Raw genomic sequence first — 72,089 nt, 5'->3', positions numbered from 1 at the left:
GCAATCTGATTGTTAATCAATAGGGAAGCGGTTGAATTAATTTTGGTAAATTATACTAAAGAGCATTCTGCAGCTATTAAAAAGAATGAAGTTAGATGGATAGTTACTAAGCCAAAGGATGGCGATGCTGGATAATTAACTGAAAGCTGCACATTGCAGAGTAATATGTAAGGTATCGTTACATTTTTAAAAAACAAAACAAAAATTCGCATAATTTTCTTAAGGCCATGGGAAAAACACTAACCTGGATAAACACTAAACTGTTAGTATCAGTTATCTGTAGGGTCCGGGAATAGAGCAGGAAAATAATTGACTTTTTCTTGAAAGACTTTTGTATTGTTTCATTCACTAAAATGTGTACATAATGATCCAGTAATTACAATTATTTTTTAAGTTTAAACTACAAACGACTCAATAATAGCTTGCTTCCTACAACCTCACAGTCCATTTTCATTCACTTGAGCGTTGGCTGATGACCTGGTGTTTCAGGCACTGTGCTAGACGCAGAGCTATAGGGTGGGTAAAGCACAGTGATGGTGGTGGCAGTGGGGGGACAGGGAAGGTATGCTTGTTTTCTACCCAATATTTGCATCTTTTAGAAGTTAAATGTCTTGCCCCATTTAAAAATCAGAATATCTTATATTAAAATTTTAGGCTTCTCAATTTAGAATATCTGGCAAGAGTGGGCTTGCATTACCTCAGAGAATGCACTTAAGCCACATTCTTTGGTTCCCTTTTACATGAGGCCCATGGTCTCTAACTAGTCACAGTCCTCACTGTCCCCTGGTAATGGCATGTATCCCCTCTCGCTTGTTTACCTCCTGTATGCATGTGACTCTAACTCCTGCCCTCAACTAAGGAAGGGTTGTGTGAATGCAGAGGAAGCAATGAGCAAAGAGGTGTTAAGCGGACAGACTTGAGAGGGCTTGGTGACCAATTTGCATGTGGGCGGGGGGGTAAGGACAAGGAGGCTTGGATGGATAATGACGTCACTATCTAAGACGTGCAACCCAAGAAGAGAACCCAGTGTGTGGGAGGCTAATGGAAAAGATAAGGGCTCCATTTTGGACAGTTTGAGATGTCTGTGGAACATCCGGAAAAAGATATCTAGGTAACAGTTGAACATACGCATCCTAGGGAAATGGTCGGAACAAAAGAGAAAGATTTGGGCGTTGAAGAGGTAGTTTTTATAGTGCCTAAAACAATGATAGTTGATGAAACTGTGCAGGGGGTGGTGGGAGTGTGAACTCTAAAGAACATTCCTTTTAGACTAGAGGAAGGGACTAGCAAAGGAGGCGGAGGATGAACATCCAGGAGAGGGAGGAGACCGCCCAGGGTGAAAGTCATCATACAAGCCAAGGACCTAAGAAAGTTTTCCGGGAGAAAAAGAGTTAGTAGCTAGACATCACCAAGCATCATATCTAGTCCTTCACAACCTAATCTTAGACACAGATGGGAGTCTTGGGCTCATGTCCAAGCTTGGTGTTGGACCTTACACCAAGCTTTTAAAAAAAATCTGGGCCTCAGCTACCACATCTGTAAGTAAGAAAGTTGGGCCAGGTGATGGATCCCTAGCCTTTGAAGTACTAACATTCTAGAATTCTGAGAAGCTCCTCCTCCAGCCAGTTATCACTACTATCTGTTCATCCTGAAGCCATGCGTCTGTGTGTGTGTGTATTTCAGTTGCTTCTATATACAGAATGATGGGGGCGCCCAGGTGGCTCAGTCGTTAAGCGTCTGCCTTCGGCTCAGGTCATGATCCCTGGGTCCTGGGATGGAGCCCGGCATCAGGCTCCCTGCTCAGCAGGAAGCCTGCTTCTCCCTCTCCCACTCCCCCTGCTTGTGTTCCCTCTCTCACTGTCTCTCTCTCTGTCAAATAAATAAATAAAATCTTTAAAAAATAAAATTATAAGTACAGAATTATAACTGAGGCTAGATTTGGTCGGTTCTTCCTACATGAAAAGAGGAAACAAGCAACTGCTCCTTGAGAAGAATTTAAAGAAGACTGTACTGGGGCACCTGGGTGGCTCAGCCAGTTAAGCATCTGCCTTCAGCTCAGGTCATGATCTTGGGGTCCTGGGATCGAGTCCCTGCTTAGCGGGGGGTCTGCTTCTCCCACTCCCTCTGCCCCCTGCTCTTGTTTTCTCTCTGTCTCACTCTCTCTCTGAACAAATAAAAATCTTTAAAAAAAAAAAAAGAAGCCTCTACTGTTAACTTCCCTAATTCCATAGATCAATTATAACATACTCATGAATTTTCTTACTCTGAAGTTACTTCCAAAAGTAAATTCATAGGAATATGAGAACAGTGATTTATAAAGGAACCAGTCATTCTCTCCAACCTGGATCGATCACTTCTTACAGGGGAGATGGGTTCCTTTCTGGTTTCCAATGTTTTATTTACATCACAAGTTCCTTAAGGGTGAAGTCTTTCTCCTACGTAGTAGGCCCTCCATCAATGTGTATTGAACAAATGTGTCTCAGCGTATTCAATGTTTATGTTTATCAGTTGGATTAAGAATGGATGATTCTGCTTAATTAGAGAAAAGTACATTTAAGAAGCATAATTTCAGGAGGTCTCTAAAAAGTAAATGAACCTTGGGGAAAGGAAGCGTCATAAGAAAAATATGTGGAAAATGGCAGATCTGGAATAAGAAGCTTGGTTGTCATGCGAGTTGAAAGATGTTAAGATCAAGGAGGAGGGTGAATACAAGGTATAGCTGTCACTGTGTGGAGTTACACAGCGGTTGCTCAATCCGTGCCCACATACAGAGATGTCACCCGTCTTCTTTCAGCCTTACCATCTGTTGCATTGGTTGCACAGGCAATCATGTCTCCTGCAGGAAGGGAGAGAGGAGGGATCTGTCACCCTGGTCACTGCAGGTTCCCTGACAGTTTTCTCCTGCAGGGCAGACTCGAACATCGAGCATCGGCTAAGCCAACACGTTAGTTAATCCCCTGTGTGATGAGCGCCCACGGTTGTTTTCTGTAAGCTCACCATACACCTTCCCCATTAAATTCCTTCCAACAGGTTCCTGAGAAGGACCAAAGCCACTTCTTGAACGTGAGGTTCATGTGCAATGGCACTTGGTAGAGTTGCCAGGTAAAATACAGGACACCCAGATCATTCGACTTCCAGATAAGCAACAAAAATTTTCTAATATAAGTATTCCCAGAGTTTCCTATTTCTTGTTGTTGTTTTTTTTTGTTTGTTTGTTTGTTTTGTTTTGTTTTGTTTTTGCCTAACCCTGACAGCCCTGCACTTTGTATTCCGTGACGTTTCTGTTTTGGAGGTTTCTGAGGGACTTCCATCATCCCCCTCCGGGGTGCTTTTGTACCTCTGCTGCCCTCTAATGGTCACAGTTGGTCATTGGCACCAGAAAGGCAGGATAGCTGGGGTTTAAAGAATTCTGAGGGAATGGGGATGAAGCAAGTCCATTCAGCAAACATTCACGGAGCATGGTCGTACTTTGTTCCAGGCACTGTGCTGAACTAGTTAGCAATTCCACACCCTCAAGGAAGCCCCAGGCTAAAAGACAAGAGAGATTTGTACAGAAAGCATACTGGATTCAAGGTCAGATGTCTCAGAAAAAGATGTTCTGCTCTAAAATCTATTACTGACAAGCTATGTGCTTAGATTCGGTGGGCTTCTGTTTTCTCATTAAAATAAGAGTACAGACAGAAGGAAGGAAATAACTGCTATTTGAAAAGCATGGCAGAGTTCATCTAGAGATAACGGCTTTGGGGAAACCCTGGGCCATGCAAAGCCAGGACCCAGAGTCTAGCAAGGATGAGAAAAAGTAAACATAAGCAAATGAAACTGATAAGACAGCTATAGAAAGTGGAAAAGGGTGTTGTCCCTAGAGGACTTCTTTGGATGATCACTGATTTGGGAAAGGGGCTGGAGACAAGGATTGGGCTCCTAAAAGATAGGGAGGAGAGGGGCCAGGTGAAGACACCTATTGTAAATGAGAGCATGCCTACCAGTATGGCAGCTGGCCAGGCCAAGGAGGCTGGCCCATAGGACCAGCAGGAATAAGGGACAGTCTGACATCTGAGTCTAAAGTTCCTTAATTTGCTTAGTAATCCGACTTTTATAAAGCAAGTTACAGACAACAGTGCTGCGTTCGTAGGTCCTAGAAATAAGTGTCTGGGGCTTTATAGCCAAATTAGAGTGACAAGATTGAGAGAGAGCCGGAACATAGAGGGGAGCCAAGGAAGTGGCAGTCAGAGGAGATTAAGGAGAGGACGGAGCACTGGGGGCTCTAGATGGCAAGAGGCCATGTAAACATCCTCCTAGAAATACCTAGAAATAGTTGGGTGTTCACTATATTTCCTAGAGTTACACAGCATAGGTACCTGAGATGTTTTATATGTATAGGAGGACCACAGAAGGCTGAAGAATTTTGTGGCTCTTAAAGCTCGTATAAAATGAGGCTATTGCTGGGGCTTGTGGGTGGCACAGTTGGTTGAGTGTCCCACTCTTGGTGTCGGCTCAGGTCATGATCTCAGGGTTGTGGGATCGAGCCCTGCATTGGGCTCCATGCTCGGCATAGAGTCTGCTTGTCCCTCTCCCTCTGCTCCTCCCCACACACCCCTGCCTGCTCCTTCTCTCTCTCAAATAAGTAGATAAATAAAATATTTTTTTAAAAAATGACTTTGGGGCGCCTGGGTGGCTCAGTTGGTTAAGCGACTGCCTTCGGCTCAGGTCATGATCCTGGAGTCCCGGGATCGAGTCCCGCATCGGGCTCCCTGCTCGGCAGGGAGTCTGCTTCTCCCTCTGACCCTCCCCCCCAATGTGCTTTCTCTCTCTCTCATTCTCTCTCGCAAATAAATAAAATCTTAAAAAAAAAATGACTTTGTTGCTAATCTGTGAGATCCTGTACTGCTCCAACAGTCTATGGTTCTTACATGTATTCCAACTGACAGAGCAATGATACACTGAATGAGCAGAGAAATGGGTGAAAAGTATCAGCTGCCGGGATCATGGAGAGATGTCATGACAGGTGTATCACACCTGACCTTACTCTACTAGCCCCTTGAATATTACTCTCCTCTACCTGATCGGCCAGGCTAGAACCCTAGAGGCATCCTCAACTCCTGGGTTTCCCCGCCCTACCTACCCCTGCAATTTCTCATGAAGTTGTATAAATTTTACCTCCTAAAATTATGCTGCCTTTGTCCATTTCTCTGGACCACCCCAGTCCAGGCCACCATTATGTCTTCCTGAACAGCCTCCTAAAAGGTCTTGCTGACTCCCTTCTTACGCTTCTCTGATCCATTCTCCATAACGCAACCAGAGTCATCCTAGAATGAACCCCATCAATGGCTTCTCATTGCTTGTAGCATGAAACATGATTAAAAGGTTCTTTCTGAGCTGGCTTGTACCAGCTACCTACTGAGATCATTCAGGTAACCCCTGAGTTTATCTTCTCTCCCACCACTGCCCTCTTTCATCCTAAGCTTCAGCCACACTGAATTTCGTACAGTTCATCCATACGTTGGACTCTCTCTTGCTTCAGATGCTTGCACAAGTGCAACCTTCTCAGGGGAGCCTTCCCTGACCCTCCCTAGAAGGTAAGTTTTTCATTCTGTGTAGCCACTTCTCCTAGAGATAATAATGATAATGATAGAAATTATAGTGCCCACTGCAAGCCAGGCAGATCAAGATGATCGGTAGGAATACACCATTAATTTTGCAACTGAGATGAATAAAGAAATAAAGCTTTAGAAGATTAGGTCTTTGGGATAGACTGTAAACATATTTGAAATGAACTAATGAAATATTAATATCCCTATCTAAAGATATTAACCTAAAAATATGGAAGAAACTTTCATATAAATTCAATGATCTGAATTCTGAATATGCAAAATTAAATGCCACGTTCAATTTTGTTCTTTGCCCAGACATGAATTTTGACATTATCCATAAAACCAGATAGAGCTGCAGATTGTATAGTGCTCCGAGGCTTATACGACATGGCAGAATTTCAGTTTCTATTAAATAAAGAATGAATGACTTTAAAAATTAAGCACAAAGCTAAATTTTTCATAAAGAATTGATTACTAAGTGCCTGCACCGTTTCTTCCAAAAATGTAAAGAAAGTGACCCCTAGTGGAATTCTGATGAAGCGTTTCTCTAGTGCTTCGTGTTTATCTATTGGTCCACGGTAGAGGTGCTAAATAAAGGTCTATGTGCCAGGCCTTGTGCTATACTCTGGAGACAAACACATGACAAAAGTGAAGTTCAGTACGGTTGAGAGGCAACCCTTTGTAGGAAAAGCTGATCAGAGCTGCAGGAATTATGGAAGTAGCAAATTTGGCAAGGGGCTGGGGGAGAGATGGCTAGGGGTGGTTGCACAGAGGAGGGTAGCAACAGGGACAAGCTATTTGGAACAGAGAAGCTGGAGCAGCATGGTAGCTTCCGGAAATTGTCAGTGGTTTCATTTGGTGCATGCGCCCTTACGGGAGAGTGGAGAAGGTAGAAAAGTAGGCAAGGACTTGGTCTTTATCCTATTGCATAGTGTCCCTCACACTGTCTTTGCTGGATATTAACAGAGTTGCAACAAATCCTGCATGAAGACACATGGAGAACATTAGTATTAACTGGGCCTTACAAAGGCATGGGAGACTGTTTAAAAATGGGCTTCTTTAGGTTTGCAGACCTCGGGAAGACCAGGTTGGCTAGAATAGAAGATTATTCAAGTCAGGAAGTAAAGATAGACGTGGGAATAAATAAATATTATTTGAGAGGTGCAGAGACCACGCAACACAGAAATGCTATGAGTGTGGACGGAAGCTCAGTGGCCAAACACAGATTCTGCAGTTACTACCACTTGCAGATGGCAGGTAGCACGTGTGGGTGAGACCTTACAAAGACCCATCAGGGCTTGAGTCGCAGCCACCTTTAAATATCATTGCCATGAGCAACAGCAGGAGCACTAGGATATATTGAGTCATTTATATGTGCCAGGAGCTGTGCTTTATCTGCATTATTTCAATCCCCACAATAAGCCTATAAGCTATATATTATTAGTCTCACTGTACAATGGAGGGAGCTGAAACTTGCATAGGTCAACGATTTGCCCTGAGTCCGTTCAGCTGGTCAGTAGTGTGACTGATGGATGCTATGGCCACTGTGCCTCTCTGGTCCGGTGGGCCTGGCCCCCAGCACTGCGGGAGTCATCAGAAACGAGAGGGCGCACACAGCCATGAGAGCAAATGAATTCATCCAGGGAGGCTTGAGAGGGAAAAGAAGAGGGGAATGTGGAGGCAGTGTCTGAGGGAAAGGGAGAGAAGGCGCAAAAGGAGAAGGTAGAGAAAGCAAGAGAGAGCACCTAGCGGAATGAGAATTCCAGAAGGAAGTAGAATTCAACACTGTCAGACACTGCAGAGAAACCAAGTGTGCTCAAGCCTAAACGTTGATTACAGTTGGAGTTAGGAGCCCACTGATGGTCTCAGAGCGAGAAATGTTGGTGGAATGGAGGACAACCGTCTATTAGGGGAGCTGAGGAACATGCTAGATGTGGAGGAAGGAAGTGAGCCAGTGCGGTCAGCTTTATCAGAGGGCCTGGCTGAGGAGACTAGAAGTACTTCCCCCCTGAATATGGAAGAAGACAGAATTCCGTTTCTGTATGGAGGAGACCCAGACATAGAAGACAAGAGGTTGGAGGTAAAGTAGAAAGAGTGACTGGCCAAGTTTGGGAGAAAAAGGGGGATCCAGAGCATAGAGGAAAATGGGCAAGAAGACAGATGCAGGAAGAGAGGGATGGAGGGGGGACCCCACCCTATGTGGGTCTGTCCGCAAGCAGAAGACGGAAGGAAGAGTCAAGTCCAACGCCTGCTTCTTTTTTTCTCTGAAGTAGAAATCAGGGAGAGTGGCTCAGAGTCAGAGGATAGGAAAGGACAGGAGGCCTGAAGAGACCGGCCGGAGGGGGCTGGCTGGAGTGGCCGCTGTGGGGAGTAGACGGAGGCCAGCACAGGAGTGCTCGCAGCCCAGAGCACAGCAGACCGCAGGCAACTAGAGAGGAACTAGATAAATTTGTACAGGGCAGATATTTTGCAGATCAGACATGGCAGAAAATGAGAATACTACCAGTATTAGAAAAAAAGAATGGAGGTGGGGGGACCCTGGGTGGCTCAGTCGGTTAAGTGTCTGCCTTCGGCTCAGGTCCTGGGATCGAGCCCTGCATCAGTCTCCCTGCTCAGTGGAGAGCCTGCTTCTCCCTCTGCCCCTTACCCACTTGTGCTCTCTTTCTCTCGAATAAATAAATAAAATCTTAAAAGAAAGAAGAAGAAAAGAAAAAAATGAGGAGGGGTGTTGGGAGTGAAGCCTGGGGATGGAGAAGGGTGTCGTGATAGACTGACATGAAAGGGGAAAATTGAAAGTGGAGATCTTATTGTTGGAGGCCAGGTCGGTGGGAGGAAAAGAGTAGGAACAGAAGGATTGGAGGTCGGATCCAAAGGGGAAATGCGCTTAGCCTTCTAGTGAGAAGGCCTATGTGCCAGGCACCATGCTGGGCACATCCTATATATTATTTTATTGAGCCTTACAGCAAAACCTATCAAGTTAACATGAGTCTTCTCCTTTTACACGTTGATTCACCCCCACGGCGTGCGCACTGAATCGCAACCCCGAGGCTGAGAGGTGGCGCGGATGGGTAATGAAAGGCAAGGGTGGCCATCAGGGTGAGTTGTTCTCCTAGACTGGATTCGAAGGTCGGGGACACAGAGCTAGAAGTAGCTGGGTCTGACACACTAGCAAGGCATTACCACACCATGATCGCCAAGAGCAGGGATGAAGATAGGAATGAAGGGAGTAAATTGTAAGCACAGAAACAAGGGTTCTGAAAAGAGAGGGTGAAATAGCCAGGTTGTTTGAGCTCTAAAAGTGGTGACTGTTATCTATGGGGCTGGACAGGGCTGGCTCTATAATTTGTAGGGCTGAGTACAAAATGAAGATGTGGGGGCTTGGTTTCATCTGAGGCCTCTCTCCTCAGCTTGTAGACAGCCAGCTTATTTCTATGTCTTTACCAGATCTTTCCTCTGTGCTGTGTCCTAACCTCTTCTTTGTATAAGGACGCCAGTCGTATTGGATTAAGGCTCTCCCCAGGGACCTCATTAACCTTCATTACCTCTTTAAAGACCCTCGTTCAAACACAGTCACATTCTGAGGTACTAAGTGTGAGGTCTTCAACATGTGAATTTTGGGAGACACAATTCAGCCCCATAACAATTGTTCAGAGTTTCAAGATAGCAGCTACAGAGCACTGAGGCCCAGGCCAGGGTACTTCTGTGTGTGGGACTGGGTGACAGCACCAGACACATGCCCATGAAGCCAGCCCTGGGCTGGGAGGTGTGTGGCACAGGAACAGCACTGTGGAGTTGGAAGGTTCGGACCTCCCCCACCCGGCCCTAGAGGTATTGGGTTCATGGCAGAATGAGCACTCTTCCCTGGACAGAATTATAAAGGAAGCAAAGCAGGGCGCTTGATGAGAGCCAGGTTTTGTTAAGATAAGAGAGAGAGTGAAAATGCCTTTGAGCGGGTTGAGGATGAAGAAAAGTTTCTTTGCAAGCAAATGAACATCCCACTGAACGGAGGAGAAACGTCTGGGAGGGAGGTCAGGAGTGCGCAAATAAATTTCGGAGGGAAGAGAAGTGTACAAAGTTGGGAGTATGAAGAGAACACATACCAGAGGACTTTACACTTCATTACTTTTCATTATGCTGGTTTTAAATTCCCAGAATTTAGAAATTAAATTAAAATTGAATTGAATTATAATTAAATATTCTCATTCCTTCATCCAACCGCTTACTGCACTTTATATACAAATGGGTATTACTGACTGACCAGTGGAAAAACATTTCATGCGGATCTACCTTTGCTCTCTTGCGGTGTCCATTCCAATCAGTGCAATATTTGCAGAGGATGGATTGTGGGGAGGTACATGCTGTAGCTTTATTATAAGCCTACTCTCCCACACTGGAAACAAAATCATAATTGTTATCACATCACTGTAGTGCCCTAGCAAATTAAGCTTAGTCCCTTGTATATTCGCTTGAGTCATTACCCTCACTCTTATGTTAGTCTCTCCCAGACGACAACAACAAAAAAGCATTGTCTGCACGTATATGGATAGAAATACAAGCGATTAATAAATTTAAAGAGCTTCTGTAGTAAAATATCACTTCAGGAAGTTAATAACATGTGAAATAAATAAAAGCAGTTTCTTACACAGAAAGCTACATCATGAAAATACTGACGTATTGTTGCATATGATTTTTTATTTTTTATTTAAATCCCATCAAATAAGATTACAAAAATAATTTTAAAACTATTCAAATAATGACAATTATTTTAAAAGTTAAAGTAATACATGTTCATTGCAGAAAAAAATTAAATATAGATAAGCAGAAGAGAAAGGTGACATCATTATAATCCTAAGACACACTTATTTTTAGATATTTTTGTTTATTTTTTCTAGTCCTTTCTCTATAGCTATGTGTCCATACACTTCCTTTTTGCAAAAAGTAAGATCCTGTTTTACGTAATGTTTAGTAATCTGCCTTTTACTGCTAACAATGTAAGACAGACATTCTTGTATAACATTATGTCAATGACTACATTTAGCCAAAATTTATTTTTTAAATTTCTGATCGTTGAACGTTTAGATTGATTTCAGCTATTTACTATTGTAAACAATGTCAAAACATACATCCTTCTAGCAATAATTCTTTGCGCCTCTATGATTATTTCCATAGGATAGATTCATAGATGTTGATAACATCTCAAAGTGGGATGTGGAGAAAGGGGAACCCTGTTACACTGTTGGTAGGAATGCAAACTGGTGCAACCACTCGGGAAAACAGTATGGAGGTTCCTAAAACAGTGAAAAATAGAATCACCTTATGATCCAGCAATTGCACTACTAGGTTTTGTTTTTATGGGTTTTTTTTTTTTTAAGATTTTATTTTTAAGTAATCTCTACAGCCAACATGGAGCTTGAACTTAACAACCCCAAGATCAAGAGTCACATACTCCACCATCTGAGCCAGCCAGGCATCCCTACACTACTGGGTATTTACCCAAAGAATACAAAAATACTAATTCGAAGGGATACATGCACCCTGATGTTTATAGCAGCATTATCTACAATAGCCAAATTATGGAAAGAGCGTGAATGTCCATCGACTGATAAATGGATAAAGAAGATGTGGCATATGTATACAATGGAATATTACTCAGCCATCAAAAAGAATGAAATCTTGCCATTTGCAATGACATGGATGGAGCCAGAGGGCACAATGCTAAGTGAAATAAGTCAGAGAAAGACAAATACCACATGATTTCACTCATGTGTGGAATTTAAGAAACAAAACAAATGATCATAGGGGAAAAAAGAGAGAGACAAACCAAGAAACAGACCCTTCACTATAGAGAACAAACTGATGCTTCCCAGAAGGGAGGTGGATGGGGGGATGGGGAAAATAAGTGATGGGAATTGAAGAGTGCTCTTGTTGTGATGAGCGCCCGGTATTGTATGTAAGTGCTGAATCACTCTACTGTGCACCCGAAAGTAATATCACACTGCATGTTAACTGACTGGAATTTAAATAAAAAGTTAAAAAGAATAATGTCTCAGAGATTAATTTTAAGCCTTTGGGACGAAAAATACCTTTAATACCTTTAAGAACTAATCTGCTTGTACAATTATTAGGTATTTCCATATAGAAAAGTATAACAAAAAGCCCATCAGATTAGACCAAGAAGGGGCTGGTTCAAATAAGGTTGAATTTCTGCCTGTTCACTGACAAATTATAAGACCTTGATTAGTCACTCAACTCTTTTAGGTCTTGTTGACAATGAAGTGGAAATACATCATAGTTTCCTTGGAGAAACTATTTCTCTAATACATGAGATGGTCTCAAGCTTATTCATTGAGAAATACTTAAGATCAACTAATTCTCCTGTACCATATCATATGGCTTCATATATAACTTGCCTATTAGGAGACAATACACTAATAGGTTGACTTGAGAATTCAATTCTCTGGACCGTTATGCTTTTCATTATAAAGTAGAAAATTGGTGTGCTTATTTTTATCAAACTCCATGAACTTGATCATTGCAGATCTGCCACTGAGAGGTAAGTCCATTCCAAGGAGACTGAAGAATTCTAGTCCCTGAGATGGCAAGGCTAAGATGGATTCCCAAAAACTCACCAAGGTCAGTGCCGCCTTGGTGGAAGCCAGTCTGGGGTATCAGTCAGTCCTATTGGGTGTGACTTGCTTTCTTTAAACTCCAACAGGCAATGAACAAAATATTTTATTAAGTTTTTCATTTATTCAGTAGACATCAATGAGTATCTAATTTCATACCCTGAAGGAGATCACAGTCTTAACTCCAAAAAGAGACACAAATATTATGGTAATGATTACAAACAATAAGCAAAATGCAAAAGTGGATAAAGGTCTAAATTAGTGAGAGAGAACAGAGGAGAGGAAGTTTGGGAAGGATTCATGGAGGAAGTCATATCTATGCTAGATCATGAATGGTGTATAAGGATGTACCTAGCTGAAGGTAGGGTGGGGAAAGGATAGCGTTCCAGACAGTTGCACCAGCATGTGCTGAGGCACGGAAATGAGAAGGGACATGGTATGCTTTAGGAATCATGACAAATTTAGTGGGACTAGAACAAAAGATACAAAGTCAATGGAAAGGAGCAGGAAGGAGGTTGGAATTTATGATAGATACATAGTTTGGGATCAGTTTATGCAGTCATTTTACCCTATTTAAAGGAACTTGGATCGTATCTTGTATTCAAGATAGAGAAACATTATGTTTGAAAGTGAGATAAAATCAGTTGATTGGATTTACTCCTAAAGATTTTTTAATTACTGGAAAGACCTGAAAGAGGATACTTGGTGAAGTGCCTCATGGTTCTGAAGTTGACTTTATCCTGTAGAGCACGTTTTATCAACAATTTTGTGGATAAAGTAACTTCATCAAACTGGCCAATAACGCAAGCCTGATAAAAAAGGGGGGTGCTAAAAGTTTGGATGACTGAATTAAAAATTTGAAGGACTAGCTAATTCAACCATTCTAAAAATGTTTATTGAACACCTATTATGTTTCTGGAAACTTTCTAAGTGCTGGGGATCCAGTGAACACGTCAACGTCCTTGGCTTCATGGAGTTTATATCCTTAGGGAGGAAGATTGACGATAAACAAACAAGTAAGTATATAATATAGTGTCATGCACTGACAAATGAATTGAAGGAAACTGATACATTATCAAAGGGGAGAGGGAGTAATGGCAGAGAGAGAAATTCTGGGGGAAGAGCGGTCCAGGCAGAGGAACAGCAAGTGCGAGAGTCCTGAGGTGGGAACAAGGTTGGCACGCAGGGAGGCTAGCATGGCTGCGGCTGACGAACGACAGGGAGAGTGATAGGAACTGGAGTCAGACAGGGGCTACTCAAAATGCTGGATCAGTGATTCAGAACAAACAAGACGGCCCTGAACCACAGCGTATATGGAGTCACCTAAAAATAGTTGGACAGTGTTAGGACAATAAAAATATAATAAGCTCTGGGTTTTATTTTGTGAAAATCAATCACACAAGGAAACGATGAAGGAGATATATGCTATCAGCAGTTTACATGAAAAAGATCTCAAGGCCTTGGTAGATCCACAAGCTCTGTGAGAGCTCGTATGAAGTGATGGCTTTAACAGACACACGGACCCACACTTAGCACCAACTTAGACTAAAGTAACAGAAGTATACCCAAATTAAATAACAGAATAAACTAATATTCTTTTTACATACAATATTTAAAGTATCGCATTTGATTTGGTATGATAAATTTTGAGAGCTATTGATGATTTAAAATGTTTCCCATTATTCGATGACAAGGATGATGAGAAAAATAAAAATACCCACTCATATATCTTTTTTTGGCTTCTTGTCTTGTCAGTTCTGAGCTCTGCTTATTCATGTATTTATTTATTTATGTATGGATGCACTTACTCACTCTACACCCAACGTGGGACTTGAACTCACAACCCTGAGATCAAGAGTTGTATGCTCCACCAACTGATCCAGCCAGCTGCCCCATGAGCTCTGCTCATTTAAAACTCTTAGTTCTGAGGTGAGAAATGATCCCATGTGGACACAGTGGTTTTATCAACTGGGAGGTCGAGACTGCTATTTTGGGCTCTGCATGCCACTGAGTCAAGAAGAAAGACGTAGGTTATTATCCCGGTTCTGGGTATTGATTGTAGCTCTCAAGGGGGGAAATCAGACTGGTGAGCACAGGGAGGACAGAAAGGCTTATGATTGGAATCCAGGGAACTTGCCTACTAACAGTTCCACAGCCAGTGATGAAAGCTAGCGTGCAGTCATAGTGCTCATAAAGACCGCTGACGTCTCACACCCTTTAGGGATGAAGATTTGGTACACACCGTCAGGGAGGGGACCCTACACAACCAATGTTAGCTGGCCGAGGCCACGGGGAACGTGGAAGGAGAGGGCAGCCTGTGACAAATTACAGAAACAAAGACTAGAGCAGCCATACAGGTTTCCTTTGTTTTGTATGTATTTGTGTATATTCACCAATTACTGATTTTCCCTCTCTCTATTCCTATAGTATATAAGAAGTGTTGGTGATGGTTGCCTTTATTCTTAGAAATTTTAGGCAGAAGATAGATTAAAATCACCTGGAGACAGAGATCATGAGTGATGAGATCCTGTGCCTCCTCTTTTGAAAGAGTGACAGCATCTTCAATTAGTTAAGAAATATTTGTGCAATATCGTTATTGTTACTGGAAGTGTAAACGTAAGGTAGAAAGGTGAGAATAAATGTTGAATAGCCAAAGGGCAGGATTTGCCTGTTCTTGCCCTTCTGTGCTTTCCTTTGTAGTTTAGAGAAAACTGCATCTCCTGGATGCCCCGGCAGCTGGCTTCTCACTATGGAATGTAGAAGAACGGGAAAAGCCTTTTCTTTGCTTCTTGTTGGGCCCCTGGCAGTAACGTAGGAGCTGCACAGGTGGTGGTTCAGTCCACGGTCCTGCTTTCCTCCGTGGCAGCACCGTTTCCAGAAGCATCAGCAACAAGCTCTCTGCAGCCTCGGCAGAACAGTGGTCATGGGTTCTTAGTTACACCTTTTCTCTTTTTTCTCCTCCATCCAGAACTGTGAGAATGCCTTCCTGTAGTTATTAGTCTCTGGATAACTTCACATTTTCCTTTTTTTTTTTTTCTCTCTTCTAGCCTTTCCAACCTTTTGATAAGCAATTCCCAAAAAAATTCCATCTGTTTGAAATAACTAGTAAGGGTTCTATTTCTCCATAAGGACAGACACTGATACAGAGGAACCCATGGCTCAACCTATGCAAAGAGAAACATGGAATAGATGCGGAGGAGAAGGATGGTCCATTGACAGGCCAGGAAAAACTGGAGAGATCAGATAATAGGATGTCTTTATCAAGTGTAGGACAACATCCTACGATTTCTGATGTGTAGCAGCTGCAGGTAAGAATGGGGTCCAGAGTGTGCCTTGGAAATAGTGGCTGAAGAAGAGTGGAGGTGTCGTTTCACTGGGATTGATGAGATCGTTTAACTGTGATGCAGGGACGCTACTTGGTTCACTCAAATGGCCATTGACACAAGGACCAATGATGCTGGGATATGAGATAGGGAGAGAGATGGGGACCTGCCAGACCATGTCTTCTAAAATATGGTAATAATTTTTTATTAGAGAAATGCCTTTTATTTATTTGTTTATTTCAGAGAGAGAGAGTGTGAGTGGAGGGAGGGTCAGAGAGAGAGGGAGGGAAATCCTCAAGCAGGCTCCCTGCTGAGCATGGAGCCAGACACGGGGCCTGATCCCAGGACCCTGAGATCGTGACCTGATCAAGAGCTGGAGGCTTAACTGAATGAGCCCCCCAGGCACCCCTAGAGAAATACCTTTTCATAGCCAAGACAGGATACCAGTAATCACATGAATTATTTCCCCCTCTTCAAACCGCTGGACAGATGCACAATGAAAATGCCACAGATTGCTCTGCCTTCTGTCTCAAGCGATAGCCTTAGAGCTGTGGGCAGTGGCTTAATATGAACATGCACACTTGGCTTTGTAAGCATACTGGAATCTTACATTTTCCTCCAGGGTGCATAAAACAGAAATAATAAAGGTCACAGATTAATATTTGCCTTTGGCTGAAGTCACTGCTGCTGTTTAAAAAAAAAATCCTGAAAAAAAATCCCGTGCTACAAACATAAAATAAAAAGAAATATCACAAGATCCAATGTTTAATGGTCCAGCAAGTGCACTATAATTAGCCGATACACTTTCAGGATGACGTGAAATTATCATTAGTGAATAATGGGATTAAGAAGAAGAGTACCAGAAGTTATGCATGCTTCTCCCAAATGTGCTGTGGGAATGACTTCATTTTACACTATATTTATGTATTAGATTCCTTAACATCTCTCTCTCTTTTTTTTTAGAAAGAGAGAGAGAGTGCAGGTGCATGAGAAGGGGGAGGGGCAAAGAGAGAGGGAGAGAGAAAATCTCAAGCAGGCTCCATGCCCAGCACAGAGCCTGATGCACGGCTCCATCTCACCACCACCCTGACATCAAGACCTGAGCCAAAATCAAGAGTCAGACACTTAACTGACTGAACCACCCAGGCGCCCCTCCTTAACCTCTCTTTTGCTGACATCTTTGCAGTGATGGTACAGTGGTATTACCTGGAGTTTCTCTTCCGGGGAACACAAAAACAGCAGCAACACGTTCATTTGGTATCAAGAGAACAAAATTTGTGGCAGTGTTATGCTCTTAAGAAGCCAGCACTAATTTATCTTTTAGCTGGATTTGCCTGGGAAGTGTTTTTGTCATATTTACACCCTCTGTAACTTATGCCCACAAAGCCATCCCTCCAGATAGAACTCATTAGAATTGGTATTTTACCCTGGAGTCCACTTTGCTCTTTCCCTTTATAATTAATGTATTGGGGGCCCCATTAGCATTGTTACATAGGCTCCAACTCTACCTGCTGGAGAAAAACACTGTATTTAGTCACATGTTCTCTGCAATGTGCTAAGTTTTATTTTCAACTGGTACCTACAGCCCCGAGTCCACTAAATTCAGCAAGTTAAAAATTTTATGTGGGCTAAAAAGGGATAGTGGGACACAAGTCTGAGGAATGAATACTTGATGATTAAAAATCTACCTCTCCAGGGCGCCTGGGTGGCTCAGTCGTTAAGCGTCTGCCTTCGGCTCAGGTCATGGTCCCAGGGTCCTGGGATCGAGCCCCGCATCGGGCTCCCCGCTCGGCGGGAAGCCTGCTTCTCCCTCTCCCACTCCCCCTGCTTGTGTTCCCTCTCTCGCTGTGTCTCTCTCTGTCAAATAAACAAAATAAAATCTTAAAAAAAAAAATCTGTCTCTCCAAAGATCTTTTTTTTTTTTTAATTTAACTGTAGGCTACTCCTTGAGGTACTGATTTGTAAGTATAGAGCTGAAGGGTAATTTTTTAAGATTTTACCAAAATCAACTAATATTTAGTTATAAAGCATTCTCAGCTGTGCACTATGATCTGTTGTCTGCTATTCTGTATTTCAGCTTGTCTGGTTTTTACGTCTTGGATTGCTTTTCTGTAAGTCCTCTCAAAACTTGTTATTCAGGGGATACCAGACAGATCTATGTGGGAGCTCCAGCCGCTAAGGTTGGAAGACAGAAATAATAAAGGGCAATGGAATGGAAGATTATTGGTAGTTGCCGGTTATTACCGGGGGCGCAACGAAGCATAGAGCCAGGCAAATGTAGAAATGTATAGAATATATTTTTCCAACATAAAAATAACTTTATTATTTTCTGGTAACAAAAATGATACATGCTCATTATAAAAATTTCAAATACACAAAAATCACCCAAATATCATAGTCTGGAAAAAGATGTCATTTTTGGCAAAGATCTCTATATGAAACACATACTATTTTAAAATATACAGTATTATAAATGGGCCCATATTGAACATATTATTCTATAGCCTGCTTTTTGATTTGCTAATATTTCAGGTACAAATTTCCATAGCAATAAACAAGACCAAATAATTTTTAACGACAGTCATATATGACTCAATGGTATATATGTGCTAGAATTTATTTAACCCACTTTCTATTAAAGGATATTTAGGCTGTTTCTGAAATTTGTTGTTGTTGTTTCAACATTTATTTATTTGAGAGAGAGAGAAAAAAACGAGCAGGAGGGGCAGAGGGAGAGGGAGAGAGAATCTCAAGCAGATTCCACACTGAGCATGGAGCTCGACACAGGGCTTGATCTCACAGCCCTGAGATCATGACCTGAGCTGAAATCAAGAGTGAGATGCTTAACCAACTGTGCGACCCAGGTGTCTCTGCCAAAGTTTTTAAAATCATAAACATCATAAAGTACTTCTTTACCCTCATGTTTACATACTTGTGTAATTTTTATTCATTAGGATAAAATCTAAACAAATTGCTGGGTAAAAGTGTATCATTTAAATTTTTGATACATATTGCCAAATTTGATACATACTCTCTTCTAGAAAGTTGTACCAATTTTCACTCCTGTCAAGAATGAACAAGAATGCCCCTTTGCTCATATTCTTTTTTTTTTTAAAGATTTATTTATTTGAGAGAGTGAGAATGAGAGAGAGAGTACATGAGAGGGGGGAGGGTTAGAGGGAGAAGCAGGCTCCTCGCTGAGCAGGGAGCCCGATGCGGGACTCGATCCCAGGACTCCAGGATCATGACCTGAGCCGAAGGCAGTCGCTTAACCAACTGAGCCACCCAGGCGCCCCACTTTGCTCATATTCTTGTCAATTACTTTAATATTTGCCAACCTGGGAGGATACAATTAATGCAAATAAAATAATAAACACATATATTTATTACCATTTATAGTTTCAAATAGGGGATACCTTTAATTTTTTAAGTTACCCCTTTTCAGAGCACGTATTTTCCTGGATTTGAATAAAGAGTCTTCAGTTTGCATCCCCATTCCAATATTGGTGTGGCTCCAGATAAGAGTCAGTTTTTTTAATATCATTTTCGCTGATCTTATAGTAACAGAACCCAGCTCAGTAGGCATTCAAAGCATAAATGATGAATGCATCTACCACACTATTAGACACCTCAATGTTAACTGAATCTCAATCTCCCACAAGTAAGCTCTACCTGCTTACCCTCCATTGCAATCAATGTTGCTCTATAGGAAATATTAGAATTAAGGAGTCCATAAAAGACTTTGGAAATATTCCCTTGCTATTTATAGAGATAACCACAAAGTTTTCAGTGAGACAGATGACATCAAGAAGAAGGCTCTGAAGTGAAGATTTGGTAGGCAATGTAGATCTTTGGAGCAAAAATGTTTCCCAAGAAAATACTTGCATGTCAAGTTCAATAGACCATCAAATATATGTAAGTAATTTGACAGAAAGATGGAAACAAAATATCACAAATATCAGTTTATCCCCTATCAAAATGTTGGTTTACCATTGCTTAGAAATGGTTTGGGAATATTTTCCACCATGAAGCAAATTTATAAGCAGTGTACACAATGTCTAATTCCTCTTTCCAAAGATACCTCAGATATTAATATTTGACATTAATAACTTTTTATCCACAAATAGCAGATGGAACCATCTAAGCTAATGAGTGCTGGTAGTATGGATAATAGAAAGATTCACTTTGGGTGCAAGGTAGATGACAGTCTTGATACCTTGATATCAAAGATTTGAGGATGTTTTAAAGGACTATTTGGTTCACACATTTTACAAATACTTACTGGGCCGTATTATGTGCCAGGTACCCTGCTAGTTGTTAAAAGGAGCAGGATATAGCCCCTGCCTTCAAGGAAGTTTCAGTTTTGTGGAGAAGAGAGAAGTCAACAATTACATGATGGGGTGATAGGAAGGCGAGGTACGTGTAGGTGCTCAGAGTCCTTAAAAGAAGTCAGTTGAAGATGCCATCAGTAGCCAAATAAATGTCCTGAAGAAATCACAGGTCAGTGGAAGAATAAGGTCTGTTATGATTGCTACCAGGCACGCCATACTGCCTCGTGCGCACTAACAGAAAAGCAGCAAGCTACCGTGGAGACATCAGCTGTACAACAAGGTAAGGAGAAACCTCTGTGAATCCCTAGAGAGAGCTGGCAAAGAAGCCAGAGTCTAAGTCCAGATAACACCCTGAGAGAGCTCAGTGAGGCTGGTCTCTGAGTGCCACCAGTGAGCTTTAGAATCAAGATTAAAATTCTCCCACGGTAGTTTCCTTTCACCCATTCATTCATTTATTCACTCGAACATAAGCTCCATGAGGGCAGGGGATCTTTGTTGGGTGTGATCTTTACTGTGTCCCCAGCTCCCAGAACAGTGCCTGACACAAACGAAGCTGTTGATAAATATTCATTCAGTGAATGAATCGTTGGATCAGCGAACATATTTAACTCACATCTAAGGACTGTAGACGTGGGTAACTGTTAACAGAGGAGCGGGATAGTGAAAAAAGGCAGAAGACCTGCCAAGGCTTGTGTGCTTACTGAACACTTGTGGAATCAATGAATGACTGTTCACATCAGAGCGTGAACCTACGGGGCCTTCTTTGTACAGTGTGGAGTACGAGAAAGAGCGTGGGCCTTGAAATCAGACAGACGTGCATTCAAATCCCGAATCTTCCAGATCTGGGAGTACCTCAGGCACATTCTTTAACCTCTCTAAGTCAGTCTTCTCACCCCTAAAATGGGATTTGGACCTTCGGGGTGGCTGCGAAGGATAAAGAGGAAAAAACACGGAAAGCTCTGGACCCAGCTCCCTTTGCTCTCACCCATCCCTCCAGCCCCAGAGCCAGTGTTGTGCAGAACTCTGGGAGAGTGCTGGGCCCCCAATCCCTGGATGTCCATCCTGGACCCCCTTTTCTATTTCTTCTCCTCCCTCTCTCTCTCCAGCAAACTTCTCCAAAAAGCCTTCCTTCCCCTCTCAAAAGTGCATAGTAACCTCCTCACCCTTTTACTTTCAGTTCCATTGGTTTGGGGTTCAAATAACAGATGTCGCCAAACTGTTGAGTGGGCTAGTTGCCTTCTCCTCTTTCCTCCGTATCCTAGGAGCCAATACAGTGCCTGGATTCTGGCAGATGCTTAGTAGATGCTACTCATGGTAACCTTCACTTCCTATACTCACCACACCTCAGGTCATAAAAGCTGTTTTACACAGGCTAACGTACCACCCCAAGAAACTACACCATTATGCTGTGAGTCGCAGATCATTATAACAATTCTCAAGAAGTCAATAAAAGTGATAATGCCAGAAATCCCATACCTATTTTCAAAAACAACAAAATATTTTCTCTATGCTTTGGGGCCTTATAAAATGGGACAAAAACCTAACAATAGGATCGGCCTCGGGGATTGCCCACGGTGCATTATAAGGATGAAAATGAGCAAAATTCTTTACTAATTCATGTTTGCTGATCAAAGGGAACACTTGGAGGCTCATCTTGGTTTCTTCGTGTTTCTTCGTGTACCTAAGTCTCCACCTCATGAAGCCATGGAAGTGTCCTATTGCCCATAGCGGGATACAAGATTGAATTCCTATCAGTTAACATTTATTAACACACCCACCAGAAGGCAAATCAAGGAAGACTGGACTCAATAGAAGATTGAGTCTCATTTCCAGCCACAGTGACATCTGCTTGCCATATCATTGCTCAGGTTATTGCCAGCTAATATGACTTGCTCTTTAAGATGTCTAAAGTAGTCATACCCTAGCAAGTGACCTCATCAAAAAAGATTATTGATTAACAATATTTCTAGGGGCACCTGGGTGGCTCAGTTGTTAAGCGTCTGCCTTCGGCTCAGGTCATGATCCCAGGGTCCTGCGATTGAGCCCCACATCGGGCTTCCTGCTCGGCGGGAAGCCTTCTTCTCCCTCTCCCACTCCCCCTGCTTGTGTTCCCTCTCTCGCTGTGTCTCTCTGTCAAATAAATAAATAAATAAATAACACGATATTTCTAGAGCTCCTACTCCAATTAAGCAAAATCCTAAGTAATAGGGTAAATATAAAAGAATTTTTAAAAATGATTACTCTCTCAAAAAACATACACCTAGATGGCAAGGTAGAATCTACTGATCGATAACCATTGGAGAACACTCTAAAGCAGTGGTTCTTGAAGAGAGGTCTACACAGCAGCAGCATGAGCAGCAGTAGGAACTTGTCAGAAAGCCAAATTCCTAACCCCAGAACCACTGCATCAGAAACTGGGTGGGGTCCACCAATTTGTGTTTTTAACAAGACTTCCACATCATTTGGATGCGCACTAAAATTTGAGAAACACTGCTTTAAGTCAAATAATAAGCACATTCAAATCAACATAATTCCAACAGACTCCAAATGTGCTGAGCCATGGTGGGGGCTTGTGTTAATCACAGTTTTCCTTTATGACCTCTCATTGAAGGTACTGGGAGGTCAGATTCAAAGTGAAAAACAGTTTAACATAAAGTCAATTCTTGATTGTCTTGATTACCTCTTTTGAGTTATTAGTGGCAACTTCACACAATCCCAGGCTAATTTCCCCAATTCAGCCAAAATAATACTTTCAAACTATATTTCTAAGATAAGCTAAATCAGCCTCATAATGGCTTACAATATATAAAGCCAAACATCAAAGACTTTTATGCTTCCTTTCATTAACATGTATAATCAAGAGTTTCCAAACTGGGACAGGTCACAAGAATTGAGATCATACAAAGTCTAGTCCAACCCTTTGCCTCTACTAGTTTTGGCACATGGGCAATTTGGGAGCATCGTCAACACATGCCATGAACATATGGGGAAGACTGCAAGGGGCAGTCAGGGCCCTTGAGGACCAGCCCGAGCATGACCTCTCCCAACTACTTACCTGAGCCTTGATGTGGCCTGCCAATCAAACTAAGGCTCCTTGTGTTTCAACCTCACCATGAGGCCCTTTTTCCCCAGAATTGTAGCTTCATGTTTCTGACCTTGGTCTGTTAACCTGCCCCTGATTCCTGATGACTTCCTTCTTTAATCATTTGTTCTTAAAGCTGGACTCCAATCTGACTATGATTAACCCAACCCTACTAATTCACAAAGAAAAAAAGAAAGAAAGAAAAGGAAAGAAAAAAAGTGTGTGAGCCTATTCCTTTGATGCACAGAAGACTAGAGATCTACCCTTTTATTATAAATGTTCTAGAGAGGGAAATTCCATTAACCCTGTGGAAATGGTTTTCTTGGAATGTTTCCATCCATCATCATAAAGACAGACCTTATCCCCACTTTATTCATCAATGTTTACTAGCTGAATTTTTTATTATGTGGGTTCTTAGAGATAATTTAATTCAACTTCACTTGTAAGGAAACAACAGTTCTGTACAGGCTAACATGCTACGACTTGAAGAGATGGCCCCTACATACTCGGAGTCTGATAGAGTAATGTCTCCTCCCCTCCCCCCGCCCCCGGTCCCCCACCCTGCACCACCCCTTCCCCCTACTCCCCCACCTCTTTGCAAGATATTCATGTCCTAATCACAGAAACTTGTGAATTACTTTACAGGAGAAAAGAGACATTGCAGATGTGATTAAGTTAAGGGTCTTGAGATGCAGAGATTTCCATGGATTATCTGAGTGGGCCCAACGCAATCACAACGATCCTTACTAGAGGCAGGAGGGCCAAAGTAAGAGAAAGAGGTGATGAAGAAAAGGTCAAAGAGAAAAAGAAAGAGAAATCTAGATTCAAAGATGCCACATTGCTGGATTTGAGGATGGAGGAAGAGGCCATGAGGCAAAGAATGCAGGTAGTCTCTAGAAGCTAGAAAAGGCAAGGGAATGAATTCTCCCCTAGAGCCTCCAGAAAGAATGCCAAGGACTTCTGACCTCCAGAACTGTAAAATAATTAACACACACACACACACATATATATGTGTGTGTATATATATATATATATATATATATATTTTTTTTTTTTTTTTAGTGACCTCTATACCCAACGTGGGACTCGAACTCACGACCCTGAGATCAGGAGGCAGATGTTCTACTGAATGAGCCAGTCAGACACCCCAACTTATATTGTTTTAACCCACTAAGTTTGTCATAATTTATTATAGCAACAATATGACATTAATACAGGTAGTTTACAACCCAGTAAGAGAGAGAAGACGGCATAGGCAACTTTGGTACAATTCAGAAAGTGACACGTATATAATAGAAACACAAAAACAATGCTATGGTAATGCTGATGAGGCGAGTACTTCTGGCTCGGGGAAGCTTCCTGGAAGACGCAGTTCTGCTGGGCCTTGACGGCCCGGGTAGGATTTCAACAGGGGAAGACCCAGTAAACAGGAGGAGTAAAGGCACAGAGTTGGCAGGCATAGGATCAAACAAAAAGCTGACATAAGCCCTTGTGACCAGCCATTTTCTCAGAAACAAAATTTACTTGATTAAAATTTCATAAATTCTACTCAGGATTATGAATGTCAAATTCATTCCTAAGTTTGTAAAAAAAATTGTAATAATAGCTAACAACTATATGATATGTGATAAACTATCCTAACAGTTTAAATACAGAAATCCAGATCTTGGGCAAGAATCCCCTCTCCCCTCCCTACAGAGAACATGTCATAGTCAAGAGTGAATCTGGCTCATTTTCAGGCAGGCAGGCTTGACAGGGATGAACAGAAAAAATACTAAGTGTTAATTAAAATAAACAAAAAGGTAATTCCTTAAAAAGGCATCTGTTAACATTTACAAATTAGACAGTTCCTACGACCTTCGAGAGCAAGCTAAACAGAACAATGGGATTTAACTGAACTGAACCTACTTAGCAGACTGGAGGCTCTGAGGGCTCATGCTGCTGATGAAGAAGACAGGAGAATCCAGTCCCTTTTGCGGTAGGTTTTGTTTGTCTGAGGTCAGAGCTCATGATCTTAAGTAATTTTGAACGGCTCTAATTTAGCCTAGGTGTAAGCCTAGGAATTGGGAAGGAAGGAATAGCATTGTCCAGATTATTGATCTGCATCCCCCAAACTCACCATCGATAGTCCTCATAGCATGACTTATGGTGACAATGTTTTCCCAAGATGGTACCTGTACTCAGGTGCCTTAGCAATACTTGCTTTCTTCTTTGTCTTCTGGTGAGATCGATTCTCTTTTGTACGGTTCACATTTGTTCCAGGAGAAATTGCAGGAACAGCTGGTCTCCACTGGCCTGCTCCTGTAAGAATGGCCTGGAGTTTCTGCAGAAGGGTCCATAAATGTACCACAGGCGCTTGGGTCCTGGGATAGAGCGGAATGCTTTGGAGGCCAACTTTCTTGACAAGAAGAACTGGGCCTGCTGCAGGCATCCTCATTTCTCTCACTGCCTGTCTTTCTGTCAAAGCCCAGAAACGTAACCTCAGACTGGCTACATTCAAATGGAACTTTCTGAGTCACTCCATCTTTTCTCAAACCTTTATCATGAGGTGGTGAACAATTATTCTGGTTTTCATCATCTTCCACTGGAATACTTGGTACGTTCTCCAAGAACAGAGGCGAAGGACACCTGAAGGACTTTAGAGACGTGGGAGGATCCTCAGCAAAATATAACCTGGCTTGAGTACTTTCAAGAGTGGTTAGGACCTAGTTAACCAAGAAGCAAAGAAACATTTGCATTAAGCTTCCATAACCTCTCCTTTCACCTTCTTTCTATCTACCTATTAAGGAGTATTCTCTTATTTTCATGAAATAAGTTCAACTATAGAGTTCTGAATGGGAAGGTATTATTAAAGATTAGCTAAACCCTTTCAGTTTCATGAGTAAATTAAAAGACTTAAAGCCAAGTATAAAAGAAACTGCACTGAAGTAAATATCAAGAGACCTGAGTTGAGGCTTAGATTTGCCACCAACTACTGTGTGTCCTGGGCTGAGTCTCCATACATTTTTTACTTCAACCTTAATATGCGGAGTACTGGAAAGGGTCAGGGGACAGGGGACCCAATCTGTAGTTCTCAAATGTCAGAATTACCTACAGGAGCCCTCTTAAAATACAGATCCCTTGGCCCCAACCTAAAGATCGTCACCGACAAAATATGAAGATAAGGGCCCAGGAATCTATATTTTAAAAGCTTGTCACTTGATTTGGATGTGCAGCCCAAAGTGAGAACTGTCGACCAGATTTGAAAGAACATGTAACATCCCTTCGCGCACACATGTAATTTTTAAAACTACATTTAGAGAGCTTTACTATTTACAAAGTGCTTTCACACACATTATCTCATTTAATCTGCACAAACAACACTATTATTCCCATTTTACAGATAATAAAGCTGAGGCTCAGATAAAGGGAATAAATATCACTAGCCAGTAAGGAGCAGATGTGTTGCTTGACCTCAGATCTGGCTCTCAATTCCATGTTTCTTCCACTGTGTATCTCATAGCTCTTTTTGGGCCCAAGATTCCAGGTCACAAAGCTCTTACTGGTGGTGCCACGCCTAAAATATAGCTCTCCTGACTCCCAGGCCAGGGCTCCTTACATTCTGATTATGTTGACCTCTTGTTTAAAACCCTTTCATGGCTCTACGATAGACTCAGGATAAAACCCGAAATCCCAGAATGGAATTCACGTCCCTCTGTCACCTGGAACCTTCTATTATTTTAAGCACTCCAGCTTTTCCCTCACCATATTCCACTTCCATGAACTGCCTGCAGTATTAGTGTCATAAAATCCATCACCTCTGAGGTTTGCAGGTATAGATTCTCTCCAACTAAAATGTCCTTCTATCCTTACTGCTGCCTAAATTCACCCTGTTCTTTAGACTATAGCTCAGCCATTACCTCCATCGAGAAGCTTCCTTGACTTGGCTGGTATGTGTTCCCATTTGACCTGGGCTTCCACCTATCATTACACTTATCTCTCCGTACTGAAATGCCATGTTAACTAATCTGACTCTCACTTTGGACTGTGAGTTTGAGGGCAGCAAATATATCTTGATTACTGGTGTACCCTCAGCACCCAGGACCAAGTCTGGCACATGCAAAGTAAGCACTAGCTAAGTATCTGTTGAACAAATAAGCAAATCCATGCATGGATGATTAAATTGATGAGTAAATTTTAAAAAATCAATAGAGGAAATATGTAATGCATTTTTTAATAGACCAGATCTCTAAATGAGTGTTGAATAAATTCTCTCCAAACTACTCACTTAAGTCTTTTCATTAAAATTACTCATTTAAGTCCCATCCAACAATGCTCTCTCCACCAGAGTACCATATAATGGGACTTGTGACTTGGAAAAGCTATGAGGTTAAAATTCTGTGTTAGGGGCTGGATTTGCCCCATTGATAAAGAATTCACTTAGACACAATTTATCCAATTTAGATTTTCCATGGTTCTGTGGGCTTGGTTTTGAATAAAACCATGTGTACGCACTTCATCCATTGACGGTCTTAACTTTGCCCGCGTGGTAGCACACTGGCCTGCCAACGAGAAGAGCTTGGCAGAGAAATTCCGAGGACAGGGATGCACTTTCTTATCTAGAAATGAAAGACATGAATCGAGGCCTCTCTTCTCCATCAATTCCATAAGGAGATCCCTCTAGGAAGAGAAGAAGACAACTTTATCTTTCAGAACTCTACCCCAAAAATGACCGAGAGACAGGAACAGAGATGAAGACAATTCTCACCAGCTGGATATGCTTCGGATCATCTAACACCACTTTACAACCTGTCAGAACTTCCATTATTACCTATAGGGAATATATAGAAAGTCAGCTACATATGTTAAATATATACATACAATTAGTTGCAGCGATTAACCTTGACAATAGGTAACGTTCATTCTAATTAATGACTATATTTTACTATTCGACTGATTACATAAAATTAGTGTGTAAGAAAATGAGTAACAGGAAATCAATAGGTCTCAAAGTGAAAGCCCTTAAAAAAAATTCTTAGACTTTAGAGCATTCCTGGTGGTAAGCTTTCCTCCTTTGTTGACTGGTACTTGGTACTCACAATTCCAAAGCTATAGACGTCCGTTTTGATGGAAAGTTTGCCCTGTCTGATGTACTCTTCGGGCAGATACCACACATGTTTACTGCTGCTGCTGGTCATACTTATGGTAGAGCTCTGATGTTCCAGGTGGGGCCGGAAGTGTGCCATGCCAAAATCAGTTAGTTTGGGGTGGAACTGATCATCCAAGAGTATGTTTGCACTAAAATTGTAATCAAGGACAAACAAGACAAAAACATAACGGCATTCCGGTGAAAAACAAAATGACACACTCAATTTCATATCTGGTTAATTCCAAACGCTGACAACACAAAGCCATACATAATTTTCCATGAACTAGAGGGTATCTTCTCATTTTTCTTAAAGTAGAAATACAAGTATTATATAAAGCTCTAAAATGAAAACCTGGGGCGCCTGGGTGGCTCAATCGGTTGAGTGACCGACTCTTGAGTTCAGCTCAGATCGTGATCTCAGGGTCCTGGGATCAAGCGCCGTCGGGCTCCATGTTCAGCAGGGAGTCTGCTTGGGATTCTCTCTCTCCCTCCACCCCTCCCCCCATTCATGCACATGCTGTCTCTTGCTCTCTCGCTTTCAAATAAATAAATCTCTAAAAAAATAAAATGAAAACCTGACCTAAGAACAGTGGGCTTTTCAAATTTATAGATACATGTAGGGAGTTGGTGGATAAAGCTGATCCTTTGCCAATAGGAGAAACTAAAGTTAAGCAAAGTAGCTTTCCTTGTGCTCTTCTGATACACAATGAGAATTTGAAGTGGGTTTTAATCAGCTAATAATCAAATACCTGTTACGTGCCCAGAGCTGTGCTGTGGAATGTCCAGCCTATCAGCAGAGAGCCACTAACCTGCAATGGGGTGAGGAATCTTTGGTAGCCCTGCCTTAAGGATAAACCTAGTCCATTGTCCCATCTCTACGGACTTTCTATGGAGTAAAGGCAAAAATGTCTTTGGGACTTATTTAAAATATAAATATCTGCAGAGGTAAAGGCTAAGTGCTTAAAGTCAGTTTTAGCTACCTGTCACATAAAAACCTTAACAATCACTTAACATCTTGGCTGACCGGTAAGCATCAGCTTACTTCTACCTTCAAAGGACTGCCATAGCAGGGATGCAAAAGGCTAAGCCCATGCATTTCACATGGCCCCCACCTGGTGTGAGTCCCAGCTCTGTCTTACCCTGGCTCTGTGACTGCGGGTGGCTAACTTCACCCCATACGCCTCAGTGTCGTTTTCCTCACAAGTGAAATGAGGCAAACAACAGAACTCACAGAACTGAATACAAACAGCCTACTTACTACCCGGCATACAATAATGCCCAATAAATGGTAGGGAAGATGAAAATCAGTAACGAATCATAAGAGAGCAGATGGATATTGATAAAAGAGGTGGGTGGGCCAAGAGAAAGTAATCTATTTCTCACTTCTGCTTGGGGGCTCTTCAGAGCTTACCTTTTGTTCCCTGAAACCAAAGCTTCTAATACTAGCCCTGCCCATCCAAAACGCAAGTGGTGTATTTGTAGTGCTACACATTGTCATTAAAAGTGGTAACAGTGGGGTGCCTGGGTTGCACAGTCGGTGAAGCGTCCGACTCTTGATTTCAGCTCAAGTTGTGGTCTCAAGGTCGTGAGATCGAGCCCCGCGATGGGCTCCGTGCTCAGTGCAGAGTCTGCTTGAGATTCTCTCTCCCTCTCCCTCTGCCCCTCCTGCTCATGTCTCTGTCTCTCTAAAATAAATAAATAAATCTTTAAAAAAAAGTGGTAATAACTATGGGATAAGAACAAGAAATTCTTAATCCTGAACAAATACTGGTTCTTACAAAAGTTCCAGAAGTCCCTTGCTCGCCCTGTACAGGTAGGCTGACAGGCAGAACCTAGTTTCATAGGCCTGAATTGCAGGTGTCCTAATAATCCAGAGTACTCAGAGTCCTAGTTCTGTTTTGAGGATTCAAAGCTGAGACCTTTAAGAATTCTAGCCCGGGGTTACCTAGGTGACTTAGTCGGTTGGGCGTCTGCCCTCGGCTCAGGTCATGGTCTCCAGGTCCTGGGATTGAGTCCCATGTCAGGCTCTCTGCTCAGTGGGGAGTCTGCCTCTCTCTCTCTCCCTCTGCCCCTTCCCACTGCTTGTTCTCTCTCTCAGAGAGAAATCTTTAAATCCTTAAAAAAAGAAAAAAAGAAGAAGAAGAAAAAAAAAAAAGAATCCTAACCCGGACTTTGTCTAGAACTGAGTTAACAACAGACAGCATGAAGACATTCCTCAGGACCCTTTAAGGATCCAGAAGAACACATTCTAAACTTGATGTCACTCTCTGTCCTTTAAGGGTGGCAGGAGAATTGCAAAATCCAAAGAGCACACCTCATGTATGAGTCCCAAGGCTCTTACCTGTTGTGTGATCCTTGCAGTTATGAGAACCTCAGAGAGAGCCCAGCCCTCCAGACTTGTATCAATAATCACAGTCCTCATTTTTCTCCTGGCCTTGTCTTTTCTCCGTATATTTCAGACCTGGCAGCTCCTAAGGCCAGCCTGGGTCCTGCACATCTAGGGCACTCATCATCCGTCTCATTTGGAAAACAGCATTGACTATCCTGACAAACCTCTGAAGATGTTGAGTCCACTAGAACCAGATCCTACCTTCTCTCCAGCTCCAGATAAGAACAGACATTTAGTTCAAAATTACTTCTTCCATAGGTATGTGTACACTTCAAGGGCTCCAGTCAAGGAGGAGCCTCCTGGAGATCCCTGGATCATTTCGGAGTGCCGGGGTATTTAATGCAGGAGTTTGCCACGTGTGCGGGGAGGTGAGATGGGTAGAGAGGTTCATTAACGCCCATTAGCAGGACCCCACCTTCTGCCCCTCCAGCTTCTGCTGCACTGACAGCCTAGCTCTCTTCTACACACACCCCCTCCCCCTGCACGCACACACTGAATTTCAGCACAGAGGGACAGAAAGACTCTGAATGCGCGTCTCAGTGTCAAACATCTCGCCCTCTTCTTCCTCAACTCCGGCTCTAAAGAAGGTATAAAATCATAACGTAAAATGCTAGACCCATGAGGATGCAAAAGCCGAATTTGTAAAACACTTAGAATTCCTGAAGAATAAGTCTTTTCTAAGCACAAAAGCAAAAAAAAAAAACAAAAAAAAAACAAACAGCCTCAAAACCAAAACCATTATCTAATCCCTGTATTTGCCCCTCAGCAAAGCTAGTAGGAAGCTTTCAGCAACTGTTGACTCATGCTCTTGACAGACATAGGGGGAGCGGGTAACCACAATGTGTGACACAGTAACACGTACAGAGGGCTTCGGGCCAGTGAGGGGCTGTCAGTCAGAATGTGAAACCGCTCTAGGGTGCTGCATTTACACTTTAATGGTGATATTTGGTGAAAAGACCAGCAGACTTTTTAGTGCATAACACGAATTTTGAGTGTAGTGATTTACTCCGTTCTAAAGAAAAGTCAACAGGAGCTGAGGAAGAAGAATGTTCTGTTTTAAGAAAGTAGGAACTGCAAAACCCCTTCAACAATGAGGTCTACCCTAATTCTTTCCCTTACTGCAGCCTTAAATAGAACATTCATGCCGTGCCTTCAACTATCACGCAGGTCAATGGAATATGTTTATCCTATGGGGCTAAGAACAGACTAATGAAATAAAGACAATATAAACTAACCGCAATCACATAACAGTATAATTGAACAAAAGGGGTAGCTTGCTAGCTATCATGCTTACCAAAGAGATAGATAAGACACATGTAATGGTCCATTCAATTCAATTTAGTGTCTCCACAACCTATTTCTGCTATTCTTTCCCACAATGCTCCTTACTGTAACACAGACCATCGCCTCTCTAGATGATTCTTCTAGTACAGGATCAGTGGTGGTACACTGAGAAAGGGCAAATCCTACACAAGGTGGTCAGTTTTTGTCCTGACTCTGGGGAGTAACATACTTCATCTTTCTATTGCCAGGGGTCTCCACGACAATTCTTTTTGAGGGACTTGAACCTCCCAAAGGCTACAATAATTGCCTTCCTTGCATGTCAGTTTTTCTCCTGATTTAGTTGAAGCCCTTGGGCCTAAAATATAAATACAAAGCATGATGATGCATCTAGATTATAATGCAGAATTTGAATGGAAGTACAAATACACACTTGACATGTAAGCACAGGACTGGTTTTTAAAAAGACATATTTGTAAAGGATTTGAGGGGGGAGTTATTGGTACAAAGTAGCCCAGTCCCTGAGTGCCTGGCAATTCTCCGGAAAAGTCTGGACTTCGACAAATTGGTCCCAGAGATAAAGTCGACCCACCGGCCTCTTGGTGACAGCCTGAGGCAACAGGACATCTTGCTGTCACTGCTGTTACAACACCGAGACACCCCTCACCAGATGAGGCTGATCCAACTTCTCAGGGAAGCTACAGGTTACTGGAAAAGGGCATACACCCCCCCCCCCACTTCAGCATGCCAAGCATCTGATGCAGCTGAAGCCCTTTCTTCCCCCTTCAATTGTATGACCTTCTCTTTCTTTTCCATTGAACCCAGTTCTAAAGGTTGTTATTGCTTTACTGATGATTTATGAGTCCTAGAGTCTCTGTGTAAAGGTCCAGCCAATTAGGCATATTCATGCGTTAAATGTGAAATTTCGTCTCTAACCAAACTAGCGCAACTTCCCTAAGGCTGAGTTTCCTCATGGGTAAAAAGATCGGGGAAGGCTTACCTCTCAGGGTTGTTACAAGGATTAAATGAGAAAATGTATTCAGAGCGCCTGCTACACAGGGAGGGCCCTGAAATATACTCCGAAAGACATAGGCTGGCCTTTGTCCATCCTACACCCACCTTAAAATCCCAAGAAACTTGGGGATTTCTAGAAGTTCAAGGCACCAGTCTGAAATAACAAAGGTACAGGGGGTTGCATGATGACCCTGGAGATCTGGGGATCCTTGGGTTAATTAGTTTCAGGGTGTCTGTTGAGTTTCAAAATAGTTCCAGAGAAGTTCTGGAAGAACCTGACTAACGTAACATTTCCAGATACTCTAAGATCATGGAGAGAAAAGAAGAATCATTTGGCATACATGTGTGCATGTATGTACACATGTGTATAAATAAATGGGTGCTGAGGTTTAGAGACAGTGATGGCAAACAAAATTTACAAGGACAATTTAAATTTATGTACTATTTAACTGTGCTGGCATCCCTTAGAAAAAATAAACTTATCTGGAAATTTTAGAAGAAGGGAGACACTCGGGGAAAATAGAAAAATTGGAGGAAAAAGAATTGTTTATATCTAAAATGTTTCTGAAAAACAAAAGTACATTTTTTAGGGGGGAGATTCATTAATTAAACAATCAACCCATCAAACAAACATACTTTGCATTCCCTGTAGGTTTTGCATCCCTACTAAACACTGAGCTGAGCAGGGTCCTTGACACACACATCAGGTCTGGGGGGTAAATGCAGGCGGAGCTTGGGTCCTCAGGCAAGGGTGTCACGGTTGTAGGAAGGGGCCAATCTATGACTTCTTAGCCTCCCTCCCAGCCACTCAGTCCCTCACAAAGGAAATTCTCCACGCATTTACTACCACCGTACATCTCTGATCAATCTCTTTTTTAAGAATTCGTTTTTAAGCATATGGCTTTTCCCTTCCTTTCTTTCCTAGACCACCTCCCTCGTATGAAAGGCTGTTTCACTTGGCAGGAGACACATGGCAATATGGACTGAGAACATGATCTTATAGGAAACATTAGAAATGTTCACCGAGATTATCTCGGCTTTGGAAACATTAACAGGAATGAATGCCTGGGATGAAAAATGCCGAGGATAAAATGCATTTCAATTTAAAATCGTTCATAAATGTGAAAACAATTAAGCTGGCTAAGGGATGGGATGGAAATAACAAGGTTTACTGCTTTCAGATGCTTTTATGTGATCCTGTAATTCAAAAACATCTTCGTTTCCCAAATAACAGAGACTTTGCCAAGAACAGAGACTTCAACTCTTTATGATTCTTTACTTTAAATCCTTTCCTCCTTAAATTCCACCATCTGGAAGTGAATTTTGCTTTTATAACATTCTCTTTGAAGAGTTGAAATTACTAAGACGTTTTTGGGCTAACTAAACCACTAGACTTCTTGAAAATACCTTTGAAATGCGGGCTTGGCTTCCTCCTTGGGTGTTCCACAGCTGTGTCCTTGACAGTGTCGCCTTAGAAGACTATGTATTCTCACTGCTTGAACAAGACAAAGATTCCCAATGCTGACCTCCAGGTTTATTCTCCCCCCAAAGTCTGCTGCCTACTGCCATTTTCACTAGGAGTTCAATGTCAACATTTCCAAGTTTGCACTCGTGATGGTCCCATCTCCTGCCCAATTTCCCTGTCTCTGCCCATGAAACCAGCATGCTCCCAGGAATCCCGGCTAGGAACACTTAAGTGCCTAAAAAGACCATGATTCGGACCCACACAAACATAGAACCCCACCTCCTTCCCCATCTGCAGACATGGGATAGAGAGAGATTACAAACCTCTGTAAATCAGTTTTCTCCTCTGTCATACTGAGATAAGACCAATGATATCCAAACTCAGGGTTGTTGGGAGGAGTAAGTTATTCAGTCAGCTTTTATGTCAGGTCTAAAGTCAGGCTGGCCTTCACCGAGTTCCCTAATCTGTCTGCAGCCTATCAGCTCCCCTGAATGCATTAGCACTTCCCAGTGCAGACTAGCCAGACAGTGCTTAGTACTGTTCGGGGACTTTCTTTATACTGTTCCCCTCACCCGCAAAGTATTCCTCCCTCCCTTATTTTCATTCAAATCCTCTTTGCAGCCCAAGATTCTCTTCCTCCCTGAAGTTTTCACTCTGCTACCCTGAATGGCAGTGGTTCTCCTTCCCCCAAGTTCCCACCGTGCCGCCTGCATGATACTATTCGGCACTTACTCAGAAACCAGCTTATGTTGTTTACATAAGCATAATGTTGAGTTTATAGCAGACACCAAGCAAACAATCGTTGATATAATCGCTTTGTGACTTAAGAGAATTTGAAACCATAAGTGGACCTGAAACCACTCTGCGTATGGCAAATAGATGGCCCAAATGCTGCCAAAGCATCTTTCGGGTTCCTTGGCAGACATCACTAATTGAGTTCAGAATGCCTCCACCCCAGGTTCCCTTTCAACATTGCAGGTGGGAAGTCATTACCAATCCATCAACGATGGAATGTGGGATGAAACAGATTTGTCATTGCTGCTCTAGGATCATCACGTCCTTTTCAGATGCGGTAAATGAGCCCACATGGTCAAAATGACTTGTTTTTTGCAAAATAGCTTGTAAATGGCAGAGCCAGGACAAAAGCCTAACCCTCCTTTTCCCGTTTGCTATTCTTTCAATTTACTACAGTTAACTGAAAGAAACATCTTTTTGTTCAGCTACTCATAAAAGATGAGAAACTGTTGATTACTGAGCAAACAAAATGAAATTTCTCTCTTCTTTCCTTCAGGTATATACAGATAATCGTCGAGGCAAAACAACGGTTGAAGGGTGAATCACAGGAAGACAGATTTTAGCTCAAAAGAAACGAAGTTCCACTCGTTAGAGCTGCACCCAAATGGAGCACTAACAACACACCGTGCAAGGGTCCAAGGACAGGCTGGATGAAATACTTAGAGACAGTCTCCATGACGCGGCAGGAACGACAGCTTACTGCCAAGCCGGGCCCTGGGCTTTACACTCATTACCTCACTGCATCCCCACAACTCTGGGAGGAGGGTCCAGGAGTCACCTGCCCTTTTCTGGACAAGGAGTTTTATTTTATTATAACAGTAGAACATAACCCTTAAATAAAAATTTTAAAAACATGATAGAAAAGTAAAACATAAACCATTAATCAAAAAGCCATAGTCTCTCCATCTACATAAAATCTTATTCATATTTTGGTATGTTTTAATCTTTTTTTTTTTTTTAAAGTAGGTGCCATGCCCAGTGCAGAGCCCAACACAGGGCTTGAACTCATGGCCCGAGATCAAGACCTGAGCTGAGAGAAAGAGCCAGTTCCTTAACCGGCTGAGCCACCCAGGTGCCCCTTAATCTTTTTGAAAAATTCATGAATTTGGAGTTCTGCAAGTTATAACTGTATACTGTATCTAGTTCAATTTGGCTCTTTTCACTTGATCTTACTTTATGCACATTGTTCCATGTTATTTCATACTATTAAAAACATTATTTAGTAATGTCAAGTGATGTATGACAAACTCTCCTGGGATTCATCAGTCTGAGGTCCAAATGCAGAAGAGAAAATAAAGGTAACAATATCTTCCATTTCTTACTCCATCAAAAACAGAGCCCTGACTTAGTCCCAGAAAAGGTCGCTGTTGAACACATTTCGAGATGTCCTTTTTCGAGCCAATTATAAGGGCTGTGCAATAAAATGACATCTCTCCTAGAAGCTGCCTTTCCTTCCAAAGAGTGAGAAAATGTCTATGACACGAACAGAAGAATAGGAATCTCAGACTGTCCTCAAAGCACTAGGCTGTACAAACAGAGACCAAGAATCAGGGAGGCCCAAGTTTAAAGCAAAGTTAAGAGTTCATTTAAAAGAATCGGGAGGGTAATCTGGGTCAGCCAATTCACATTTGGTCAGGACTGCTGGAGGCTGAATGTCATCACCATCAGATGTTCAGTGCCCTGAATGAAATGGGTTGGTCTCATTCCAGTTTCCAGAGAACAGGTGCACACAAAGGAAGGGGGGTGGGTGGGATGTACTGTTATAGTTGGTACTAATTAACATCCTTGCTGGCAGGCTCAGCAGAAGGGTCAAGAGTTCATTGGCAGTAGAAAGGGCTGATTCGCTCTGGAATCACTGATTCCAGGGACACACTGATGAGCTGTGTGAAACCACAATCTCAAAGAAATGCCCACAGCCCCGGAACTCCATACCCTGACACGTGCCCGGGTGGACATAGTCCATAGATAGTTGCGTTTGAGTCCTCAACCCCTTTGGGAAACCCAGAAAGGCAACACTCCTCAGCAGCCCCTTCACCAACTAAAACAATAAAATATGCTGGTAGCACATATCCAGTTTAAACCCTGCCTCTTCCATGAAATTCTCTGTATCTGACCAGATAAGCTTTTGGTCCTCCATATCTGTAATACTGTTGGGCACTCTGTCTAGCAGTGTTACTGAAATTATTTATAGTTGGGCACATCCAGACCCCAAGTACCTGAGATATTAATAGCCTCCTTCTAAGTGTGAGACATCGTAAGGGACTCCAGACCTTTCTGTTCCCACCTCTAGTCCCAGAAATGCCTCAGAATTCCTCGTAAGGGCTTAGCTTATCCTACCCAGGTCCTCCGCCTGGTTAGCATGCACACCCACTACACCCCTGCCCCCCACATTCCTCATCCCTCCCAGGAGACCTTTCCTTCTCCAGTCTTGTCCCTTCCTTTCCAGTCAACCCATTTTTCTCGTTTTCATTATACACTTGGCAACTCTTTAGTTGACTCCCTCCCTTGAACAAATGATTGCCTCTGCTAGGAATATTCTCTCCTGTTCTTTCAACCAATCCACTGTCATGATCCATCTCCTCAAAGGCTGGACGTGGAACTCCGCAATTAGAATGAGCCTTCTTAGACCAGGCAGGCATTGCGCATGTTAGGTGTTTCACTATGTAGTTTCTGTGTTTGTGTTATCTCTCTGATCACCAGGTTGAACCTTCAAGGATAAGACGATGATCACCAGCATCTATCCCACGTGGTCTAATACAATGCTCTGCATACAACAGATGTTCCATAAATATTTGTAAACTAACATAAACATGATTTTCAAAATGTTCAATAAATATATGTTGACACAGAAGTAATTTTTCTTAAAACAGAGCTTAGTTTGTGGGACCTACTTTTCAAACACAGTAAGTTGATGATGGAGGTAAGTGCCATGTGTAGAATGTTTGTGTCCCCCCTCCAAATTCATATACTAAAATCCTAACCCCCAATGGGATGGTATGTGGAGGTGAGACCTTTGGGAGGTGATTAGGTCAAGAGGGCAGAGCCCTCATGACTGGGATTAGTACCCCTATAAAAGAAGGCCCAGAGAGATCCCTTGCCCCTTCCACCCTGCGAGGACACAGAGAAAAGATGGCCATCTATGAGTCGGAAAGTGGATCCTCACTAGACACAGAATCAGCTGGTGCCATGGTCTTGGACTTCCAGCCTTCAGAACGGTGAGAAATAAAAGTGTGTTGTTTATAAGTCACCCACTTTCTAGTATTTTGGTTATAGCATCTAGTATTTTGGTTAAGAGTGGTAAGTAAAAAAGACAGATTGGCCATCATATCTCTTAGCCTTTGTCACCAGATTCCTACCACATCTTCACTAGTTATAAGAGAAGCTACCATTTGATGAGTGCATTCTCTTTGCCAAGCACCGTATGTACTTTATGGCGTTTAATTCTAAGAGATAGATGCTATTATTCTTTTATTAGCATTTTGCAGAGGGAAACACTGACGCTTACAGAAATTAAGCAGTTTGCTCAGAATCACATTAAATGGAAAGTCAGTTTCTTAAATTAGATGTCTCTGAAACATTAGGGGATAGTGAGCTAACAGGAAAGGATGGGAAGAAGGTGGGAGGAAAGTTGATGAAAAAGAAAAATCATTTGGTCCCATTTTGCAGAGCACCAGGCAGTCATATCTCTCCCCATGACGGCAGTGGCTGCAGCAGTGTGACCCAGACCCCTCCTCCAGGACACAGGGAGACAACAGTTCCCCAGCCAGGGAGAGGAGGCTGTTGACGGCGCACAGCTAAACCCCTACCTGGAACCTGCCCTTGGTCGAAGGGAGCTGCCTCGTCCAAGTCATAGTGCAAGTCACAGCCCCACGCAGAGCTGGTCAGACACAGGGGTGCAGAGACCCAAGCACCTTGCCACACATCAGGATATCTTCGAAGGGCCATCCCAGCACCGGTGCTCCCCATGGCATTGACCAAGCCTCTACTACCATTTCACAGCTCAGCTTCTCCAATTGCCCAGTTTCGCTTTCCTCCTTCCCTCCCTTACTCCTGTTGTTCCTGAGAGCCCTCTAAAAAACCTCCTGCAGGCAAGCCTCTCCTCTGAGCCTATTTCCTGGGAACCTGCCTGAAGCCACCTATCCATAATGAGAAAGCAGGTGTCAAGGCCACGGCCCGAGCTCTCACCTGATCCCTGGAGAGGGATGCTGGGGGGCACGCCCACAGCGGCAGAAAACCCTAGACGCAGGCAGAGGCTGGATCTGTAGCCCTCCACCCTGACACTCCCTTTGTTCCAGCTGGTGGCCTTCCCTGTCCCCCTCACCCATCAAGAACCAGAACCTTGGCACTCTTGCTTCTCACCCCCCTCCCCCATCAAGTTCTGCATTCAGGAAAGGATGCGATGAACTCAGTCACACAAAAGAAAAATTAATAACATTAATGTGTTACTGCTTGGGATGGAAAAGAAGCTAGACTTACTTTAAGTTTAAACCAGAAGAAGAATATATGTACAGCAAAATTCCAGATATTTATTTACTCAGATAAAATATATTTAAGAACGTACTGTGCTGAGCTGGTGGCAAGGTAGGCGGATTGTTGGGGGTGGCCACCTCAGCCCTTCAGAATAGACCTGACTCCATGGCTGTGCATCTTTGACCCAGGTCCCCTGAGGGAGTACCCACTCTGTGCTGATTCAAAGGGGCCAGCAGAGTTGATGACCTAACCACAGTACCACAGGAGCAGACACCTATGGGTTGTTTCCACACATGCCCAGGACTCAGGAAAAATCTAGGGTCTTTTTATATGGAGTTCAATTCCACCAGAAAAACAAAGAAGTAAGTAATCAGTCCCTCTTTTGTTCAACTCAAAAGCACACTAAAAGCTTTTTCAAGATACCAGGAGATGGTTCAGAAGAGGCAGAAGCCTTTTAAATTCAGTCATCCCTGCTATTCAGCAAAGGTATATTTACCTACTTTTGGACAGATTCGAGATGAAGGGCACACAGGAAAAATTCACCAGGAGGATTTTGCTACAGAGTATCTACTCTCTGTCTTTAGGTCTACTAAAAAAAAAAAAAAAAAAAAAAAAAAAGAAAAGAAAAAGAAAGAAAGATGGAAGATGTTGCTTCTAATGTTCTGATGTCTCAGAAATGCACATCGGGAGTTGCTGCTTGGCTTGTCACAGATGAATACGTAAAGCTAAGAGGCTGCAGGCAGGCTCAGTGGAATCAGCAAGAGACTCCGGGACAAAGAATTTTAATTACCTTCTACTGTCTACTGCTGTTATCTTGCTGGGAATCTCTGTATAAGTCACTTAACCTTACCTTAAAACTCACTTAAAAAGAAAGAAGGGAGATTAATATAGGTTCATTTCAAAGTTTAGTGTCAGGTATCATTAGTAAAATACACAAAACTGTCTATCCTACGTTGTTCATTAATAATTCCCAAAGATAATATAAACTCTCCCTTTGGCCATGTAAATGTAGCTTTTTAAATTGGATAGATAAAATTTTCATTAATAAAAAAATAAAATCACTGTAAGGTACACCCGAAACTAACTGGATATTGTATGTCAATTATACTTCACTAAAAAAAGTAAGATTTTAAATACTTAGATGAGAATTCTTTTTTTTTTTTAAGATTTTATTTAGCTTGAGAGAGAGAGAGAGAGAGAGAGAGTGAGCACACACATGCACGGAGGTGGGTGGGGACAGGCAGAGGGAGAGGGAGAAAGAGAATCCCAAGCAGATTCCACACGGAGCATGGAGCCTGACATGGGCTGATCCCATGACCCTGAGACCATCACCCAGAGACCATGACCCAAGCTGACACCAAGAGTCAGACCAGACGCTTAACTGACTGAACCACCCAGACACCCCTCTTCGATGAGAATTCTTAACCCTTAAACACACACACATACAAACTACAGGTAGAAAATAGTGTGAAGTCTGACTCACCTGTGATGATGAAAGGGGCTTTCAGGTGCAACCTAAGGCTCTGGGATAATTTACCTTGATACACTGCCGCTGATGACCGAGCACGGCTCCGTGTTGTGCAAGTACTGAATGGCTTTGGAGGTTCCTATTAAAACACTGATTCGAATGTGCCAAGAGAGTGGGGCCGTGTTACCCTAAAAAGACAACAGTAGTTGGTTTGGTAATGAAATGTGTATACTCATTACATAGGAGTATGCCAGAAGAAAAGCAGATGGTGAGGTGGGGTAAGGCTAGGGTATGAACATTTTGGTTTCCCACAACCTATTTGTGATTCAAGAAACATTTTCCTCTGCTGCCAATGGTACTAGGCCTTTTTATAGCCAATGGAAATACCCAATAATTTTAACATTAGCTTAATCAAAATATGGCCAGTAAGGTAACTATGTTTAAAAGTTCACAAATAAGGGGCACCTCCGTGGCTCAGTCAGTTAAGCATCTTACTCTTGATCTCATCAGGTTCATGAGTTCAAGCCCCACATCAGGCTCCACACAGTGTGGAGCCTACTTAAAAAAAAGTTCATTAAATAAGACTTAAAAATTATTTGTGGCATAATAGTGTGGGTAATTGAGAATAATCTGTTTTTATTCTTACCCTAACGGAGACTTAACCTATCCAGAATGAATTTTTAAACTTATCTTTCAAAAACATGAGAAATCAAGGCATTTTTCAACCTCTTTCTCTTTAAGGAGTCTGTATCACCTTTATGTCTATCCTTTGTATTCAGTGGTACTTTGTGTGAAGTTATGCAAATAGAAATTATCTAAGAAATAAGAGTAGTTAATGTAAACTCATTTGAGATATGGAATCAATAAGGACTAAGGACCCTGCAAATCTTTTGGCCACCGTGCTGCACAACACACAATAACTCAGGTATTTATGCAGTCTTTTTTTAGAGTAAGATATTAATTCATGGAAAAGTCCTCTACTTCCTTGGGAAACCCACTGTTGGCTATCTCTTGCTGTGAATACATGTTGGCCCCCTGGATCCCACAGGACGTTTCAGCAGCTTCTTCAGGGCTTCAGGGGGTCAGAGCGTCAGGGAGAGTCATAGGTGTGACTTACTACACACTGTAATCTGTCAAAAAGGGATCCATTTCTCATATATGGATAAACCAGGCAGAACTTCTCACTCTCTGTAAAATAGGCAGCCAACTCCAGTATGTTTGGATGATGAAACCTTGAAAGAAAAGATTTTTAAATCCATCAGATTGTTTATTCAAATAGGAAATGAACAGCACTGTGGTTTGGGGGTGATAAGGTGAGATGGGGAATAGATCTAAAGCAGAATATAAATTTGGCCAAGGGAGAAGTTATCTCGTTGGACACCTGACAGATTTGTTTCCCAAACTGGTCTAAAGAGCTCTAACAAATACTAGCCATCCTTTGACTGATTGTGATCATGCAAATATAAATAAAATATCCAAATATAAGACAGAAAATTTAAGAAAGCAATGATTTCTTAAGATTTGGGAATCTTGGGAACTTTATGATAAATAGATGACACTACCTGATATTAAATTATGTTTATCAATATGAAACCCAATGTAACTTACTGATTAAGTAAATAAAGATAATACAACTGAAACTATTTCACTGCTTTAAGTATACTGTATAAGTCACCAAAATAGAAGAGTACAGAATACTGTTTTCATTCATCCATTTAGTGAGCATTACTATGTCAGATACTGTGCTAGGCACCAGTCACACAGCTAAAGGAGACATCCAGTGTCTTCATAAAGCTGTACTGTTACCTAAAATTCATGTGTTTGGGGCGCCCAGGTGGCTCAGTCATTAAGCGTCTGCCTTCGGCTCAGGTCATGATCCCAGGGTCCTGGGATCGAGCCCCGCATCGGGCTCCCTGCTCTGCGGGAGGCCTGCTTCTCCCTCTCCCACTCCCCCTGCTTGTGTTCCCTCTCTCGCTGTCTCATTCTCTGTCAAATAAATAAATAAAATCTTTAAAAAAATAAAATTCATGTGATTAGTAAAGTCTGATGTTGAAGAACATATCAGTGATTTTGAAATGCCAGAGTTCTATGTCAGTGTAGAATGCATTTTCAGGCTCCTTTCCTTTAAAACTCTATTTCTTTCTTTTTTTTAAGATATATTTATTTATTTGAGAGAGAGTAATAGAGACAGAGAGAGAGCATGCAAGCAGGGGAAGGGGCAGAGGGAGAGAGAGAATCTCAAGTGGATTCCTCACTGAGCATGGAGTCTGATGTGGGGCTCGATCTCACAACTCTGAGACCAAGAGTTGGATGCTTAACTGACTGAGCCATCCAGGTGCTCTGAAACTCTATTTCTTTTTTTTTTTAAGATTTTATTTATTTATTTGAGACAGACAGACAGAGAGCACAGATGGGGAGGAGGATCAGAGGCAGAGGGAGAAGCAGACTCCCCACTGAGCAGGGATCCTGATGCGGGGCTCAATCCCAGGACCCCGAGATCATGACCTGAGCCAAAGGCAGGTGCTCAACTGACCGAGCCACCCACGTGCCCAAAGCTCTATTTCTTGAATGCCTGTATCATCACTGTGAAAACCAGTGGAACTCAGGTAACCACTATAAAATATAAGATGTGAAATTCACCTGTACCATGAACTCAGTTCAAATTAATTATTCATTGAATGCCTACTATGTTCTAGACATACTTGGGGATGTTAAAATAAAGCTTTTTTTAAAGACTGTATTTATAAAGACTTATTATTAGTTTCTTCAATAGCAAAACTTTCCTGTAAAATGCCCACACACATCTTCAGATTTCTTGTATTCCTCCTTCCTTAAAGAAGGAAGTGCGTGTGTATGTGTGTAAACACAGACCTATTTTACTTTTAGATATGTCAAAAATGCCTGTGACACAAGATCCCTACACCTATTATTATTCAGACCATCATTACATAATGAAAAGCAAGGGACTGAAAAGCAATTGAGCTGGCATATTTGGCTGCCTAAACAGCTGATCTATACCACTACCTGCGAGTCCTGCACCTTAAAATAATTCAAAAAGATAGAAATCTTTTTAGAAAGAAGATAGCAGACCTCACATAGACATAGCCATGGCCTGGTGCTCTGCTTTCCTGCTCACAGAGCAAAAATGACCATTTGCTTATTTTTAGATATTACCAATCCAGCAGAAAAACGGACAGTGTACCAGTTAGTGAGGTATGGAACGTGAAGCAGCCATCGAGAAAGACTGCTGGCTTTGTATCTACGGACCCTTCTCACTCATCCTTTCACTGCAAATTTTTAAGTCGGTGGGATTTTAGATTGTATAGATCTGAAGGTCTGCAGATATGATAGGTATCTATTGTAACAACTATAAAATATAAAATCAATTCGACAAGTACTTGTGAGTGCCACCTGCAGATAAAACACAATGCAGGGCACCATGGTGTGGGAGAGCAGACAGACTTGAAGGACAGACAGACCTGGGTGTGACTCTCTGGTCTTCTTTTCATCAGCTTTGTGAACTTGGGCAAGTGATTTAATCTCTGTGAGCCTGTATCTTTGCTATGGTCTGAACTGTGTCTCTCCCCCACACACATCCCCCTCCCCCAACCCAGCTCCTATGTTAAAGCCCTAACCTTCAACGTAAAGGTGTTTGGAGAGGCCTCTGGGAGCTAGTCACGGTTAGGGTTGGAACCCTCACGATGGAATTACTGCCCTTATAAGAAGAAAAACTGGAGAATCTGCTCCCTCTCTCTCTACCATGTCAGGACAGAATTAGAAGGCAGTTGTCTTCAAGCCAGGAAGAGCACCCTCACCAAGAACCAAATCTGCCTTGATCTTGGGCTTTTCAAGCTCCAGAACAGAGAGAAAATAAATTTTGTTCAAGTCCCCTGTTTCTTTTGTGATGGCAGCCCTAGAAGATGAATATTCTTCAACTGTAAGCAATAATTAAGACACCACTTCCCAAGTTTCTTATGAAAATTAAATGAAAAGTTAAATATTTAGCCAAATGCCAGATCCTCAAAAATTATTACCTCCTTCGCCTCCCCTTGGGAAAGAAGGGAAAGAAAGGAATCAGAAGCCACACCCTAAGGAGTTTACAATTCTGTTTAAGGGACAGGGGTTAAGTAATTCTCTTAATATTGAACTAAAAAAACTCATCTTCAGGTGTCAGCTTAGATGTGACTTTTTCCGAGAAGCCTATTCTGCTGCCCAGCCCCCAGGTTACCTTGTTCCCCTCCTTTGGTGCTCTATACGTCTCCATCTTAACACTTCGTTTACTGAAATTGCTGTTTACTTGTGTACTTCTCTCCTAACCCCACTCCAGGTAGCATGTTCTGAGAGGAGAAGGCTACATCTGATTTATTCGTTAATAAATATCTGAGGAGACTGAAGAAGATTTAGGAAATGAGTTGGATTTTCTCAAAAAGGTAAGATCTACCTCAATTTCCTCATCTCCAAAAAAAGGGATAAGGGCAGTATTTACTTCACAGGATTGTTGTGAGGATTAAAGAATGAATACATGTGAGGTACTTGGTATAAAGCCTAAAACTAAATAAATATTAGCAATATAAATAATACTAATACTGGGGCACCTGGGTGGCTCAGTCATTAAGCATCTGCCTTCGGCTCAGGTCATGATCCCAGGGTCCTGGCATCGAGCCCCACATCGGGCTCCCTGCTCCGCGGGAAGCCTGCTTCTCCCTCTCCCACTCCTCCTGCTTGTGTTCCCTCTCTCACTGTCTCTCTGTCAAATAAATAAATAAAAATCTTTAAAAAAAAGCACACCAAGAATATTCACCATCATAGAGTTGTTAATTCTCTCTAGTCATACATAAATACCTTACCAGAACAAATCCAAATGGATCAGATGTATAAATGAAAAGAAACGAAACCATAAAGGTACTTGAAAAAACCATGGTAGAACTATTTTATAACCTTTCACTGGGAAGGTCTTTGAAACTGTGCTATAAAATTCAGAATCTGGGGCGCCTGGGTGGCTCAGTCAGTTAAGTGTCTGCCTTCGGCTCAGGTCATGATCTCGGGGTCCTGGGATCAAGCCCCACATCAGGCTCCCTGCTCAGTGGGGAGCCTGCTTCTCCCTCTGCCTCCTGCTTTCCCTGCTTGTGCGCTCTCTCTCTTGCTCTCTATCTGTCAAATAAATGGGTGGAGTCTTTGAATATATATATATATATATATATATAAACAAACAAATAAATAAATAAAATAAAATCCAGAATCCATAAAAGAAAATATAGATTAAATTCACTACGTTACTCTGAAACCAATAATACATTATATGTTAATCAATTGAATTTAAATTTTAAAAAATTCACTACATTAAAACCATTTCTGCATAGCAAAAACTAGAATAGGCAAAGACAAATGTCAGTCTGGTAAAAAAAAAAATCTCTATCTCACAACAAGAATAAGGCTAATTTTCTCTAATATATAAAATGCTCCTACAAATCATTAAGAAAAATACCAACAGCCTATTCTTTTTTAAAAAAATGGGCAAAGAATAGTATCAGATATTTCACAGAAAAGAAAATAGGTCTCTTAATACGTGAAAAGATTCACTCATAATAGAAAAAGAAATTTAAACCACACTGAGAAATCATTTTCACCTAGCACACTGGCAAAAATTAAAAGTTAAGAATAAATGCTGTGTTGACAAAAATATGGGGAGCCAGGCATTCTTATATATGCCTGCTTTAAGCGTAAATTGGTATTTCTTTTGGAGGACATTTGGTATTATGCAATGCATATAACCATTCGACCCTGTAATTGTATTTATGGGACTTAGATATACTCAAACAGGTACAAAATAACATATATACAAGCGTTTCTTGCAGCATCATTACTTTCTAATATTAAAAGATTAGAAAAAAACTAAAAAATCCATTGATATGAGAATCGTTAATTAAATTACAGTACAGCACACAATGAAATACTAAAATAAGCAAAGTGAACAACATATTTATGCTACCCCTGGTGTGAAAATAAGAAAACAAAATACACACATGCTTATGCATAAAGTATCTCTGGGAAGATATGCGGAAAACTGATAACTGTTGCCCTTGGGGAAATCAGCTGGGTGGTTAAATGTAATAGTGGGGAAAAAAAATCTGTTCTTGGTTTACCCTTTGGCACTTTTGGAATTTTGAAATTTTCCAACTCACTACTTATTCATTAGCAAATAAATAAAGCTTAAAAATCGAAACCCTCTACTATTACAATTTGGGTTTTAGTTTTTGGTTGACTAAGTGATATGCATTAAGTTTTTATGATTAGACTTCTAATGTTTTGATTTCTGGTCCCGGGGATAAAAAAAGGATTCAGTACAATGCCTCCTCCACCACCGCCCATTTCACTTATGGCTTTAGAAAATATCTGAAAAGAATATTTTCTTTTCATAAAGGGTGATGAGTGAGCTCCATAGGGTTAAGGGCCTTTGATGAGCAGGCTGTACGGCTGCAGATATGAATATATATGAACATGAAGTCATTTTAGTCTGTCTCCAAGGACTCCCGGGCTCATGAATGAATTCCCAGAAAACAACACTTGATTTCTTTGTCTAAACTCTCTTCCTGAAGAGGGTTATACTGATGAAACAGTTTCTTGACTAAAATGTCTCTAAGGAAGGAGGGAATGATCAAATATATACACAATTCTAATGTTCTAGCAGTTACTTGACATTGAGCCATGTTAGTCACACATGATTTAACCCACCTCCTTGTGACAGTTTCTTGTTAAAATATGTTCAAGTGAATTATGTGGATGGTGTATTTTAAAATGTATTCTAAGAAACAGACTAAAGCAGACGTCAAAAATGTACCCAGTGTTCTCATAGCCAACCCACATTTATTACATGCTAACCATGCCAAGCACTGTGCTGTAGCATCAAAGATGCACAAAGCTGAAAACCAAGCACAGAGGGAGAAATTCCAGACAAAATATACTCACAGTAGTAAAACTTCAAGCTCAGATAAAAACCTCTTCCATTGTTTCTTACATTGCATTTTTTTCTCCTAAATATCGTACAGAAAAATGAGAAAAAAAATTAAGGAAAGGATCTCTATTTCTGGGATTCTTAACCCAGGGTCTATAGTCTTCCTGAAACTTAGCTGCCCTTTTTGATGTAAATGCATATAAGCACTTTTTCTGGGGAGAGGATCCTTAGCTTTCATCAGACTTTCAAAAACCCATTACCTCCCAAACAGATTGAGAACCACTGCTCTTGAGTTAGAAGTTTTTCATGCAATGTGTCCTGTTGCCCTATTTCATATTCAAACCCTTTTACCATATTTTGTACACATTTACATAAATTCAAAAATTTTACATATGTATTTAAGGAAAATCCCATGACAGAAACTCCCCACTTGGTCTCAGAAAGAATCCAGTTTGTTGTCGCTGTATTCTGGTTAGAAGTGATTTCACTAATTTGGCATTTCTGATTTGGGTCATTTGGAGATGATGACTCAAATTTACCTTTGTATTAATTTTGGAAAAAATGGGCTTACTAAGACATTGAGAAATATAACTCCTTATTTCAAAGGAGTTTCAGAAGCAAGCCCAATGCCTGACACATGAATATTTATTGAATATATTAATGAATTCTATAATATTGTATGGGCACCTACTCGGTACCTGGTATCGTTCTTGATGGCTTTATACACCTTATGTCACTGCATGTCTCTGCATCTCCAGTTCCTAACTTCTACCACGAAAGAGTTAAATATTCTTAGGCTCCATCAGCTGTAAGTTTCTATTATTTGTAAATTGCAAGACAGGGCAGGGTTTTTAGAGCTCTGTTCTCAGGAAGAAAGGGAGAGAAATCCAGCAGGAATTCTGGAAGCTATTTTCCAAAAATTAATCCAGGAAGTCAGAAACAATAAACTAGGCTAACAAATCATTTTCAAGGACCGCTTTATGAGAATTTACATTTTAAAAAGCCGTTGTCCGGGAAGCCAGGTGGATTGGGTCTCAGTCCTATTTCTAACACTCAATATTTGTGACTTTTGTCACTTAACATCCCTGAGGTCATTGTTTTCTTAATCTGAAAAAGGAAGGTGTTAGTTTTTGTGTTCATGCTAACCTAGCACTCTTAATGCTCAAAGTTTGGTCTGTGCATGAGGAACATCGGCTTCCCTGGGAGCTGGTGAGAAATGCTGAATCTAGGTCCCTACCCAGGTGTGCTGAATCAGAATCTGCATCGTAAGATCTCCAGGTGATCTGTACGCACCTAACGCATCTTGTACATTTCCCCACTTCCATCCCTTGAAGATAGGTTATTGAGGTACTGAAGTTAATGTCCCAATTTTACAAAACCACATTTCTTTAAAAACAAATGCTCTGTGGCTAAGTCTTTGTTAAATTATCCCATCTTTCCTGATGTGTGTGTAGGACTTTGTACAGTCTCTAAGTCTCTGGTAACTTTGTCAGCTCCTGTCTTTTTACTCCTAGAGATTAGCAGCTAAATTCATGAAAAGGACATACATGCTTCATTCAATTCACCTAATGAGCATTTACTGAGCAACTTCCATGGGCCCGGCCCTGTAATAACACTCTGGGATACAAAGATAAGTAAGACTCTTTAAAGAAAACCATCAAGCCCACTGGGAGAGGTGGTTGATGAAGTCGGTGTTGAGAGATAACGCTATGAGGCTGTGGCTGCACATCGGAGCTCTGGCTGTCTCTCCCGGGATCCCATGACCTTTTATACAAATCTCTGCTCAACTACTTCTCACCTTACATGTTCATCTTTTCTTTACCTGACCGTTTGTTTGCCCCATAAGACTGAGTTCCCTGAAGTCAGAGAGGGAGACGAACCATGAGAGACTCTGGACTCTGGGAAACAAACTGAGGGTTTCAGAGAGGAGAGGGGTGGGGGGAGGGGGTAGCTGGGTGATGGATACTGGGGGGGCACGTGCTGTGATGAGCACTGGGTGTTATATGCAACTAATGAATCATTGAACACTACATCAAAAACTATACAGTGGCTAACTGAACATAATAATAAAAAAAAAAAAAGACAGCTCCCTGAGGACCGAATTATGCCTCATTCATTCTTGCTCAGCACCCAGCCCAGCAAGAGTTTAATAAATGTTTATTGACCATTGACTATCAATGAGGAACATGAAGAGCAGCTGTTTGAGGTATCTGTGTGCGTCCCTGTCTCCTGACTCCTGAGTATGACTCCCCAGTACCCTTTCTGCTTTACTGGCTGTGGCCCCTCAGCTTTCTCCTGAGCTCCTACTCTGATCATTGCCTTGCTCCTCTTACCTGAAGCCTCCTCCTTCCAGCCCTCCTGAACTGTGATACATGACAATGTAATCACAATACAATTTATAAATATCAGCCTGTGGCTTAGCCTGTGAAGCTACTTGGAACAGACACTGTCCATCCCAAAAAGAACAAGAAAACTGGAGTAGCCCAGAACAAGCAAAGTGCCAATGGTCCTGCAAGGCTTCTCAGAAAAGTCCTCCTCCTTCGACGCATCTGGGGATGGGAAGAATTTCATTTCCACATTCCTGCGAGACAGGCAGTCATTTCACAGTCTTTTCTCCAGTCACCTGAGCTCATATATCTTATTTCCATTTATGAAACTTTATTTTCAAATATACCTCCTTTCAATGTTGATGAAAAATGACACTTTCTAGTATGAAATATGAGCAAATAAATGGAATTGATCTCCCATGGTAGTAATTCTTTCCATACCTGTTTAAATAATTTAATGGCATACGTTCGCTTTTGGATCTCCGCTCTGTATACCTCAAAAATCTCCCCTTCTCCAATTAGGAAATCTTTGTGGAAATTTTTGGTTCCATCTCTGATGTTTTGAAAGCTCATGGAGGATTTAAACAATATTCCTTAGGAAGGAAAGTAGGGAGAAGATAAGTTACTTTTTCTCTTCTTAAGAATCAATGCCACCATTATAAAGAACCAGGACTTCCATATTAGAAATACATCAGAGCCCAGCAGAAAACCAGCAGGGCCCAGGAACCCAAACTGAAGCCCACCATGTGCTCTCTGCCCATTTACTCGGGTCTGGCACCCACCATTCCAGAGACCAAATGGCTTTTTAGATATCTGAACAATAGCACTGTGATTCTATCACCCTTCCAAAGAGCTCAGCCAAAGAACTTAGTTGGGGAAACTTTTCCAAGATTTGATTTCTTTGTCATTAGATCAATGGGTTGCTTTTGACTCACTATGAACCTAAAACCATTTAAAAAAAAGAACCCAAAAACTATAGAAGTTTATGACTAAACAATATTCTCCTAGAATGACTGATAGAAACATTTTTCACGAGCCAAATCCTCTCTATTCCTAACTTACTTCCTCAGAGTAAATTCGGAAGATGCTTCAGCTTTTCAAAAAATCATCTAAAGCAGAGATTGGGAGAAAACATTCAAAAGGTAATCAAATACATATCCAAAGGGAAAAGCTTAGCTAAATCCTTCAGAGCCCGATTTTGGCTCTATTTCCACATTTTATGTTTGATTTAGAACTTACTGTTAAATCTTAAGGGACCAAAACCTTATCCAACTTTATCCAACTTTTCTAGTTCTCTTTTGAACCAAAGAATATGCAGATCTAGTGGTAAAGATGAGGCAAAGCAGACTTACTAGCCTTTAAAGTTTATCAGAATGATTCCCAGGTAGAACTAAATTATTCTCCCTGCTAATAAATTAATAAAGTTGATATGGAAAATAATGGGATTTTCACAGTGACCTTCAGCATTGCTCTACAGACATCTCTAAAGATCTCTGCAAGGGCTATGGAAATTTCTAAAACTATATAAAACCCAGTGTAATTTTTAAATGTTTTCTGATGACACATAAAAATGCAAATTTCACTAATGGAAAATATGAAACTCCCCTAAGGGAAGAGACCACCATTATATTCTCTATTGGCCAATGGATTTTTAAAATATCACCACAATATATCATCCATCAGAGCTCTCTGTCAGTCAAAACTGCAAGTATTTTGATATCCATGAAAATTTTACCCTAAACCTGCATATTAATGAAGAGTTAATAGGTTTATTGGTTATTCCTTTCTGTAAGTTAACTTAAAGCAAAACGTGATTTAAAGTAAAAATAAAAAAATTTTTTTTTACCTTTTTCATTACGTTCAGGGATAAGAACATTATCCACTGTGACATTAGCTGTTTCCTAAGAGAGGAAATACAGACTGAAGTAATTCCATTTCGTAAGTCTAGAAAGAACAGAACCTTAACAGGAATCCAAAACTCCCCCTGGACTATAGAGTAGAATAGAGTAGAATCTGATTTAGAAATAGAGTAGAATCTAATTTAGAGTGCAATAGAGTAGAATCTAATTTAGAAAAAAGCTAGTAGAAAGCAAAGTTACTTTATTTAATTCAATAGTATTCATTGCTATATACAGTTAAGTCTTTCATACCACTGCAAAAACTCAATGTCATGGTTATAGTCAATTTTAAATGACTTCTAATGCTATAAAAACAATCACTGCCAATTTATTTGTTCCAATAAAACCAACAGCAACATGCAAAACGCCAACTAGAACAGGAAAATTAAAAACTGAATTAAGATAAATGCACAGCTGCCAGCACTCTTAATAGTTCTAAGCCTCATCTGCGATAGACCACCGTGAGAAGAAAGCTCTTCACTCTTAAAACACTCACAAATCTCTAATTCCTCAATCCCCAACTAAACAAAGAGTAATGAGAGAGCTGAGGATTTTCTGCTTTGAGAAAAGTACCTGCAAATCCAGCATTTTTCTGTCTGACAATTTCATTCCCCATGCTCAATTATATATGTAACAGGATTCAAGGTTCATTATCTATGCACATACACTCTACCTTGGGTAACATGTTTGGAAATCCATCTCCCTGATGACTCTGCTCTGAAGGATTCAAGACTGCTCCTGAAAGAGAAATAAGGGAAGCTAGATACAGAAAAATTTTATGTCTCTAATAAGCATGTTTTTTTTTCTTTCTTAGACTGTGAAAATAAACACCTTGCTAGTAATGTTAATTTCTAAAGCTCAGTTTCATTCTCTTTGAATGGTTACAAATTTGCATATGTGAATAGCTTTATAAGGATCAAATATTATGCAAACATGCTTTTGTTCAGTTAACACATAAATACCTACCTTAGATTATTGTTAGACATCATTAAAAATATTAAAGGATAAAGCAGAAAACTGAAAGGAAAAAGCAACATTGTATCAGCTTTTTGCCCATACACTTTAAAGTTCTACAATCATGGGATCATATCTCCCTAGATTACTTTATTTTTTATCCTATCTTATGCCATAAGGTGTTAGAGGTGTGTGTGTGTGTGTGTGTGTGTGTGTGTGTGTACGTGCGCACACACATGGTCAACCACAAACACCTACCACCCCTTCCCGAATGCACACTGTAACTTCTGTCTGTTCTATTTGAATTGAGGTAGTCTATGTAGTTTCCTATAAAAGATGAAAACCCTGAAATATTTTGCTGTCACATCTGACATTTTCATTCAGACTTCAGAAAAGTTTTACTTCATCTTCTAGTTTTCTTAGATTGTATTGTATTTTAAAAATTATTTTGCTTGAAAGACTGGCAACAAAACATAATCAATTAATAACAGACCTCCTTGAACAAACTACAAACCAATTAGACCTGGCAGACATGCTATAGAACATTCCATCCAAAAACAGAAGAATATACACATATTTCACAAGTGTACATTGAACAAGCTCCAGGATAGACCATATCTTGTGCAATAAAATGGACCTCAATAAATTTGGAAGGATTGAAATAATTCAGAGCATATTCTCCGACCACAAGGGAACTTAAATAGAAATCCATAACAGAAGGAACTTTGGGAAATTCACAAATACATGAAAATTAAACAACAAATCCATAAGTAACCAATGAGTTCAAGAAGAAATCACAAGGGAAATTAGAAAACACTTTGAGATGAATGAAAATGAAAACACAACCTACCAAAACTTATGGGATGCAGCAAAAACAGTGCTTAAAAGGAAATTTATAGCTGTAAATGTCTGCCTTAAAAAAGAAGAAAAATCTTAAATCAATTACCTAAGTTTTTACCTTAAGGAACTAGAAAAGAAAGAGTAAACTAAACCGAAGGAAGCAGAAGGAAAGAATTAAGATTATAGTGGAAATAAATGAAACAGATAACATAAAAACAAAAGAGAAAACCAATGCAACCAAAGTGGGTTCTTTGGAATTATCACAAAATTGACAATCCTTTAGCTAGACTAACCAAGAAAGAGAGGGGACTCAAATAGCTAAAACCAAAAACAAAAGAGGAGACACAACTACCAACCTCATAGAAATAAAAAGAATTATAAGACAATATGATGAACATCTGTATGTAAAAATTAGATAACTGAAATGACACAGACAGATTCCTAGAAAGACACAAACTGCCAAAACTAACTCAAGAAGAAATAAAGAATCTGAATGGATGTATTGCAAGGAAAGAGACTGAATTAATAATCTATGATTTCCCACAAACAAAAGCCCAGGTGAATCCCGCCACACATTTAAACAAGAATTAACATCAGGTCTTTACAACTTCTTCCAAAATAGAAGAGGAAGTAATGACTCACAAATCATTCTATGAGACCAAGGACTAAAAATATGTCTGGATGAAAAAGCCAAAAGAATAAGGATGCTGATTCAAAAGAATTTCCAGCCTAATAGCCCTGAGTCTGTAATATAAGACCCAAGATCACTCAAGAACATTCTTGTTGAAGTGAATAAATCTTTTTTTTTAAAGATTAAATCTGAAGTGGAATAAACAGAACAGGTGACATTAGAAAATTATTTTATTGATAAAGATGAATGGAAAAAGCTTCATGAGCTTTACTTATCAGGTTGCTCTAAATGGAAGGCAAGACACAGCATCAGAAACAGACAAGACAAATAGAGGGAAGTATTAAGCCACTGTGAATGGATAGCAGACAAGTAAGGTACAGTTAGAGGCCACGACATAAAAACAGCAGTAAAGATAAAAGATACATCCCAGGGTTATTCTGCAGGTATCATTTGCACTAAAATACAGGGCAGGGGGCTGGAGGTGGGGGTAGAGTGGGGTGTGCCCGGGTGGCTCAGTGGGTTAGGCTGCTGACTCTTGGTTTTGGCTCAGGTCATGGTCTCAGGGTCCTGGAATGAAGCCCTGAGTCCTGCTCCTGGGGAGTCTGCTCAAGGATTCTCTCTCTCCCTCTCTCTGCCCCTGTCCCCACTCGTGCATGTGTGTGCACGTGCACTTTCTCTTTCTCTCTCTCAAATAAATAAATAAATCTTTTAAGAAAACAAAATACAGGGAGGAGAATCCAATTATATTTTGACTTCTAATCATATGATAAAACTAATTATAAAAGTATATTTTACTCAAATATTGTGATTCTGTTTATGATTCAAATAGTTTCAGAGTTTTGGATGGAGAGCTCATTCTCCTAGCTAAGAATAAAACATTTTAAAAAGTGTAGTTTCCAAGTAAAAAATTTTAAAAAACTTAACAAGTGGTAGAGAAGAATGTGTTGTATAACTTAGGCAAAAAGGAAAGAAAATTTCACCAAAAAAAAAAAAACAAACAGTAATAAAAGCCTTCAGATAAAGCCTCAGGTAAGGAATCAGTGACACAGCATGACCAGTCAATGTCTTGAATAAAATGCAGTATTTACATTTACAAATTACATTTCCTATAAAATGGACTGAGAGCCACATCAAAAGAATCATAAATGTTTACCATAGTTCACAATTAAATGGATAGCTCGATGATGCCCCATCTCCTGGAGAATCTGTAAAAGGTCCCCGATGGTCTTGTTTTTCTGTGCCCAGGACCAAAGTAATTCTCTTGTTCCACTTTTACCTTGGTCTACATATTTTTCAATGTGACGAACATCCAGCCAGGTGCTTGAAAGTCGCTCCGCTGTGGAAATTGCAAAAGGAAGAACCAAAAAATAATTTACTTTTATTGGAATACTTGTTTGGGGGCACTTTATATGTTTTATTTCATATTATTTGTAATTTTTATTTTGAACTAATTTTAGCATCTACTTCCCACCCAACTTCTCCCAATGTTAACATCTTATATTACCTAGTACAATGGTCAGAACCAGTGATAACTCAATTGCAGGCCTTATTCTACTTTCACAAGTTTTTCTACAAATGCCCTTTTCCTGTTCTATGATCCTACCCAGTTTCCCACAGTGCGATTTGTTTTCACTTCTTCCTAATCTCCATTCTCATGGTCTTCAGTCTTTCCTTGTCTTTAAGGACAGTGAAATACTATTGTGTCCTTCTCAGTGCATAATATCAAGAGGGTCATGATGTTGGTGTCCTATCACTAGTGATCTTAATCTTGATTGCTTAGTTAAGGTGGTATCTGCCACCTTAGTAAGTTCCTTTACTATGAAATTACCTTTCCTTGTAAAATTAATAACTATGTTGGGGGAGATACTTTGAGACTATGGAAATATCCTGCTTCTCCTCAGATTTTACCCATAAACATTTGCATCCACCAGTGGATCTTTTCTATCATAATAATTATTGTGGTCTTTGCTTAATGGTGATCTTCTGTTTTCCCTTCCTCCTCCTAAGTTCATTAACTATAATTCTTCTGTAGGAAAGTGCTATCTATTCTCCCCCATTTAACTAACTTATTTATATCAGTATGGACTTATGAGTGTTTATTTTATTCTATAGCTTAAAATCCAGTATTATTATTATTATTATTTACTTTGGTGCTACAATTATTCCAGCTCTGTCCATCCAGGTTGGGTCCAGTGTTGTGACAAGTCCCATAATTTTTGGAACACTTCCTTATTTTCTGACCCTACAAGATGCTCCAGGATCATTTTGCATTTCCCCTGTCCCAGCCTTGGAATTAATTACTTTTCCCAGGAGTCCTGTTTCCTTTTATTAGATAATGTGTTTAGAAGGCAAGATGTCGGTGCTGGATGCCCTCATGAGTGCCAGGGCTCCACTGCTTCCAAGCAGACAGAGCTAGGAAATATGTGTATATGCATTAACCCACACACCTGTATTTCTCTGTCTGTACAAATATTGAAAACCATGATTTTATACAGATACCTGTGATTCTAAGTCAACACCACATGGTATATTTGAGCTCTTCCTCATTTGTAACTTTATTCCCAAACAGCAAGAAACTTCACTCTCATTATTTACAATGTCTTTACTTTTTTGTTCAATACTACTACATTCAGAACTGCTAACCTATACCCCTGTGAGAAACCCTTTAACCAAAATACAGCATTTATGTATAAGTCTTTTTGCCCTCAGTTTAAAAGTATTCAGGTAAGAGCCTATTTTCCAAAGTTACTAGGTTAGTTCTTTTCTTCCTCACTCCCATCAGTGTGGTTACTCATTTGCAGTAGTTAGGGTCATTTGTTGCAGTTTTAATGGAATGCTGTTTTAAATTTTTGTTCAATACTCTCTTGCTGCTGAACATTTTTGGGCAATTAAAAGCTAATCTCTGGGTAGGATCGGGGAAATGTTCTACTGGGATACTAGGATTTTAATTGCTCAAAAACAGCGTATATGACTTATATAAGGTCTTGTATAAATATCTTAAAGCTGTACTTACTGAAAGTATATGAATTTTTATGACACCCTGAGTTAGTGGGATTCTTCAGGTAAAAAATTATACTGTCTTTGTGGACAACTTCCAGATTTTGAAGTGTATTTTTTTAATTTTAATTTTTTAAAAAAATTTATTTATTTATTTGACAGAGAGAGACAGTGAGAGCAGGAACACAAGCAGGGGGAGTGGGAGAGGGAGAAGCAGGCTTCCCGCTGAGCAGGGAGCCCGATGTGGGGCTCGATCCCAGGACCCTGGGATCATGACCTGAGCCGAAGGCAGATGCTTAACGACTGAGCCACCCAGGCGCCCTAGCCCAGTCATCTTGAGCACTAAAATTAGCAATGCGGTTTGGAGTCAGTGATGATGATGGCAGCATCCTCTCATACCTTTGTCCTCTGGAAAGTCTAAAAAAATTAGGAAGCCAGATGCACATCAATAGATAAAATCCAGTTATCATCTGAGTGTGGTCATGGGGACCCTCAACACATCACCATAACTGGTTATGGAAATCAGTCTTCTCTTCCTCTGCTGCACATAAATTTGGAAGCTCCTCTCCAGCAATAACCAAGGTAACCTCACTGAAGGAACTCACCTATTCACCAAGGATATTCTCCAAAGGTTGATGTCCTTTTAAAGGACAAACAGGGGCTCAGATTGGAGAAGTGCAGTAAGTCCCCTATGGAACTATCTGTGTTCAGTCTATTTCAGACTCTAAAGTTTTAAAAAATTTCTTAGGAAACTACTACACCAGTTATAGTATTTCAATCAAGACATCAGAAAGGCAAACATCTTTGGATCTAATATGGCATCCCTTCTCCCCACATTTTCAGTCCTTCAGGGGTTTGCTGGGCTATTCAATTTCCTCTAACTTTATGTTTTTGCTGAGAGTATAAGTAAATCCTGAAAGTTGACAGAGATCACAATATGAAATCATAACTGCCCCTCTTTCTGTGAATGAACAATTGACTTGGTAGATATAACCAGTGCCTACCAATATTTCCAGTCCTCTACCCCATCAGAGAGGGAGAATTAGGTCTTCCTGCCTTGGGTTAGTTATGCCTATGTGTCTCTTTCAGCCAGAAACACGGAAGAGCCAGGGCATAATGCACCAGGCTCCCATTCCCCCCACAGCAATGGTAGAAGCACATGTCAATATGGGGGTGCCTCAAGATTAAAGTAGCCTGGATTGCTGGGCCACCACATGGAGGTCAGCTGTCCTGGACCCTCAGTGCTCTTCCCACAAGCAAAGGTAAACTTCTGTTATGTTAACCACAGACAGTGATTTTGGTGGTGCTTGTTACTGCAGGCTAACTTAGGTCTATCCTGATTAATACACACAAAGTTTTATCTTGGGTGTTCTGTTACTTCAGTCACATCTTGCATCAGAAAAGAGTGAAAGGAAGTTGCAGCTCTTGTGACTACATTTTAAAGGATGATAACGTTGAGACATTCCATATGAATGCATGCTTAGGCTGTAGAGGGAAAATCCACTACAGCAGAGTATCTGACATCATTAAGTAGGAATGTCTTTGCCTTTCCTCCATATTTTAAGTTCTGGCAAGAATATTTTTATTATTTCTTTCTTTGAAGAGATGATGTCTCATGAAGAGACAAGGACTATCCAAATGTCAATATATATTTTAGACAGCTTATCACTAAAAAAAAAAATAGAAGGGGACCTTCAAAGCAAAAATACTTGGCAAGACGTAGTAACTCTATTCTAATGTATTTCTTTGATGATGTAATCTACCTATTTGGTTGAGGCACAATTTTCATAAACACTTTATTTAACTATTTCTAGAAGCTCTTAGGGGAAATATTGCAAATCAGTATATTTGTTAAAAAGAAAACCACAGGCCCCAAACGGCATCACTTAGGCCAAGTCACCAAACAGGGCTTAATACCTAATCTAACTGTAGTTTCAACATCCCCCAGAAATATAAATCTTAACCAGTCAGTCAGGAATTTTCTGATCAGGGCCAATGAAGTAATCTGTTACATGGGCCCTCTCTATCCCCAAAGGAAGATGAGGTCATTTGCATGATAAGAAACCTTGCTCTTCTCCCTAAGGGAAAGTGATCCTGCCAGGAACAATCCTTTCCTTTTGCTAATAACTTTCTTGCCCCACCATCTTTCCTATAGAAACCTTCCATTTTGTACAACTCCCTGAACTCCCCTCTATTTGCTGGATGGGATATGGACCGATTCATGAATCATTAAATAAAGCCAATTAGATCTTCAGATTTACTTGGTTGAATTTCATTTTTTTTAACAAGTTCAAACATTTGTTTAGTGTGCTAGCAGTACAGTAATTGCATACATCAAGTGTAAGTGGAGGGGCACCTGGGTGCTTCAGTCAGTTGAGTGCCTGGCTCTTGATTTCAGCTCAGGTCATGATCTCAGGTTCATGAGATCGTTCCCCGTGTTGCACTCCACGCTAAGTGTGGAGTCTGCTTGGGATTCTTTCTCTCCCTCTCCCTCTCCCTCTGCCCCTTCCCATGCTCGTGCACTCTCTCTCTCTCTCAAATAAATAAGTAAATCTTAAAAAAAAAAAAAAAGCATGTGTAGAGCAAGAAGAGGGTTCCCTAACTAAAGATGGGGGCATCATGGGGGCATCCCTGGCTGGCTCAGTCAGTAGAGCATGCGACTCTTGATCTCAGGGTTGTGGGTTCAAGCCGCATGTTGGATGTAGAGATTACTTAAAAATAAAATCTTATAAAATCTTTTTTTTTAAAAAAAAGATGAGGGCATCATGGAAGGCTCCCTAGAGGAATGGTTTCTGGAGCCTGAACCAAGTTTAAAACTGTAAGTATTTCTAAAGAGAGGCCACTGTTTAAGGAATTATTGGATGGAATATACTATACTGGGGAGGAAAAAGAAAATCACTGGAATTTCAGTTGGAAAACAAGATAAAAGAATGAACTCTGAGGCTATATTGTTTTCAAAAGAGAAAAGTCAAGACAGAGGACTCTTGTGGCCCCTTGGATATATGCATGAAAATGTGGGTTTAGGGGTGGCTCTGCCGTTGACCTATGGTGCAACTCTAGGCAAGTCACTGAGCAGTTTCAAACTTCTCATTAATAAATATCCTTTGAAATCCATTTGAAATCCCTCCCAAAACAGACACTAAGTTTGGCTGCCCCTCTCTGGTGTGCTGTTTATAGGAGAACTGACCTTAAAATACCTCCAGTCTTTAGAACACTTCCCAGTCTCCAAATTAACATTCCAACAGGGGAACACTAAATATCAAATTTCAGCAAAGTGAAAGTTTAGGTTTCTACTTTTTCTATTAGTAAATTAATTGGCTAACATTTATAGAGTATTAGGCATAATGCAGGTATAATGAACTATATCAGTTAATAATATTTATACAACATACAATAGGCTTTTAAAAAAATAAATAAATAAAACAGCTCCCTCTCGGGGCACCTGACTGGCTTGGTCAGAAGAGCATGCAACTCTTGATCTCAGGGTTGTGAGTTCGAGCCCCACATTGGGTGTAGAGATCACTAAAAAAAAAAAAAGAAATAATAAACTTAAAAAAAAAAAAAACCCAGTTCCCTCTCTACTTCGAATCTTTGGGATAAGACATGACATGACTTTGGGATAAGACATGAAGAGAGAGGACAGCCTTGTGGGCTCTCACAGTCAGGGAGGAGAATGAGGGTGTGACATCATCACCAGTTAGACCCCGAGACCTGGCCTTTGCTGCCCACCTGCTTGTACACTCTGTCTTATATTTTTCCCAAAGCTCTTCTTTCTGGGTTTCCCCTTAACTCAGAGAAGTGAAACCCCAAAACCACCCCTCCAGGTAGTGGCTTCTGCCCTTACAAGACTTCCTGCTGGCCCAGACCACCCAGACCATTTGAGCTAACCCTGACTTGAGCCTGTGCAGAGAGACCATGGAGTGACCTCTGGAATGGCCTACAATTACCTTTACCTCATTATAATTCGAAAATCTCTGCCCAAGGAGGAGGCTCAGCCTCATTTACATAGCACACAAGATCCATAGAGGCATGTGACCTCTTGCCTGCCTCTACATAGGATGACAAGGCTTCCCTAGCTAAATATTCAGCCTAACCCTAAACAAGAGGAACACATCCACCCTCTCTGTGGGAGTCATAGCTTTGGAAGTCATTCCCCATGATCTCCTTAATTGCTGCAAATGAAAGTGTTCTTTGTGGGACAACTGAACCTGTGCCTGACTCACCAAGGTGGGGACTCAACGTTGGTTTGGTTACAACATCAGCTCACTTTACAACAGGGGTGGATTGGGGCAAGGTTTAAGGGCTGAAAGACGAGAAAAGAGCCTGTCAGATGGGGAATTTTTTCTGATGGGTAATATTTGCTGAGTGACGGACAGAGGCCCTGAGTGTTAGCATACAATCTGAAACTCTATTCTGAAAGCAAACAAGGCCAATGGAAGACTTCTGAGAAGGTAATGCCAAGATGGAAGCTTTAGTTTTGGGAGGATCCATCTGGTGGCAATAGTCTCACAAACAATATATGCACATAGAAAGGTAAACACACTTTATGGCTCACAATTCTCACAGTAGGAAAGGAATAGTTTATAGCTGCTAAGGAGAGCTGGAGTTAACTTTTCAAGTCAGATTTCCCACATAATTCTATTCTCCATTTTTAACTTTCTGAATTTCCCTTTTAAAAGGGCAATAGGCCATGATTCTGTGCCTTCTCATCCTGTGACTTGAGGCACGACAGATGCCAAAAGAACTGAGGTTTGAGTTTCCTAACACTGACCAGGGTCAGAGGGTTCTGAGTTTGCACTGGGTCTATATAAAGCAGAGGTATTTTTTCTAATAGTAATAGTTCACCGAGTAAAACTGACCCAGGCTCAGCTGAAATGGATACTGCATGCATGGGTTGCTTCCAGGATGAGAAATGAAATATATTTTCTCTTTCTCTAACTGGTGATTCACAGTGCAACCTTAATAGCTGTTCTTCAATGATGACGCATTCTGCACAGAAACACCACTAAGCAGTATTATTAGCATCCATAAAGTGTATAGTTCATTTGGAACAGATTCTAGAAAACAAGATCTTCAATGTGATGGGACAGGAACGCAGACTCTTGACACGTTAGCTATATCCTTCAATATTCATAGTTTTCCCTAATCCTTCTTTGTTTTTTTCCAGAACATAGAACTTTGTTTCTTCACAGTACTAAACAAAGAGTAAATTTCTCAATGACTAATTGTGTTGTTAAACTTGAGAGCACTCTAAAGAAAAAGATAAATTAAGAAAAATATGCTCTAGGTAAGCATTGTTTAAATCATTGTTTTTTGGAAGGCAAATCTTTTGTTTGAAAGGCATCTTGGCATAATAGAAGCCAAAAAGTCCACCTGAAAAGTTCAGATTATCTGAAGACATTGATTGCTTAATAATCATTTAATGTTCAAAGTTCCTTTTAGGCTTTGTTTTGAGAGGGCAGAACTGTCAAGGTAGTGCTAACCATGGGGGAATTCAACTGCAGAAATCAGTCTCCATATGCAAATATGTCTCTGAAGGGGTTTTTTTAGAATAATGCAACACACCCCTGTTTGGAATCTGTATTTGCATATAACCACATGCCAAAACCCCTAGTAAATTAAGACTACCTTCTTTTGTTTTGTGATAACATGATGGGAAAAGGAAAAGATGCCTCTGTTCTTTCTTCCTACAAAGCACACAACACAATTAGGCCTTTTATTCATTTATTTAAATTTTTTTAAAGATTTTATTTATTTGAGAGAAAGAGAGAGAGAGAGAGCACAAGCAGGGGGAGGGGCAAAGGGAGAGGGAAAATCAGACACCCCACTGAGCAGGGAGCCCCACTTGAGGTTCTGTCCTGTCCGATGCAGGGCTCAATCCCAGGACCCTGAGATAGTGACCTGAGCCGAAGGCAAACCGTGGAACCGACTGAGCCACCCAGGTGCTCCAGGCCTTCTTTTATTTATTTATTTTTTTAAAAAGATGTTATTTATTTATTTGTTTATTTGAGAGAGTGAGAATGAGAGAGAGAGAGAGAGAGAGAGAGAGAGCACATGAGAGGGGGGAGGGTTAGAGGGAGAAGCAGATTCCCTGCTGGGCAGGGAGCCCAATGTGGGACTTGATCCTGATCCCGCGATCATGACCTGAGCCAAAGGCAGCCGCTTAACCAACTGAGCCATCCAGGCGCCCTCCAGGCCTTCTTTTAAAAGAACATTTAACTGAAGATTTAATTTTTAATTCCAAAAGAAGTCAAACAAAAGTCAAACATGTAAGTTGGCTCAACTCCTCTTACCAGACTATAGCATTAACACCCACTAGCTAATAAATTTTACCAGAAGTAATTCTTTGCCATACTTAAGCTTATGTTTATTTTTTACCCATACTTGAGCAGGACTTATACTCTATGGCAGGGCTGTGCATGATTTTTCAGGTATCCTTCCATGTGCCCTGCTCCCTCAATCCCAGATTCAGGTAAGCACCTAACATTAACTACCTCTGCGAAAAAAATTTAAGAACAGTTCACCCTCAACACCAGCATTTCAGTCTGAAGCTCAGAAGCTGTGTGATTCCATACCCAGGTAATGATCAGTACTATTTCCCCATGCTTTCTTCCTTTGTTAAATTTCTTTATAGAATTTGTTTAGGCCTGTAGCCCATACAAATTGGCAAAATCAAATTAGAAAATCCCTACAAGCAGGGACCGCAACTTGAATCTACCACAACGCTTTGTTTGACATTCTTTCCCAAGAGGTTTTGGATGTTTAACAGACATCTGTTTGTTATTCAATCACAGATATTTACTGAATGCCTGCTCTGTACTAGGTACAATTTCAGATGCTAAAGGAGTAAGCAGGAAACAAGGCAAACAAAAAAAAAAATCTTCTGCTCCCTTGAAGCTTATTTCTAGATGGGCAAAAAACAAAGATATATAAAGTGTGTGAGGGATGGTAAGTGATGTGGGGACAAATAAAGCAGGAAAGGGGCATAAGGAGCATGCGGGGTTGTCAATTTTTAAAAAGTGGTCATAGTGGATAATAGTTAAAAACACAAAGGAAGTGAGGAAATAAGCCTCAGGGTTACCTGCAGGAAAAATGTTCCTTGCATGTCCCAGGAGAAGCCAATGCAACTAGCATGGAGCAAACAAGAAGGAAGTGAAAGAAGCCATGTAGGACTTTGGGGCTTACTGTGAGACAGGAAGCTACTGAAGGGTTCTGAATAGGACAAAGATATAATATCCTTTGCATATAGACTTTAGCTCGCTGGCCACCGTGCTGAAAAGTGACTCGAGGAGGGCAAGGGCAGTAACAGAGAGCCCAGTTAGGAGGCTGCTGAAATTATCGAGTGGGATCTGATAGTGGTTTGGGCCAGGATGGTGTTGGCGGCTGTGGCAAGAAGCAGTCAGATTATTAGATAGAGACCGAAGGCAGAGTCCACAACATAAGACTGAGAGACAGGATGTGGTTTGTGAGAGAAAGCAAGAAGTCACAGAAGACTAATATTTTTGGCCGGAACAAATGAAGGATGGGGTTGCCATTAGCCAAGATGGGGAAAAACTTTGGTGGAGGGAAGCATTTCTGGGCTGTTAAGTTGGAGACATCTGTCAAGTAGGCAAATATAAGAGATGATGCTGATGTTGGAGAGAGAGAGACCCAGGCTAGACACGTGGCAGTTATTAGCATATAGATGGAATTGACAAGATAGTGGGTATAGTAGATAAATAGAAGAGGTCTGCGACTGATCCCAGGGGTACTCGGGGAGGTCAGAGGGATAAAGAGGAACCTGCAAGAAGAGAAGAAAATAAAGAGTGTAAGTTCTAGAAGTTAAGAAAGTGTTTTGAGGAGGAAGGAGTGATCAACCGTATCAAATAAGAGAGAACTGAGAACTGACCTTTGGATTTAGCCACTGTGACCTTGGATGAGAGGTATTTTAATGGAGCAGTGGGGGATGAAAGCCTGATTGGAGCAGGTTCCAGAGCGAATGGAGTGCCTGGAATATAAATATCCCTTTTGCAGAATTTTGTCTTAAAGGGAACACTACACCAAAACAAATGATGTAATATATGGTGATTAACATAACAATAAAAAATTTAAAAAAAAAGGGAACAGAGAAATGGGGTGGTAACTTAGACTAAAAATAAGATCTAGAAAGAACACTGTAAGATGGGAGAAATTCCATGGTCGTCAAAAGAACACAGGCTCTCCTCCACTCTCAGGGAGGAGAAGCATCACTCTTCATTCCTTAAGTGTGGGCTGCACATAGTGACTTTCTTCCAAAGAGTATGCAAAGAGGGGAAGAGAAAGTATATCAGTGTAGAAAACCGACAGATAGGACCTCAGCTCTGGTTAACATCAACAGTGTTAAGTTATGTAAATAGCGGGTACCCCTGATGTGATGTCATGAAAATGGCACTTTACCTCTGCAGTCTGCCTCTCAAAAATCCATAACCTCAGTCTAATCATGAGTAAAACATCAGTGAAATCTCGGTCAAGAGACATTCTACAAAATGGTGGACCAGTACTGACCAATATTGACCAGTACTCCTCAAAACTGCCAAGGTCATCAAAAACTAGAAGAGTCTGAAAAACTATCACAGAGAAGAGGAGCCTAAGGATACATGATGACTAAATGTAATCCTGGATGGGATCCTGGGAGAGAGAAGGGGGGTTAGGAAAAAATGAGGGAAATCTGAATAAAATATGGACTTTAATAATAATATATTGATATTGTAACAAATGTACCATACTAATGTAAGATGTTAATAACAGGGGAACTGAGTGCAGACTATATGCAAAAGATATAAAAGATGAGAACTTTTTGTACAATCTTCTAAAGTTTTCTGTAAATTTAAAACTGTTCTAAACAATAAAGTCTATCTAAACTTTTTTTTTTTTAAAGAACATAGGCTCTGGAGTCTGACCACCTGATTAGACTCCTAGTCTCCACTTTACTAGACTATGACTTGAGTTATTTAAATTCTCTGAGAGTCAGTTTCCCTATCTATAAAGTGGAAATACAAAAAGTATCTACCTCATAGAAGTTTTGTGATAAATGACATAATCCATGTGAAGTGCTTAGCACACAGCGTCTGCCAAATAGTAAGCACTATATAGATGGCAGCTATTATTATTATTATATTATTTTGATTCTTTATCGAATATTCAAAGACACACTTAATGTGACTTTATATTTAATTTGCTTTAGGTGATTAATAATAATTTCTAGGATAATTTTATTTCCTTTTTTGAGAGGAAGAAAACTGAATACAACCCATTATAGACTACCTGTAAAAGGGTTTCTTTCTCAGCATATCATAAGCCTTGAAACATGTCATGGTGTGAACTGCTCCAAACAATTTAATTCAAATACCACCCTATGGTAATGTAATGAAATGACTTGTTACCAGAGGCTCTGTTACCACATCTGTAAGGTAGTATAAGATAAGTAACATTTTCAGTGTGGGCTCCTCCTTTCATTACAAAGCCATAAAATCATAATCAACCAGAGAATGTAATACCTTGTGATTTATTATTCTTAATAACCATATGTGATAAAAGTGATTTGAAGAATAAATGTAGAATATGTTTTTTTTTTAACTTTTTTTTTAAGGTGGCGTCTGGGTGGCTCAGTCGTTAAGCGTCTGCCTTCGGCTCAGGTCATGATCCCAGGGTCCTGGGATCGAGCCCCGCATTGGGCTCCCTGCTCCAAGAGGGGAAGCCTGCTTCTCCCTCTCCCACTCCCCCTGCTAGTGTTCCCTCTCTCACTGTGTCTCTCTCTTTCAAATAAAAAAATAAAATCTTTAAAACAAAACAAAACAAAAGAAATACAGATGGCCAACTGACATATGAAGAGACGCTCAATATCACTTATCATCAGGGAAACGCAATTTATTTGACAGAGAGAGACACAGTGAGAGAGGGAACACGAGCAGGGGGAGTGGGAGAGGGAGAAGCAGGCTTCCCACTGAGCAGGGAGCCCGATGCGGGGCTCGATCCCAGCACCCTGGGACCATGACCTGAGCCGAAGGCAGATGCTTAAAGACTGAGCCACCCAGGTGCCCCAATACGTAGAATATGTTTAAAGATAAAAAACAATTAAGTGGAGAAGTGAAAGAGTGTGATAAAATAACTGGTATATTAAGATGCTACTAAAGAAGAGAATTTGGCCTAAGCAATGGCTCCCAAACCAGGCTGTGCATCAGATTCACCCTCTGCAAAACACAGAAAGATGCTGGATCCTTAAAGTAGACCTGCTGAATCAACAGCTCTGGGGGTGGGGCCTAGGCATTTGTATCTTTATTTTTTTAAAAGATTATTTATTTATTTATTTGAGAGAGAGAGAACCTGAGTGGTGGGGTGTGGGTGGTGAGGAGCAGAGGGAGAGGGAGAAGCAGGCTCCATGCTGGGCAGAGAGCCTGACGTGGGGCTTCATCCCAGGTCATGACCTGAGCCAAAGGCAGACACTTAAACCGACCGAGCCACTCAGGCATCCTGGCATTTGTATCTTTAAAGGATTGCACAGATCATTCTGGTTTGTGAAGGACTAAGCTGCCATATGATCTACCTTTGTCAGAGCTGCCTTTGTAAATACAGTCTGATATTCACCATCATCAAGAATCATGATCAGCTTGAGACAGGCTTACCTATTACTCTTGCATTGTTTTCTACATGGAATTTTGGAGACTCTGTATCTTCTGGCTCTCCACTGTCCTGAGCATAAAAGGGGCTGTCTCCCTGCTTCAGTCCTCCAGGACTCTCCCCTTCACCCTCTAAGGTCAAGTTTTCCCTCCCTGCACCTCTTCCTGTCTTTCTGCTTTCACTGTGCCAATAGGGAAACTCAGCATATTTAACATGGGCAGTTGCCTTCAACCGCCCTGAACTGAGTCAGGCTTCCCTTCTGGCTGAGCCAATAATTCATGAAGCAGCTGCTCTGTTCTAGGTCTCCTTTCAGAGCTATGTAGTCTAGCTATGTGCATAGTAAATTATAGCTGGAGAATCAAGGAACAGACATTTTAGATTCTTCTCCTATGAAAGAATATATAAAGGAACAATGGCCAGACTCTATATAAAAACAGAAAAGTGACCCACAACACGCATCAGCCAGTTCAGGATGCCAATCTACTATATACAGTAACTAGTCCAGGAAGTCATATTATCATCTGTAGCAGCTAATCCAGGAAGCCAAACAATAATCCCTGCAGCAATCAGTCCCAAATAGTTAGGACTTAATTAACAACTGCCACTTCCCTGATTTTTGCCCCTGCTTCCAATTCAGGACCATCTGGAAAAAGCCAAGTATGCACCCTACACAATTACATGGAATGCCTCCCTGCTAGTTAGCCTGTCCGTAGCTTCTCCATGCCAACTGCCTCCAATAATGGCAGACCTGAAGCCTTCTTTTTTCCACTATCAAGCTTTTCCACTCCCCACTTGCCTTTGGGTCTCCGTCAAATGCAAGTGATGGTGGCTGGCTCCCTTGCTTTGAATAAATAGTCTTTGCTTGTTCTCATTTGGGTGGTCTTCATTGATTTCCACAACTAGAAAAAAATGGGGCTGCATGTTTGAAATGGCTCACTGAATTGTTCTTTCATGGCTGAAACGAATATACTTTAGAGAGGCTCTGAGATGTAGCAGAAAGAGCAGAGCAGTCAGCACTCGTGAACTTGAGGAAGTCATGGTCTGGAAGAGTGGCTGTGGGTAAGGGAACAGGCAGTGGATCCAAACTGCCATGGTTCAAATCCTGGCTCTGCTACTCCTTAGCTGTGTCAATTTGGGCAAGTGTAAATTAATGTGTACTACAATTTCCTCATCTGTTAACACATTGGTGTTGATAATAGCACCTGCCTCACAGGGTAACTGTTAAGTGCTATATAAGACAACCCATGTGAAGTGTGAATGTCTGGATTTCAATGCCTAGAGAGAGAGAGAGAGAGAGAGAGGGAGCAGCAATACTGGGCTGGACTTCTTGAAAAGCAGCAGTGACATGGGACTGAGGACTAACTGTCCCTCTTAGATGGGACATACGCTCTTCCATTTTCAGTCTTCATTCTGTTTTACACATTTATGATAGCTACCTGGCCCCACTGACCACCTGTGGACTGGAATAAAAAGATTATTCTGTCATGAACATAGTAATTCTAGGAAACCAATGGGTGCTAAAACTGCCCATGCATCCATTTCAAAAAGATCTGGTGTGGGAAGGATCTTATCCCTCAAATGCATATTCTGTGTGTTCCATAAGTCAAAGAGTCAAGTATTCTTTTCTGACATTTTTACATAAGGGTCATACTTTAAAATTACAGAGCTTGTAATATATAAACCATTTTCATTTTTTAATTTAAATTCAATTAATTAACATAGAATGTATTATTGGCTTCTGAGGTAGAGGTCAGTGACTCATCAGTCTTATATAACACCCAGTGCTCATTACATCACATTTCCTCCTTAATGCCCATCACCCAGTTACCCCATTCCCCACCTCCCTCCCCTCCAGCAACCCTGTTTGTTTCCTATGATTAAGAGTCTCTTTGGTTTGTCTCCCTCTCTGATTTCACCTTTATTTTTTCCTCTTTCCCTATGATCCTCTGTTTTGTTTCTTATATATACCTAGAAGCCCGATGCCACATTCCACAAAGTGTGACCATATTGTTCGTCAACAACAAAACTTTTTTTCTCATAGGTCTTCTGCTATTCTTGCTTAAAAAAAAAAGGCGATTTCAGAGAATTAAGGCTAAGCTGTTCTGACATGACTGTGTTTATTTTCAACTAACATTAAATGTGTCATCATGGAAGATCAAATCGAAAAAAAGTGCCAGTACTTAACAAAACAAAGATATTTTTTCCTGAATTATTTCTGGTGGTCACACTCAAGACTTCCAAAAGGCAGTTGCTCAACTTCCCAATGACTGCTTAAAATGGTTTTAAAGCCAACTTTCTAGATTGAAATAAAAAGACATCATCTAGCATAAACCTTCATGCCACAAATTGGATAAGCAAGAAATATTTAATTAAGAAAATTGGGAGCCACATTAATGACAGATAATATTTTACTTTTCACCTGAAATTTAACTAAGATGGGCACTTGGAAGTGCACTGAAAACACCAAAGGATAAAATTAAAGGCATAAATGTTTTAATATAAAAATTATATTCTAGGGTGATTTTGCAATAAGAAGACATCACATAGGCGTTCTGATTTAAAATATTCTGAACCAAGTAAGGCACGTACAGTTGATAAACATTAGATGGTTTCATGAGGGTAGCTGCTTTTCCCAAGCCTCCGCTCCCTTAATCTTGCACAAGTACCCAAAGTGTCTTTGAAAGAGAAGGGGGAGTTCATCTTCGGGTCTCAGGGAGTATCTGGGTACCTCCCAGGGCGAGGAAGGCACAGCTTCCCCGTCGGAAGCCCCCGGGAGGCCGCTCTGTCTTCTCGGTCCCAGACCCGCAGATTTGCCCGGCAGAGAGCGCGGCAGGTCGGACCGAGCATGCGCGCCGCGGCCCCGCCGCCCTCCCCTCGCCCTCTTCCGCCGCCGCCTCCGAGGGCCGCACTCACCCAGGCCGCGCCAGCCCAGTTCGCCGTCGCAGCTGTCCAGGACAGAGCAGAGCTCGCCCAGCAGCGCGGGCGGCAGGTCGAACAGGAGCGTGTGCGCCGTGAGCGCGCCGCGGGCCCTACAGCTCCGCGCCGCCGCCGTCCAGGCCATGGCTCGGCCGCCGGAGACCAGTCGGAGGAGGGATGCGGAGCCCGGGCCTCGCCGCGCCCGTGAGGTGCGATTACACAACCGCGGAAATCCTGCTTCCACGACGGCGGCCAAGGCGGCCGAGAGCCCCACAAGGGGCGGGCCCCACATGACGCAAAGCGCTGCTCGGCAGCGATGCCCCTGCGGACGCCCGGCCTGGCAGCGGGGTCTCCCTGTCTCTGCGTGGCCCCTCTCACAGGCTTTACGTTTTGAACAGTTCTTTTCGTTGCTCTGGGTATTGGACGCGACTGGAGAGACAAAGCAGGGAGCGAGAGCTGGGCAAAGACCAGGAGGGCAGAACTAACGGAGGGGAGTCTACTACGCCTTCTGCCTGCCCTGGCCTGGGCTGTCTTCTGGCCTGGATGGACAGAACACCTGCCATTACTTCTTTTAAAATGCATTTTGCTTTACCCTGCCAGAATTTGATGTTTATTGAGGAACAGTTGGAAAACCCAGAAAAACTGAAAGAAAAAAATAATCACTCAGCTGAAGACAACCATTCAAGAGGTTTGGCACCATCTTCCAACTTTTCCTGAAGTTGAACAGATAAATGTGCATATATGAAGGGATTGTTGGGAAAGGAAAAAAAAACCAACAGGAAAACAAAAGAGAACAAAGCAAAGGTTGTGCTCATTTTTCTTCATGAGGTTGCCCATTCTCCATATTGCTACTTAGTTTTACTACATTCTTTTTTCCCTGGGCTTTCTTGACAAAACATTGTGCCACTACTTTTTCCTTCTTCAAAGTGTTTGACAGAATCGTTTGCTTTCAACATGGAGTTTAAATAAAACTGAC

The 72,089-nt window shown here is 41.2% G+C and overlaps 1 protein-coding gene across 1 annotated transcript; it reads right to left on the bottom strand.

The window, feature by feature from the left end:
• Positions 1 to 24,105: 24,105 nt before the first annotated feature.
• Positions 24,106 to 71,342, bottom strand: IRAK3 (interleukin 1 receptor associated kinase 3). The gene is made up of 12 exons (XM_028110812.2): positions 71,111 to 71,342; positions 55,719 to 55,901; positions 52,814 to 52,878; positions 52,089 to 52,143; positions 50,684 to 50,835; positions 47,930 to 47,994; positions 42,081 to 42,195; positions 41,033 to 41,151; positions 28,032 to 28,230; positions 27,701 to 27,763; positions 27,448 to 27,612; positions 24,106 to 25,658 (listed from the first exon to the last, which is right to left on the bottom strand). The coding sequence occupies exons 1-12, from the start codon at positions 71,256 to 71,258 to the stop codon at positions 25,143 to 25,145; spliced, it is 1,845 nt and encodes a 614-aa protein (XP_027966613.1). The 5' UTR covers positions 71,259 to 71,342; the 3' UTR covers positions 24,106 to 25,142.
• Positions 71,343 to 72,089: the final 747 nt, after the last annotated feature.

The sequence above is a fragment of the Eumetopias jubatus genome, unplaced genomic scaffold (genome assembly GCF_037043125.1).
Source record: "Eumetopias jubatus isolate StellerSeaLion01/CBP00866 unplaced genomic scaffold, mEumJub1_p1.0 scaffold_8, whole genome shotgun sequence".
In the NCBI taxonomy this organism is placed as follows: Eukaryota; Metazoa; Chordata; class Mammalia; order Carnivora; family Otariidae; genus Eumetopias; species Eumetopias jubatus.
The sequence above is the reverse complement of the archived record's forward strand: the minus strand, read 5'-3'. Positions and strand labels throughout refer to the sequence as shown.

What these genes read in the sequence shown, in the direction of transcription:
- IRAK3 (XM_028110812.2), bottom strand. Translation starts at nt 71,258, where the DNA reads ATGGCCTGGACGGCGGCGGCGCGGAGCTGTAGGGCCCGCGGCGCGCTC. An exon ending in CCATTAAATTATTTAAACAG is followed by an intron (nt 47,995 to 50,683) that starts GTATGGAAAGAA and finishes TACGATATTTAG; the next exon opens with GAGAAAAAAATGCAATGTAA. An exon ending in TTGACAGATTACAGTGTGTA is followed by an intron (nt 41,152 to 42,080) that starts GTAAGTCACACC and finishes TTGTCTTTTTAG; the next exon opens with GGTAACACGGCCCCACTCTC.